Source organism: Solanum lycopersicum, chromosome 4 (genome assembly GCF_036512215.1).
Source record: "Solanum lycopersicum chromosome 4, SLM_r2.1".
Classification (NCBI taxonomy): domain Eukaryota; kingdom Viridiplantae; phylum Streptophyta; class Magnoliopsida; order Solanales; family Solanaceae; genus Solanum; species Solanum lycopersicum.
This window is the reverse complement of record NC_090803.1, coordinates 45312050-45384138: the sequence shown is the minus strand read 5'-3', so window position 1 is coordinate 45384138 and position 72089 is coordinate 45312050. Positions and strand designations below refer to the sequence as shown.

The window sequence follows — 72089 nt, the reverse complement described above, 5'->3', positions numbered from 1 at the left end:
CTGAGGACAGTTACGTTTTTTGATGTACTATTAGAAGAGAGTGAAATGAAACTTACTTTTAGGAATTTCTTGCTTATTAATGAATAACTCCAAGTTATACCGAGAAGTTTGATGGACATACTCATTCCTTATCTATGAAGATGAAACTTGACGAATCATCACCCAAATTGGGATTCTTGATTGATGTTTATTTAAAAGTTATGTTGTGTGTTAAATTTCCTTGGGTGAGCTTGACGCATTGAGTGGAAACTTACTTTCTGTCTAGCTAGTTAAAATTTCTTATCTGCTAAGGAATTAGTCCAAGTTAGACCGAGAAGTATATATGTTAGACATGATGCTTCCTCATTTGTGAAGAATAAACTCGAGAAGAATCACCCAATTTGGGATTTGTGAGTTGATATTTATCTCGAAGTAATGTAATGTGTTGAATTCTCTTGGCGAGCTTAAAGTATTGAATGGAAACTTACTTATTGTACAATTAGTAGAAATTTTTGTTTGCCTAAGGGATTAGTCTTAGTTAAACGGACAAGTATATATGTTGGACATTATCGCTCCTCATCTGTGAAGAAGAAACTCGAAGATCATGTTTAACATATATATACTTGTTGGTCTAACTTAGAAAAATCCCTTAGAATATAAGAAACTCCTACTAACCAAACAAAAAGTAAGTTTCCATTCAATACTTAAAGCTCGCCTAGGAGAATTTAACACACAACATAACTTTGAAATTCACATCAACTCAAGAATCCCAAATTGGATGATGCATCTTTTCAAGAAAGGAACATGTCCAACATACTTCTCGTTTTTACTTGGACTAATCTCTTAACAAGCAACAAATCTCTACTAACCAGACAGAAAGTAAGTTTTCACTCAATGTTTTAACCTCTACTAAGGAAATTCAACACATAACATAACTTTGAAATAAATATCAACTCACGAATCCCAAATTGGGTAATTCTTCTCGCGTTTCTTCTTCATAGGTGAGGAAGGATCATGTCCAATATATATACATATTGGTATAACTTGGAATAGTTCCTTATCCAGACAGAAAGTTAAGTTTCCAAAGTTCTAAAAATGATAGCATGTACACAACAGTTTACTCCTAACTTTGTTTGTGGTGTTTCCGAGTTGATTTTCGATAGACCCTTGACTTAAAAGAAATTTTATGCAGTAAAAACAACATCTAAAAAAGTAAATAAATAAAGGAAAATAGGATTCTTTCTACGTTCCAAAATCCCAAAAAAACTAACATCTACCACAAAAAAAAGTACAAAGTGGAAGATAGGGCTTCTATTTCACAAAATTAATAACACCCAAATGAGAAAGATTTGATTTTTAAACAAAAAGAGAAAGAAAATTTTAAACTTATCAACAACTAAAATTACTACTGTAAACATACAAAAAAAAAGTTAGAAAAGTATCAAATACCATATTGCGCACACGTTATCTTTCAACTGCTGAACACAAATTTATATGATTGTGAAGTCTTGATTTTCATCACCGCGGAGTGAAAAGAGGGAGCTAAAGAAGGAAAGGGGGAGATAGGTTTTCTTTTTAAATTAAATTTTACAGAAGTTGTAATATGGAGTGCGGTGAGTGGGGTGAGTGGTGGGGGAAATTAATTATGTTTGTTCCTTGGTTGTATTGTCTTGTCCTTATCAATTTACATGATATAATTTAATTCGATATTAAAAAAATAAAAAATAAACAGAAAATTAGAATGTGACATGTAATAGAAATCTTATAGATTAATGTGATTATAAATTTACTAAAAATGTAGAGATAAATTATGTATTTCTTATTTTAATTTAATTATTAATTTTCTCATTATAAAAATGATAAATTTCATTAATTTGAACTTAAAGAATTTTTCAATGAGGTTTACCAACTTGATTAATTTACAAAATTAAAAAAGTAATAATTTTAAGAATAAATTAGATCCAAATTATTGAAATAATTATCTATAATAAAGTAGACACTTAATATAGGACTATGAAAAGAATTTCTTGTAGAAATAACTTAAAAAAAGAAGCAAATATCACATTAATTAATGGGAAAAGAGATTAAAATTGATGTGATATGTCAAATTTAGTCCACTTAATATTTTTTGCATGTGACGTTTAACTCCTCAAAATAGTTAAACTTCATTTATAGGTCAGTTACAAATTCAATTTTTGGATTTTGTGATCTTTTTTAATTATAAAATCGTCATTTTTATGTATAAGAGATATAGAAAATACCAAGAGATATCATTTGTTCAGTATTATTGAAACAAAATTCCTGCATTTTAGCCACTTTTATGCAAGGGCAAATCTAGAAGGGGCGAAGGTATATTCATTTGAATTATCTCGACAAATTTTTATATGATATATATAAGAGTGTTTTTTGTTTGTTTATATATAAATTTTAAATTTCTCAACATAAATGGTTTTCTACATTGTAAGGCGTTTTTACACGACCATGAAAAATAAGAATGGCAATAAGGTGAACCGGATGCGGGGCGGAATAGGTTTAAGGGTATGTTATGCGGGAAGGGCTTAAGGTTATGTGGGGCAGGTATTAAGCGGGGTGGGTTGAAGTGGATTTCATTTTAATTAACGTGGATCAAGGTGGGCTTCGGGCATATGTGATTTTATGTGGGTTCAAACTTAATTTTAAATTTTTACATGTCATAGAATGACGGAACATTATTTATTAAGATAAATTTATTAAAGCTAAAAAAATATTCAAAATTATAATTGAAGATGGTTCATAAAAAATAATACAATTTCTTGCATAATTCTCAATTCACCTCTAAAAAATTAAATTTAAAGTCCCTATCATATTAAATGAATACAACTTAAGGAAAAAATGAATTTTTTTAATGAATTTTATTTTTAGTATCAAACATACCTTAGAAAAAAGAAAATATAATGAAAATTATGCAGGGCGAGTTCATGCGGGACAGGTCTATGTGGGGTAGGTTGGAGCAGGGCATGTTGAAAATGATAATTTTTGCTATATGCGGGGCGGAGCGGATTAAAAAGCTTGTGGGTTAAGCTCAACCCGCCCTACACCGCCCCATTGTCATCCCTAATTAAAAAATAGGAGCTTGTGTAGTATATTTCTTAACATATATCCATAAATTTTTTTTATCCTAATGTTAATGTGTACTAAAATATTTTAAAAGAACAAATAAATTAATTAAACTGGGTGAAAATTGAGTTGAGTTGGGTGTTGACTCATTATCTGTTGCTTTTTGGCTTAACTCATATCGATCCAATTAATTCAGTTTGAATTGGATCTTGAATCGTTTGTTATCTTGACAGAATTTGATTGACTAAAATTGATCTATGAAATAAAATTTTTAGCTATAAATAGTAATTATTTTAAGTATTCACTACTAATTTTTATTTTATTTTAATAATTAAATAGATTGCATCATTTCATTAGATTTTTGTTGGGCAACAAAAATAATAACATTTTCAGTGGAATCCTTTATACTGGTCATTTTCTATTCATTAGGGTTTAAACCTTCACTAAATTCAATCACGAAAGTTATAATAGCGTAATATAAAACAAAGGGAGATTGATTTCGTTTGATGCCTTAGATACACTCATTCAAATTCCTGATATGTAAATATATTAATTTCTTTATTAAATTAAATTTTTATGTTTTTACATGCCGTATGAGAGTTTTAAACTTGCACTAATGATTTTCACTACTTGAAGTAACTTTATCTTGTTGTGAGAGGTGGACCCACAATCATATGTGTGAGTGCATATACATGTATATCGATCTCTGGCAAAAAAAAGATATAATTTACAGTGTACTTTTAATGAGTGTAGAGATATCCTTGTTCTAAAGGAATAACCCACAAAACTAGGGTTTGGATCTAGCTAAAGCCCTTATTATTTTAAGGTTTATTGTGATATTGGGGGCGGGGAGTTATATTGAAATTCACCTAGTAAACTACCAATAGTCGATAGGCGACTTACCTGCAAGTTTCTAGGAAGATAAACAATAATAGAAAGTTGTAGTAAATAATTCACACAAAAGATTTTATCCTGGTTCGGATCACCAACACGATGTCAGGTCCAGGCCCCTTGGGATTTAAGGTTTTTCCTTAAGAGATTTGAAGAGATCTTCGTGTTACAGAATTTAAAACTTTGTCATGTCTCATATGCAAATCACATTTCTACCTTTACACTGCCTCAACTTATATACCTACACTCATATTCTTTCTTTTCTCTTTTCTTTTCAATTGTATCACTCATGTGTTTACGAAGTTTTATGAAAGAGAAAAGAAAGCTATTGTCCAATCTCAAGTAAAGTTTCATAGTTTACAGTACAAATCTAGGTCGGTTTATGTAGATGATGATATGTTATGTTGTAAGAAAAATCCCAAGGGATTTATCTCAATCAAGGATCAATTTAGGGAGTCCATGATTGAGGCGATTTAGTTGATCTGTATCCATGAAGTAAATCGCTTCTTCTGCTTTTATTTTGCTGGTTTGATATTTTTCTTGTAAGATCAACATACTTTTTATCTTGTGGCTTGATTTATCTCTCTTTCCTTTCTTGATGATTCGGTTGTGATCTCTATAAAGTTTGCAAGTATTCTACTTCACTTAGACTTTCCTTTATATTTTGATCAACCATATATTCCTTTCCTTCTTTTGTCCCTTAGAATTGAGGCTTGCCTTTTAAATGCTACTTTGCAGCTTCAAGCAAATATTTTCCTTCTTGAAGTAGTTTGTGCTGATGATTTCCATTTTGAATTTGTGAACTACGAAAATTGAGATCAACGTGTTCAGTGTCTATTTTAAAAATCAACTAACTCTCAGGAGTTAACAGTCTTCCCCTTTTTCTAATGATAAGATTGATCACAATTTTAATTGTAATCTTTACAATAAATTTTACTGAGAAAGTTAGTTGTACTTCCTTGACGTTTCATGTCTTAGTTCATTGATGTATGCAACTATCTCAGTCTTATCTTCCCCATCTCGCAAAGCGGTAAGAAAGATAGATTTGTTTTCTCCTCCTTTTAATAGTATAAATGCATTGCGAAAACCATACTAGATTAAAACAAATACAACAGATACCACAGTAGTCTAAGAGTCAGAGAGACAAAAAACCAATAGTCCAAGAGATAGAGAGGTACATGCCCCTATTGAAAGTTAGTGCAAAAAGTAAAGGTTCAGCCAGTAGAGTTAATAACCAACCCAAAAGTACTTGAGGGAGTTATACACTTACTCATATAAGGTGTTGTACGAATGTTCCAGATTCCACGGAAGATTGGAGTATGAGGTCTGAGCTGTAACAGCAAGCACATTGTTGGAGGAGTTGACTCCACTCTTCAAAGGGTCAACTTGTTGGATCAAGCGATTTACAATGGAGATACCTTTCTGCTTAATCATTTTCATGGCAATGCGCAACTTACCGATAACAGTGCTAGAGTCTCTCTTTAAATGAAATACATTTCCACAGCATCATGAAAGGTCTCCAAGTTTTGTTCTATAGCTAAATGTCTATTTTTGACCTCCTCATTGTCCAACAATAAAAGAGCGGTGAAATTCACCGAGATTTTTTATGGTTCAGGTGAATCCACCCGAGCTTTGATTGAGTCCTTTTTTAATAACTTTTCACCAACATGCACATACCCCATACTAGAAAAATTATGAGAATAATAAGTTGCATTTATAGGATAAGGGGTAAACATAGAAGGATCCACAATACTGTTCACAATAATCCTCGAGATAAGCAAGCCATAAGGCACACTTGCCGAGACATTCAAGTCTTCAACACTTCACCACATAAACGCCTTGAACCATTCTTCCCATTTAATGCGGTATTTTTTAAGTAGGAAGTTGAGAACAAATACATCACGAGTAGAGATATTACTCAAGGAGACCTTCTTGGGAATAAGCGTTGTGGCCAACATATGTGCCAGAATATGATTCTCAATATATCGATATAAGGGCCCAAAGTCAAAAATTTGAGTATCGGGATCAACCACGACTCATTTTTCACCATCTAGAGAAACTTCAAAGTCATCAGTCGATGTTCCGCTCATGAATGGAATTACCCCAGAAAAATAGTACCAAACACATCTTCGAATGACTTCTCATTGATGATAAAGCGTTTATCAAGCACCAGCGATTCTAACTTACCACTCTTAGGTGAGATGCTGAGATTTGCATAGAACAGGTGAACCGCTTCATCAAAAAGCTCAAGACCAACAAAGTAAAAAAGAGAGACAGTTTCTAAGATTTGAGATAGGAGTTTACCGGGTAGTGCTACTCCCTTAATCTTTCCGTCTCTTTTTGTTTTAAAAATGATAAGTCTTTGTGTAGAAAGCTTTATCAAAGATGAAACAAGAATAAAAATAAGTTCTAGTGAAGTTGTTATTGTGACGAAAAGATGAAACCAAAAATCTAACAGTAAAGAACACCAAGTTTAACGTGAAAAAACCCTTCCAACCGAAGGTAACCACCACGGGATCTACAAGATACGAATTTCTTCACTATACCAATAAGAGGGTTACAAATGTTCTTCTAATTGATACATAACAAGTGCCAAAAAATAACAAACAATAGCTACACCAACAAAAGAAAAATAGAAAGAAACACCACCCAAACCGAGCCTCTGGTCGGGACCTAAAAAAGGATCTTGCTGATTTCCGAATCCAATATCCACCATTCAAATCAACCAAAAAGAGAGTTTTGCTTTTCCTTACAAAGTCAAAACCAACTACAAATAGAATTACAATTCCTATCCTTTTACTAATAGAATTGAAAACCAAATAAATAGAATAATTCCAATACTTTTTAAAGTAGTATTAGGCCATGGGACTTTGGCTAAAACATGGGCAATAGCCCAAAAAACTCCCCCTCAAACCAAGGTGCCAAATGGACTGAAAGTGAGGTAACTTTTGATAGGCTTCCTGCCTGCCACACTTCTAAAAAACTCATGATTATCTATGATGAGTTCTTTCCACTTATATCTATGAGAGTATAACATGACTTCATCATAACCTTTAGGTTCTCCCATATTAGTCAATAGAATATACTCATCATGAGAATAACGTGTTGAGCTTCGCTTCTCTCTAGTAGATCTTCTATAAGAGGTTTCTTGATCATCTGAAGAGATCATCTCACCATGAGTTCATTGATTATCAACCACAACATCATCAGTAGAAACAATTTTATATTCTACACTCTGATCATTATCTGTATTATTACCTTGGGTTCCCTCATGTGCATAAGATATAAGATATATTAATAATAGGAATTGGATAAACATCAGCTAAGCTCTGATAAGCATGAGAATCTAGTTGCTCAGTCTTGTAAATATCTTCAATAGTTTGATCTTCAAAGAGCGCAACATCACAACTTCTAATGAGCTTCTTATAAATTGGATTATAAAAGTGATACCCAAAATCATCTTGACCATAACCAATGAAGATGCACTACTTAGTTTTAACATCAAATTACGACCTCTCATCTTTTGGAACATGCACACAAGCTTTAGACCCGAATAGTTTCAAGTGATCATAAGAGAAATGTTTATCAAACCAAACTTTGTTTGGAACATGACAACCCAAAGCAAAAACAGGAGACAAATTGATAACATAAGCAATAGTGTTAAGTGCTTCAACCTAACAGTGTTAATTGCTTCAACCGAACAGTGTGAATAAATTTTAATTTCTTTTTCCCGTTTGTCTCTCAGATAAGACTTGAAACTGTTTAAACACATCAAGTACTTGATCTGTGGATTTTAAAGGATATACCCAAATCTTGAGAGAACTATTATTAATTAAAGTAGCAAAGTAAAGTGCACCACCTTTTGACTTCACTTTAAAAGGACAACACAAATCTGAGTGTACTAGCTCCAATAACTCAGACTTTCTTGAAGGTGGATGAATGTGAAAAGAAACTCTTCTCTTTTTCCCTTCTAAGCAATGAACAAATCTTTTCACCTTTGCTTGTTCCATACCAGGAAGAAATTCTTCTTAGCCAAATAAGTATTCCCCCTTTCGCTCATATGACTAAGCCTCTTCTGCCATAATTCTGATAAAGCCTCGCTCTCCACAAAATATATAGAGTGACCAAGAATCAATACTTGTGTCACGTATAAATTTGAATGTTTTCTTTGTTGAGCGAAAATCAATGAGCCTTTGGTGAGCTTCCATTGGCCATTGAATAAGTCATTATGATAGCTATCATCATCGAGTTGTCCTACAGAGATCATATTTAAGGGAATGTCTGGAGCATGCTTGACATTCTGAAGGAACAACGTTGAATTAGTATTGATTTTCAAACAAGCACTGCCAATAACGAACACGTTAACCTCACGAGCATTACTCATTTTTAACAACTCAGAGTTAACAGAAGTATAAGATGAAAAAAGTCTTTTCTTGGTGTGACATGTGATGTGGCTCCAGAATCTACTATCCATCTTGTATCTTGAGATACAAAATTGATGATGTCTTTATCACACGCGAAGAGAAGGTCATCTTGGACCACAGGAACAACATTATTTTCATTATTTTTTTCCTTTTTCCCTTCTTTAATATCTTGCTTCAATTGTTTGCAAAATATTTTAAAATGTCCTTTCTTTCCACAATGATAACATATAATATTTAGATTCTTGAATTTTGAGTTGCTTCTTCTTTTACCTCTACTCCTCAGGTCTCTTACCTTATGTATCCCTTGATCTTCTATATATACAATATCTGAATGTGAAGATATGTCTTGAAATTTTCTTCTAACCTCTTCATTCAACACACCACTTTTTTCATATTCCATATTTACCTTTCCACCAGTGGTAGAATTTGTTAAAGAAACACGAACAGTTTCCAAGAATCCGGTAGAGTATTAAGAAGCCAAAGTCCTTGTATTTCATCATCAAAATTTACACCCATTCCTGATAGTTGATCAAGAATACCCTGAAAAATCATATATATGATAAGGAATAGAACTGCTCTCCTTGTACTTAAAGGTCATCAATTTCATTAACAAAAACAAAATGTTATTTTCTTACTCTTGAATAATGAATATCACCTTATTCAACTATCAATATTTTTTTAAATTAATAGGAATCTGATTTATCATTCAAGTCTTGATGGTTTTAGGTTTGATTATGGGGCTGGATATGAATATTTGAATTAACAAAATAATGACATTTCTCATGATTTTGGTGATCTTATTAATAGCTTATACATAGATTAAAATTTCAGGATGTATTTGTTTATTATGCTTCACCAAAATATTGAACTAAAGTGTGTAGTACACTCAATATTTTATGCTTCTTGTAGAACAAATGTTTGGGGTCATATATGCCGAAAGAGGTTAATTGTAATACTAGTATTACTTTTACAAGAGTTAAATTTACGGGCAAACATTGTACAAAATTTCATACAAACTATTTTTATATGTACTAACAAATGACACCTTTAGTTCTAAAGGAAGTGTTAAGTATTATCTATTCATTTATAATGTTACAACAAACACATGTCATTCCAATAACATTTTGATGTAAGCACTCTATACTATAAATTTCTAGTACAACAAGTATAACATCACTAAATTTAAACGTCCAAGTTTTTTTCAAATTCAATACCAAAATACTTTATATGTGTTTGAATTAACCTGACCCAAACAAATTTACATCAAGAGTTGCAGATTAAAGAAATAAATGCAAATGTCAGCTACAAAAAATTTCTTTAGCATTTTTTAAACATGGAAAAAGGTTACTTTTGCCTCCTATTATGCACCTTTTCTTTTAAACTTAGAGTTGTGACATGTTTGTTTGTTGTTCATGTAGTTTGTACTTTGACCTTACTTATCGTACTTTTTTTTTACTTTCTACAGATTTTCATGCCTCCGGATGAACAAGCACTTAGTTTACCTTCTCCTGATTGACTTAGCAACCTTAACATTCATTTAATCGATGACATTCTAAGTAGGTTGTCTTTTCAAGATGTTGTTACATTTAGTACACTTTCGATTGACTGGCACTATATTTGTTGGAGAATTCCACAAGTGAAGTTTGATCAAACAGTGAGGAAAACACCCGAGGACTTGATGTCCCCTACCATTGGATTTATTCCAATTATTTATAGTTTCCTCAGGTTTCATAGAGGAATAATATTTAAGGTCACCCTCAATATTATTAGTCTAATAGTGTGTCCTGATGTTGATCATTTGATATTTTTCCTCGACACTGATCATATTTAATATTTTGTCCTTAAATTTCCATTTACTTATCCTCCATACATGTTGCCTAACTTCTTTTTTAATTTTTCAACATTGAGGCATTTGTATCTCAAGGAATGTGAAATACAGCTTTCATGTTTCTTTAAGGGATTTAATAAGCTTATTAGGCTAATATTGATATCTGTCACATTATCTTCTGATACGTTTAAAAGTTTGATCTGTAATTGCCCGTTGCTTGAGGATTTGGTGCTAAAAGACATAGACAATCCGTACTTCATGAGTATAAATGCTCCGAAGCTAAGGTCATTTGTCTTTCGTGGCAATATACAATTGATACATCTTGAATATGTCCCTGTTCTTTCCAATGTTCTGTATGCGCCTAGAGAATTAGTTCTAAAGGACGAAGATGATTTTGTCAATATTTTTTCGTCTATTCCTGCTCTCGACTGTTTCAGTTGGGATCTTTTTGAGGTAATGTTCCTTAATTTTACTTAATGGTAATGAATTTTCATGTTTGCTTTTTTTTTTTGGAATTTCGATCAACCTGATTTTTTGCATTTTATCCATAGGTCGATAATGGATCAACAAAAGTTATACCAACAAGGCTTCCATCAGTTCTTAACTGTCTGAAACGCCTATTCATGTCTTGCATTACTCTTGGAGAGTTTTTTTAGCTCTCGTTTGCTCTTTTCATAATACGAAGCTCTCCAAATTTGGAAGAAATTGAAATTAAGGTTGTCACTAATGGTTATTTTTCTCTCTATCTTTTCCATGTTTTTATATTCGTATGTAATGACTTGATGGTTTTTTTCTTGATTTTTCTGAGGAATGTATCCTTAGTGATGGAGATTATTTCGAATGTGTGCCCTAGGAGGTTGTTGATGAGATTCCTGCAAACTTTTCGGATATCACATTTAATCATCTCAGGACAGTTAAGGTTTATGATGTACTATTAGAAGAGGTTTAAATGCATCTTATCAAGGTTTTATTAGCAATGTCTCAAGCACTGGTGAAAATGGTAATCAAGCCTCGTCAAATGGAAACTAACAAATCTCTCAATGCACTCGCGGAGATAAAAAAATTTCAACAGGCATCATCTATAGCAGAAGTCGTGTATCTTGTTGATTAGTATCGTTATCACAATCCTTCTTAATCTTTTGCTAAAATATTTTGGAAGTTCAAACAGAAACGAGAAGTTTGGTTGATGGAGTAGTAAGGCTGTGTTTTTCCTTTGTTTTAAGGTACTATAAAGAATTAATCTGCTTGGAGACATAGAATTGTGCACCTGAATGAATGTTTTTAATACTCAGTTTCGGAATAGAGATGGCTTTACATTTCATGCTTGTTATTGATTTAAGACTTTGGTGGTTTATTTTGAAAATATGTTGATGTTGCAGAACAAACAAAGATTTTGCATGACATTCTTATTATTGATTCTTCTCTGAAATAAGACATGGCTTTGATAGTTCGAACTTTCACGGGCTAATTTGATTTAATTTTTAATTAGCAAAAAACTAAACTAATTATTTCATTTTATTAGTTCAAAAAACTATATCAAATTATATAAGGTTGGATTTTTCATTTTCGACTTTAGTTTATTTTTTTGATTTTTTTTATAATTACACGGTGATTGAAAAAGAGATTAAATATATTTTCAAAATTTTCAAAAAACGATAAAATTCACATAAGTAAAAATTCTTTCAACATTCGTTACAAAATAAATTGTTAACTTCAAAACTGCAACTATAATAGAATAATTTAACTTTCATCCTAATACAAAATAAAATAATTTCAGAAGCTTGTCTCTTCAGATTCTTACAACACCTCCATTTGAGAAGACAAAGAGAGCAGAGTGTTTCACATTCATCCTCTCTCAAGTTCTTCTTCTTCTCTGCTAACACAAACTCTCTGCTTTTATGGTTCTTGTTCTACTGAATTTTGATATCAAAATTGCATTTTTATTTTTTGGGTATGCGTTAATATAATGAAATTGAAGTGGGGTTTGCTTAAAACTTGATGGGGTTAATGTTTTTTCAAGGACATGGTGTGTTTGTAGGTGTAGGTCTATCATGGATGTGTTTCACTAGTGGCGGAATTAGGATTTTCACTAGGTTGAAATAGGAATAATAAGTTTCTATGTTTTGGATAGAAAAAAAAACACTTATACACTTATTTTACTTGGATTTGATGCACTTGAGGTGTTTCTCTTTCGAAAACAATCTCTTTTTCAGTACACAAGTAAACTAGGTAGTGTGTACTCTAACCAGAAAGTTTCGACATTCCTTACATATTATGTTCTTGTTTATTTTCTGCAGATTCTTGTTGTAGTAGTCATTTGATGTTATGCTTCCAATGGGAAAAAACAACTTTTACCTCCGCAATGTACTTAGAAACCTTCCTGATAAATCAGTCTTTTTCCTATACAGTCAGAACATATCTCATTCCTTTATGCAACATCCATATAGTCATACATATACAAGCTCAATCAAACCCTACCGCAGACAAAAAGTCTGATATATAAGTGGAGAAGAGTAAAGGGGCGGGTCTATCATCCACTAAGTTATGAACCGTCCAATATTGACCCTCGAGGACTTCTTGGTTATAATAAAAATAACAAAAAAAACAAGCTCAATAACATATAACAATATTACATGAGCATTCTATCATAGATTACCTTTTTTTGTTTCATCTAATTGACTATGTATTGTTAAAGTAAATACAAACAGAAATGAGACCTTTGGTCGATGGAGTAGTAAGGTTGTGTTTTGCCTTTTCTTTAAGGTACTAAAAAGATTTTATCTGCTTGGAAACATAGAATTGTGAATGTTTTGAATACTCTGTTTGGTATCAGAGATGATTTTTACATTCATGCTTATTCTTAAATGATGTATGATTTGAGACTTTGATTGTTTATTTCAAAGTTATGTTGTGTGTTGAATTCTCATAGGAACCTTGAAACATTGAGTGAAAACTTACTATTTGGCTAGTAGGAATTTCTTTCCTGTTAAGGGATTAGTCCAAGTTAGATCGAGAAGTATTTATGTCGGACATGATTTGTCCTCATCTATGAAGAAGAAACTCGAAGAAGCATCATTCAATTTGGGGTTCTTTTAATGATGTTTATTTTGGAGCATCATAATAGAAATCTTAGATATTAATGTGATTATAAATTATTTTATTAAAATTTAAAGTGAAAATATGTCTTTTATTTTATATTAGTTATTTGTTTTTCTCATTACAAAAATTCAAAAATAAATATGATAAATTTCATTAATTTGGACTTTAAGAAACTTTTTCTGAAGGATTACAAACTTGATTACATTTACAAAAATAAAAAAGAAATAATTTTAAGGATAAATGAGATCAAAATGATTGGATGAATTATCTATAACAAAGTGAACAATTAATATAGGACTATGAAAAGACATTATTTTCGTAACAACCTAAAAAAAGAGTAAATATCACATAAATTAAGGGAAAAAGAAAGCAAAAATTAATGTGGTTATTTATTTAGAGAAATTGGCATTTATATTTAGTTAATAAAAAATTACTTTCATCTGTCCATTTTAATCCACTTAATTTTTTTTGCATGTGACATGTAATACCCCAAAATAGTTAAATTTGATTGTGTAGGCCAGTTACAAAATCAATTTTCTGATGTTATGACTTTTTTAATTATAGGATATCTTCATTTTTATGTATAAGAGATACAGAAAATACCAAGAGATATCATTTGTTCAGTTTTAAAGACACAAAATTTGTACATTTCAACTATTTTTATGTAAGGGCGAATCTAGAAGGAGCAAAGGTATATTCATTTGAATTTTCTTGACAACAAATTTATATGATATATATAAGATTTTTTTTGGTGTTTATAAATAAATTTTAAATTCCTCAGTATAAATGTCTTTGTACATTGTAAGGCGTTTAAATTTCAATTGTTTAATTACTATTTTTTTAGAAGACCATGCAAAAGTTAGAGGTTTTGTAGTAGTATGAATTTTTTAGACATATTCATAAAATATTTTTATCAACAACGTTATTTTGTACTAAAATATTTTAAAGAACTATTAAAGTAATTAAACTTAGCAAAAATTGAGTTGACTTATGCCTTGACTCATTATCTGCCCAGTTTTTACTAAATTCATATTGATCCAATCAAATTCAGGTCGGATTGGATCTTGACCCATTTCTTATCCTAACCCATTATGATTGATAAAAAATTGATCCAATTTGCTCAATTACTGTCCCAATCAATGCCTAAGATTAAAAAAGAAGAAAAATCAATGAAACAAATGCACTTAAACAAGAAAAACTAATAAAAAACTACCAAATAGTTATCCTCTTTTGGATGAGTCGCGATTTAACAAGCAAATGAAGATTAGCCATGAAATCCCTAATGTTACTACCAAATTTTAGATAGTCATGTGTATTTACCAATTTTCTATGAAATAAAAAGATTAGCAATAAATAGTAATTATTTTTAACAATCACTACAAATATTACTAATATGATAATTACATATCATAAATAAGTTTTACCATATAAGTTTTATTTTATTTTAATAATTAAATAAATTCACCATTTCATTAAATTACATGTTGTGGAAAAAAATAATAGCATTTTCCGTGAAATCCTATGAATTGTTCATTTTATGATCATTAGGGTTACTACCTCCACTCGATTCAATCACAAAAGTTACAGTAGCGTCACATAGGGCAAAGGGGCATTGATTTTGTTTTCTACCTCATATATGTTCGTTCGAAATCCTGGTATTTATATGTATTAATTTCTTTATTAGCATAATTTTTATGCTTTTATATGTTGTATCAATGCTTTGAACTTGTACTAATGATTTTCACTCAACAAGTAACTTTATCTTGTTATCAGAGGCGAACCCACATTCATATGTGTGGGCGCATATACATCTATATCTATCTCTGACAAAAAAAAAGATATAACTTATAGCTCAATCTTAATGAGTGTAGAGCTATCCTTGTGCTAGAAAAATTACCCACAAAACTAGGGTTTGAATCTCGCCTAAGCCCTTATTTCTTTTTAAGTTTATTGGTGCACATGAAGTCTTCAATTTTTAAGCCCATTTATGCTTGTTATACACACAATTTTTAAACATTCTATTATGACATATGATTTTAGACAACCACTATTAAGATTGAAGAAAGAAAAATGTGTTAGAATGGACATTTAATAAACTACGACAATATTTTTTTAATAGATTAATACATCATGTTAGGAATCTAGCTAAAAGAAAGAGAATGATTCTTATATAGTCGTAGAACCTAAAAATTCCAAAAACAACAAAAAACATATTTTTTTAAGTCTTTGATATGAATATAAGCTAGGTGATTCTTAGACTTTACAAATTGGGTAAGAAGTTGTCCCCTGCCCCATTATCACGAACAAAATAATAGTCCAATTCAACATGTTTGGTTCTAGTATGCATAACTGGATTAATCGTCATGTACAACACACTCATATTTTATTAATACAATGTAGGAACATATAGAAGGAACATCAAAGGTCATGAAGATTATACAAAATCAAAGTTATTTTTGCGGCAGTGGAGGCTTGTTCTCTATAATTAGCTTCAACCCTCGATCGAGCTACTCTGCTCTATTTCTCGAGGTCTAAGGATACAATTTGCACCTATGTAGATACTAAAACCTGCTGTTGATCTCCTAGTTTTTCTACAACCTCCCCAATCATTATTTGACTAGTCATACAACCAACATGGTGATTGTGAAATAATTCTGAGTCCAAAGTGTAGAGATTAGGATTTTGCAAGATTTGGGATTCAATAACTTCAACATGCCTATATAATCACAATTATATAATCACGTTCATGCATGCATACAATTAAGCACATAGCAGGGTTTACAATACTATCAATACATATCATTCTCTATTAAGAGTTTACTAAGAAACCATGAAAACCATAACCTACCTCCACCGAAGACTAGTGATCAAGCAAGCAAATTCCCAAAGCTTTGTGTTTTCCTCTTCGTTTCTCCTCTCTCGATCAATCCTCTCTCACTATCGATTCACTTCTTTCTCTTTCTGTTCTTTCTTTTTCTTATTCAAACCTTCTTTCTTTTACCCTAATTAGTATATAATTAAGAATAAAAGATGGCAATAATAACCCACTAATTAACTTAAGGTTACCTCTTTTATCCCCCAAGAAATTGAGTTATTAATATAAACCCAGGAAATATATAATTATAGCACGAATAGTCCAAAACGCCCCTTTAAAACGTGTAAAGAAATCCGACCCAGACTGGGATTACGCAACCTGTGACTGCCCGTCGTGCCTGCGACGGTCCGTTTTGCAGGTTGTCGCATGGTTCAGAGAATGGATTTTCACTGAAGGCTCTATGACGGTCCGTCCTGCCATTCCGTCACGAAGTTTAGAGAGTCGATTTTCAGTACCTAATTTCAGATTTTCTAAGTGTTTTGAAATGAGACCCTGCGATGGTCCGTCATGCCCATGACGGTCGGTCGTGCCCATGACGGTCCGTCGTGGGGTCCGTCGCTTCTGGCAGTTTTTCCAGAATTGAAATCTGCTGCTCAAAACGACTAAACAGGTCATTACAATAGATACCAATTTACCCATCGTTCGTCCCCGAACGATCACAAAAAGGAAAACAAGGGCGAAAAGGAGTACCTGAATCTGTAAACAGATGTGGGTATCTTTCTCGCATATCTTCCTCCTTCTCCCAAGTGGCTTCTTCAACGGGTCGATTCTTCCATTGGACTTTGATGGATGAAATCTCCCTTGATCTTAACTTGCGAAATTCCCTATCTAGAATGGCTACAGGTTCCTCCTCATAAGACAAATTCTCATCAAGTAAACTGAATCCCAACGGATAATGTACTTTCCATGCCCATGGTATCTTTTCAACATCGACACATGGAATACCGGATGCACTCTGGACAGCCCTGGAGGCAAGGCTAACTCATAAGCCACCTCACCTACTCGCTTAAGTACTTCAAATAGACCAATATACCTTGGGCTATGTTTACTTCACTTACCAAATCGCATCACACCTTTCATTGGCGAAACCTTCAACAAGACTTGTTCAACCTCCATAAAATCCAAGTCTCTAACCTTCCGATCTGCATACTCCTTCTGTCTTCTTTGCACCGCTAGAAGCTTTTCTTGAATAGATTTCACTTTCTCTATCGAATCCCGCAAAAGATCAGTACCCCAAGGTCGAACCTCGAATTCATCAAACCAACCAATGGGGACCTACATCTCCTACCATACAATGCTTCAAATGGAGCCATATCAATGCTTGAGTGATAGCTATTATTGTATGAAAACTCCGCTAAGGGTAAGAAGCTATCCCAATGGCCACCAAACTCTATCACACATGCGCAAAGCATATCCTCCAACACTTGAATCGTTCTCTCAGACTGACCATCGGTCTGAGGATGGAACGCAGTACTAAGGTCCAACCTAGTACCTAATTCCTCATGCAATGTTTTCCAAAATTTAGAAGTAAACTGCGTACCTCTATCTGATATGATGGATAGTGGAACCCCATGCAACCGAACAATTTCTGAGATTTAGATCTTGGCTAACTTCTCGGCATTGTAAGTCACCTTAACCGAAACAAAATGAGAAGACTTAGTTAACCTATCAACAATCACCCAAATAGAGTCATACTTACCCAATGTCTTTGGAAGACCAACGACGAAGTCCATTGCGATTATCTCCCATTTCCATTCCGGAATGGGTATTCTCTGAAGTGTTCCTCCGGGCCTTTGGTGTTCATACTTTACTTGTTGATAGTTTGGACATTTGGCAATAAAATCCACGATATCAAGCTTTATTCTACTCCACCAAAAGTGTTGCTTTAGGTCACGGTATATCTTGGTTGCACCCGGATGTATCGAATACCTTGAACTATGAGCCTCTGTCAGAATAGTGTTGATCAAATCATCGACGCGGGGTACGCATACCCTTCCCTTGATCCTCAAAACACCTTCCTCATCGATTTGTGCTTCCTTAGCCTCTCCTCACAATACCTTATCTTGGATTCTGTGTAGTTTCTCATCATCAAACTGTCTTCCCTTAATGTTGTCAAGAAAGGAAGATCATGCCTCTACAGAAGCCAACAATCCTCCCTTCTCATTTACTTCTAGTCTCATCAAGTCATTAGCTAGAGTCTGAACCTCTCTAACCAATGAGAGTCTAGAAGCTTGCAAGTGAGCTATACTTCCCATGCTTCCCTCCTTCCTACTTAAAGCATCCGCTACAACATTCGCCTTCCCCGGATGATACAAAATGGTGATGTCGTAGTCCTTCAGTAGTTACATCCATCTCCTCTGTCTCAAGGTCAAATCTTTCTGAGTGAAGACATACTGAAGGCTACGATGATCCGTGTAGACCTCACACTTAACCCCATATAAATAGTGTCTCCATTGCTTTAATGCAAACACTACCGTGGCCAATTCCAAATCATGAGTTGGATAGTTACGTTCATGCACTTTTAATTGTCTTGAAGCATAAGCAATCACATTCTTCTCTTGCATTAGCACTGTACCCAAACCCGAATAGGATGCATCACAATAGACAATGAAGTTCTTACCTTCCACGGGCAAGGTGAGAATTAGTGCAGTAGTCAACAGAGTCTTGAGCTTCTGAAAGCTTTCCTCACACTCATCCGACCATACGAATGGGACATTTTGCTTAGTCAAGTTCGTCAGTGTGGAAGCAATAGAAGATAATCCCTTGACAAATCGGCGGTAGTAGCTAGCTAACCCAACAAAGATCCTTCTTTCTGACACATTAGTAGGTCTTACCCAATTCTTCACTGTCTCAATCTTAGAAGGATCCACCATCACTCCATCCTTAGAAACCACATGCCCCAAGAGGGACACTGCATCTAGCCAAAACTCACACTTAGAGAACTTGGCATAAAGCTTTTTCTACCTCAACATTTCCAATACCATTCTCAAATGCTCCTCATGTTCTTTCTTGCTCTTTGAGTATATCAGTATATCATCAATAAATACGATCACGAAGAGGTCCAAATATGGCTTAAAAATCCCGTTCATCAAGCTCATGAATGCAGCAGGGGCATTCGTAAGACCAAAAGATATCACTACAATTTCGTAATGCCCATACCTTGTTCGAAAAGCAGTCTTTGGCACATCTGTTGCCCGTATTTTCAATTGATGATAACCGGATCTCATGTAAATCTTAGAGAATACGCAAGCACCTTGTAACTGATCGAACAAGTCATTAATGCGAGGAAGAAGATACTTGTTCTTTATGGTTACCTTGTTCAACTGCCGGTAGTCTATGCACATCTGAAAACTCCCATCCTTCTTCTTCACAAACAAAAACGGAGCACCCCGAAGGGATGCTGCATTTCTAATGAAGCCTTTGTTCAATAACTCTTGAAGTTGTGCCTTTAACTCTCTTAACTCCGCGGGAGCCATTCTATAAGGGAGTATAGAAATGGGGTGACTACCCGGTTAAAGATCAATACGGAAGTCAATATCCCTATCCGGTGGCATACCGGGAAGATCTGCCGGGAACACATCCAGAAACTCACGGACCACTGAAACCGACTCAATCGAAGGTACTTGGGTAGTGTCATCCTTGAGATGTGCCAAGAAAGCTAAACACCCTTTACTAATCATTTTCTTAGCACGAAGAAAGGAGATGATACACACCGGATTGGAAGTGTAGTAACCCTCCCACACTAACGGATTTGTCCTAGGCTTGGCTAACGTCAGCGTTTTAGCATTACAATCCAAGATCGCAACTTGCGGAGAAAGCCAAGTCATACCCAGAATTACATCAAAATCATCCATTTCTAAGATAACCAAATCTACATAAGTGTTGCTCCCCACAAAGCTCACCAAACAAGACCTATATACCTTTTCAACTACCACAGACTCACCCACCGGAGTAGAAACACGAATAGGCATATCAAGTAATTCACAATGTAAATTTAGACTATTAGCAAATGAGGAAGATACATAAGAAAATGTGGATCCAGGATCAAACAATACAGAAGCAATGCAATCACAAACCAGAAGATTACCTGTGATGACAGCATCAGATGCCTCCGCTTCAGAACGCCCAAGGAAAGCGTAACAATGGGCCCTATCGTTTGTGTCTCCATTACCCCTACCATGTTGTGATGTAGTGGTTCCAGTTTGCCCATCACCTCGGCCATTTTTGTGACCACTATTACCTCGACCACCACGTCCTCCAGAATAATGGCCTCTACCATGACCACCTCTACCTCTAGCCATTGGGGGTCTATACCTCTGTTTTGGACAATTCCTTCTAATATGTCCAGTATCCCCACATCCATAACACTCTCTGTAGTCAAGCATAGGTCTCTCAGAGAAGTGTTGACCAGTCTAAGGTGGACCCCCAACTACAGCCTGTAGTGAAGACTGAATGGGTCGAACTAAGTAACCTCCGGAACCTTTTCCTCTAGAGTAAGAACCATTAAACTCACCTCCCTTTCGAAACCTTTTTGATGTCGATGTCGTTGTGAAGTCATCTGGCTTCACTCCTTCCACCTCTATCACGAAGTGTACCACCTCTTGGAAGGATTTTGCCGTAGCCGCTACCTGTAAGGCTGAAATCCGCAACTCTGACCTCAACCCCTTCACAAAACGGTGAATCCGCTCTTGTGGACTGAAACATAGTTGGGTGGCATACCAGTATAATGCACGAAACTTAGCCTCATATGTATTGACCGACATCCTACCTTGCTCTAGGCTCAAGAACTCATCCCTTTTCCTATCCCTCAATGTTTGGGGGATATACTTCTCCATAAACAAGCTAGAGAATGAGGCCCAAGTCATAGGTGGTGCCTCTGTTTGTTGACACTCAATATGTGACCGCTACCACATTTTGGCGTTCCCTTGAAACTGATAACTCACGAACTCAACACCAAGCCGTTCTACTATACCTATCTTGTGTAGTAGCTCATGATAGTTAACCAGAAAATCGTAAGCATCCTCAGATTCCGCACCCTTGAAGACTGGAGGTTTCAATTTCAAGAACTTACTGAAATGTTCATGCTGATCATTTGTCATTATAGGCCTAGTAGTAAGACGTGGAAACGTGCCTATGTCCAATGAGGCATCCATACGAGGAGCCATAGTGGCTGCATGTTGTACCTCTGAAACTGGAGGTGTTGGTGCAGAAAACACTGGAGGTGCCTGACCCTGATCGGACAACCCACTAAGATAAGCGAGCACCTGATTTATCATCTCTGGGGTAGGCTGGGGTGGCAATCCCTCATTCTGCACTTGTTCATTTTCCCCATCCTCCCCTTCTCTTATTACCTCCTCAGTCGGTGGTGGAGTCACTGCCCTAGTATCAGATGGACTAGGTTCTCGTCCTCTTCCCCTAGAGGACGTCCTCCCACGACCTCTACCACGGCCTCTTGCCGCTGCTCTTCCTCGAGCTACAGTTCCAGTGGCTGGCTCAGACGCACCCTGTCCCGTCGGTGCTGGTGTTGGTGCTGGCGTAGTCGTTGCTCTAGTTCTAACCATCTGTGAAATAGAGTGAAGATGGTCAGATACCAATTTGTATCACCTAGATACCAATTGGACCTAAGTAATAGCACGAAAGAAAGAAAGAAAGAATGGAATTTTCCTAAAGTCTTATAGCTTCTTAAAGAAAAGTAAAGGCGTCCCCCTACCGTTCCTTAAGACTCTACTAGACTCGTTCTTGTGTGATGAGACCAACAAACCTAATGCTTTGATACCAAGTTTGTCACGACCCAAAACCCGGCCGCGACTGGCACCCACACTTACCCTCTTCTGTGAGCGAACCAACCAACCTAAACCTTAACATTTCAATATAATATCAACAGAAAGTAATGAGGAAGACTTAAACTCATTAATAAAATCAATAACTACTATTATCCCAAAAATCTGGAAGTCATCATCACAAAAATATCTATGATCAAATTACTAAACTAAGAGTATTCTAAAAGCTAAAACAAGTAAAAGCTAGTCCATGCCGGAACTTCAAGGCATGAAGACATGAAGAGGAAGATCCAGTCCAAGCTAGAAGCATTAGCTCACCCTGATATCCGGAGTAATGAAGACTGGATAGAGTTACTGTTGAGTCAAAGATGACGGCACGTTTGGTACACTCTACAAATAAACAAGAAGAAAATAAAAAAGTAGGGGTCAGTACAAAACACGGGTACTGAGTAGATATTATGGGCCAACTTAAAATAGAAATCAATATATACCAAGTAATATCATAAAATCAACTATAATACTCAACATGTAGCAACAACAAGCACTATATCATTAACAATTACCGTCAAATTCACACATGAGGACTCAAGCCTCAATACCATACTCATTTGGGAATCATGTTCATTAGATTAAGTATATTAACATCTTTCAAGATTAATTATCTTTACTTCTCTTGTGTCGGTATGTGACACTCTGCTGCCTCATATTCATTAATCCTCTTGTGTCGGTATGTGACACTCCGATCCCCTAAATCTACGTGTCGGTTCGTGACACCCGATCCCCTAAATCTACGTGTCGGTTCGTGACAACCGATCCTCTAATTCTTCGTGTCGGCTCGTGACACCCGATCCCCTAATTCTATGTGTCGGTTCATGACACCCGATCCCCTAATTCTACGTGTCGGTTCATGACCACCGATCCCCTAATACTACGTGTCGGTTCGTGACACCCGATCCCCTAATACTACGTGTCGGTTCGTGACACCCGATCCCCTAATCTCCTTATATCAATTCATCAAGCCTTCTTTCTTACCAAGGCATCATCGATACCATTATTTTAGTTCATCACACCTTCTTTTATACCAAGGCCTCATTATTAACAAAGAGATTAGTATTTTACAAGATATGGGATTCAATAACTTCAACATGCTTATATAATTACAATTATATAATCACGTTCATGCATGCATACAATTAAGCACATAACAGGGTTTACAATACTATCAATACATATCATTCTCTATTAAGAGTTTACTAAGAAAGCATGAAAACCATAACCTACCTCCATTGAAGACTAGTGATCAAGCAAGCAAATTCCCAAAGCTTTGTGTTTTCCTCTTCATTTCTCCTCTCTCGATCAATCCTCTCTCTCTATCGATTCCCTTCTCTCTCTTTCTATTCTTTGCTTTTTCTTATTCAAACCTTCTTTTTTGTACCCTAATTAGTATATAATTAAGAATAAAAGATGGCAATAATAACCACTAATTAACTTAAGGTTACCTCTTTTATCAACCAAGAAATTGAGTTATTAATATAAACCCACGAAATATATAATTATAGCAGGAATAGTCCAAAGCGCCCCTTTAAAACGTGTAAAGAAATCCGACCCAGACTGGGACTACGCAACCTGCGACGGCCCGTCGTGCCTGCGACGGTCCGTCCTGCAGGTCGTCGCAAGGTTCAGAGAATGGATTTTCACTGAAAACTCTGTGACGGTCCGTCACGCCTGTGACGGTCCGTCCTGCCATTCCGTCACGAAGTTCAGAGAGTCGATTTTCAGTACCCAATTTCAAATTTTCTAAGTGTTTTGAAACGAGACCCTGCGACGGTCCGTCGTGCCTATGACGGTCCGTCGCGGGGTCCGTCGCTTCTGCCAGTTTTTCCAGAATTGAAATCTGCTGCTCAAAACGACTAAATAGGTCGTTACAACTTCAATGAGGAAAGCTTCAACACATAGAAACAAAGGAAGGTTAGCATGAAGTAGTAAAGTTAAGCCAGTCTCCATACTATTCCTATGTTTTCTCTGTGCAACTCCATTTTGTCCAAGTGTGTTAGGACATTAAATATATCCCACAATGCAATGATCTTCCAAATTCTTAATGAAGTCTATTTTGATAAAGTCAACACCTTCATCACACAGAAAAACCTTGATCTCTTTAGAAAATTATTTTTCCACCATTTTTTATAATTTTACAAAGACCTCAAACAATTCACAATTCTTTTACAATAGATAAATCTATGTATAACTGGTGTGTCATCACCAAAAATGGCATAATATTTCATATTGATCCATTTCTAACAATTCTTTTATTTGGTTCATTGTAGTGTTTAAGAAAGTTTGGATACCGGTGTTATGTGTCATTTGGCTACTTGCTCCTGTCCACATTCAAGGTGTCATTAGTAGAGTGTTGTAGATTAATAGATAGCACTGCTTGTGGTAGCTCATCTTTGGCTTGGTAAGAGTAGTCTCACCTGTAAAAATACTTAACAGCAGTATGGTTATTCCTACAACAAATTTGACACACGTCATAATTGCCCCTTTCATGACTTTCACTTGAAGGAATGTTCTGAGGACCTCGTCGATTTTTGTTGTTATAAGGACATGTTTCTTGTCCTGCAGGCTTGAAGCCTCTTTCTCTTGAATTGAAGTTATTATTTCCTATTCTTTGTGAGTAGTTTCCTCTTCCCTTGCCTCTTTGGGCAGAGAATGCCATGTAATTGTTTTTTTAAGGCACTTCTTCTTCCTCCTCCCTAATATCAAAACCCAAGAGAGCATTAAAAAACTAATTAAAAGTGGGATATAGTATCTTAACTAGCATGACAATCTTGAAGTTATTTTAATTATGACCTAGACCTCTAACAAAATTAATCATTTTTTCTATCTTCATCTACTGACTTGTGAATGGTTTCAGAACCATCACATGTGCCTTTGAATTCCTTAATGTATTCGCCAGTTGTTTGTGTTCCTAGCCTCACACTTTGCAGTTGTTACTTTATTTGAACTTCTTATCTTTAGTTGTTGAAAATATGTTTCTTCCAAGAATTCCCACATCTCCTTGGAAGTTGAGTAACCTACAATCAGGTACATGCTTTCTTCTGTCAAGAAGCCTTAAATCCAACTCATTCGCAACATATCCTTATCCTCCCAATCATCAACAATGTTGTTGTCTTCTGCACCTTTTCTCTTGTTACACATTTCTCAGTTGTCTGTCTATTAAAACAGGTCGCTCAACGTGGTTCTGTGATGATTTTGGTTAATCTCATCACTTGAAAAAACTAAGTCATTTGTGTCCTCCATATAAGATAGTTAATTGTCTTATGTTTAATGGAGCAGGATAAAATAAGATGATGAAGTGAAGAGGTCGAAAGAGTGTTGGTAAAATGGGCCATTGCAGTTTGATAATTTGGTTGTTTTTAATTTTATCTAATATGTTAAAGTGTCGAAAAACATTATTGGTCAAATACCAGTTAAAAATCTAACGAAAGTATGTAGAAATCAGCATATATTGATTATTATAATGTTGAGTTACAATCTCCTTATATAGGAGAAGAGACTTATTCTAGTTATACTAGGAATCCTACTACAATACAAATAATTATATGAGTAGTATTGTATTACAAGTCAAATACATTATACTAGTTGACTCCTATAATATTAAAAAGGTTAGTCGTACGTAACATATGATTTAGTAGTCTAATCCTAGTACGATTCTAACTCTAACTCGTCAGTCTGCTTCGATGGACCTATTCCTTCGATGTGTCTGATCATTCGTCAAGATTACTTCATCACTTAGTACACATAATTGATAAAAATAAGTTGGATGACGAATTTTAATTGTTTTTTATTTTTATGTGAGATTAAAGTTATTTCTTTCTTTTTCATGAAAATAGTTTTATTTTTTTGATATTAAACTAAAGATATATTTATACCAATATTTTTTAAAATCTTGTGGTCTTAAACATATCATGTGGAAGTTAAATTTAAAATTGATCCATATAAAAGAGTTCCATAAAAATTAAAACATATTTTTTACTACAAAAAGCTTAGGATAATTTTAATGATACTAAAACATTAGGCCTTTCAATTTTTGGAAGCCTAAGGCATATGCCTTATCTTTAAAGGCATAGAGCCACCCTCTGAAGAAACTTAAATAAAACAATAATAACAAAAGTAATTGTTTTTCAAAAAAGAACAATAGTATAATCTGATGATGGGTGTACCTAACTTCATTGTGTAATGATTGCAACAAAATTATGTTATTTCTTGTTTCCTCCTAAGATTTGTAGTTTTTTTTAAAAAATTACACTATTAAGAAAAAGTAAAATATTTGTGTAATTCTAATTATGTTTTTTTGAGAAAACATAGGTTAAAGGCATATGGACTTATGGCTTAGTCTTGAATAATGAATATCACCTTGTTCAACTATCAATATTTTTTCTTAATTTATAGGAATCTGATTTATCATTAAAGACTTGATGGTTTTAGATTTAATTATGGGTTTGGATATGAATATTTGAATTAACAAAATAACACCATTTCTCATGATTTTGGTGTTCTTCTTAACAAATTATACATAAATTAAAATTTCAGGATGTATTTTTTTACTACGTTTTACAAAAATATTGAAATTAAGTGTGTTGTTCACTAAATTAATAATTTATGCTTCTTGTATAACAAATGTTTGGGGTGATATATCGCAATCGAGGTTAATTGTAATACTAGTATTAGTTGTACCATTGTTAAATTTACGGTCAAACATTGTACTAAAATTTCATACAAACTATTTTTATATATACTATCAAATGACACCTTTAGTTCTAAAGGAAGTGTCAAGTATTATCTATTCATTTATTATGTTTCAACAAACACATGCCATTCCTATAGTATTTTGATTTAATCACTAAATACTATAAATTTCTAGTACAATAAGTATAACATAACTAATTTTAACGTCTAAGTTTTTTTTAAATTCTCTACAAAAATACTTTATATGTGTTTTATTTAACCTAAGCCAAACAAATTTACATCAAGAATTGAAGATTAAAGAAATTAATGCAAATGTCAGCTACAAATAATTTCTTTTGCATTTTTTAAACATAAAAGGTTATATTTGCCTCCTATTATGCACCTTTTCTTTTAATCTTAGAGTTATGACATGTTTTTTTGTTGTTCGTCTAGCGTGTACATTGACCTTACCTATCATATGTTTGTTTATTTTCTACAGATTATCATGCCTCTAGGAGAACAAAGTCTTAGTTTACCTTCTACTAATTGACTTAACAACCTTAACATCCATTTAATCGATGACATTCTAAGTTGGTTGTCTTTTGGAGATGTTGTAAGAGTTAGTACACTTTCAATAGACTGACAATATATTTGCTGGAGAATACCACATGTGAAGTTTTATCAAATAGTGTGGAAAACACCCGAGGACTTGAAATCCCCTACCATTGGATTTATTCCGATTCTTGATAGTTTCCTAAGTTTCATAGAGGAATAATATTGAAGGCCACCCTCAATATTATAAGTCTAATAGTATGTCCTAATCTTGACGACTGATTTTTTCCCTTGACACTGATCACATTCAACATTTTGTCCTTAAACATCCATTTATTTATCCTCCATACAAGTTGCCCAACTTTTTTTTATTGTTCAGCATTGAGGCATTTGTATTTCATGGAATGTGAAATACAACTTCCATGTTTCTTTCAGGGATTTAATAAAGTGATGAGGCTCAAATTGAAATATGTCACATTATTTAATAATACGTTTGATAGTTTGATCTCTAATAACTCGTTGCTTCAGGATTTGATGCTAAAAGACATAGACAATCTGTATCTCATGAGTATTAATGCTCCTAATATAAGGTCATTTGTCTTTCGTGGCGATATAGAATTGATATATCTTGAAAATGTTCCTGTTCTTTACAATGTTCTGTATGCGCCTAGAGAAATGGTTCTAGAGGATGAAGATGATTTTATCAGTATTTTTTCGTCTATTCCTACTCTTGAGTGTTTCAGCCGGGATCTTTCTGATGTAATGTTCCTTAATTTAACTTAATGGTAATGCATTTTCATGTGTACTTTTTTTTTGACTTTGAGTCATCCTGATTTTGTAATTTTATTTGTAGTTCGATAATGGATCAACTGAAGTTATACCAACAAGGCTTCAATCAACTCTTAACTGTGTGAAATACCTTTTCATATCTTTGACTACACTTCGAGAGTTTTTGAAGTTTTTGTTTATTCTTTGCATTATACGAACATCCCTAAATTTGGAAGAAATTGAAATTAAGGTCGTCACTAATGTTTATTTTTCTCTCTATCTTTTCCATGGTTTTATATTCGTGTTTAATGAGTTAATGTTTTTTTATTGATTTTTCTTGTGGGAGTATCATTAGTGATGGAGATTATTTTCGAATCTGTGCCCCAGGAGGTTTTGATGAGATTTCTGCAAGCTTTTTGGATATCACATTTAATCATCTGAGGACAGTTATGTTTGATGATGTACTATTAGAAGAGGGTGAAATGCAGCTTATCAAGGTTTTATTGGCAAAGTCTCCAGCACCAGTTAAAATGGTAATCAAGCCTCGTCAAATGGAAACTAACGAATCTCTCAATGTGTTCATAGAGATAACAAAGTCTCAACGGGCATTATCTAAAGCAGAAGTTGTGTATCTTGTTTATTAGTATCGTTATTACAATCCTTCTTAATCTTTGGCTAAAATGTTTTAAAAGTGCAAACAGAAACAAGATGTTCTGTTGATGAGTAGTAAGGCTGTGTTTTGCCTTTGCTTTAATGTACTAAAAAGATTTTATCTACTTGGAAACATAGAATTTTAAATGTTTTGAATACTCTGTTTGGAAACAGAGATGGTTTTACATTTCATGGATGCTCTTAAATGATATATGATTTGAGTCTTTGGTTGTTTATTGCAAAGTTATGTTATTTGTTGAATTCTCTCAGGGAAACTTACTTTTTGGTTAGTAGGAACTTCTTTCCTGATAAGGGATTAATCGAAGTTAGATCATGAATTTTTATTAAGGACATACTTTTAGACTATTAAAGTCTAGGATAACTTTCAATGTTATACCTATATGAAACCACCTGAAACAATCAAGAATAGGAATAAATCCAATGGTAGGGGATGTCACGTCCTCTAATGTTTCCCATACCTTTTGATCAAATTTAACCTGTGTAATTTTTGGGCAAGCATATTGCCAATCCTTAGAAAGTGTACTAGTTCTTACAAATCTTGAAAAGACAACCTATTTAAAATGTCATCAATTAAATGAATGGTAAGATTGCTAAGTCGATCAAGAGAAGGTAAACATAGTCTTTGTTCATCTAGACGCATGATAATTTGTAGAAATTAAAAAATAATACAATTTGCAAGGATAGAGTATATGTTACACGAACAACAAACAAACATGTCACAACTTTAACAATAAAAGAAAAGGTGTATAATTCGTAGAAGGCACTTGCATTGATTTCTTTAATAAGAAACTTTTGATGTAAAATTTTTTGGATTAGGTTAAAGTAAACACATATAAAGTAGTTTTGTATAGAATTTGAGGAGAACCTAGAAGTTCAAATTAGTGATGCGATACTTATTGTACTACCAATATATAGTAATGAGTGTTTACATAAAAACATTATATGAATGACATGCGTTTATGCAACATTATAAAACAATAGATAATACTTGACACTTCTTTCAACACTATAGGAGTCGTTTGGTATTATTGATACAAATAGTACTTGTATTAATTTTAGTTCCAATGTTTGACTATAAATTTAACACTGGTACAAAAAATACTACTATTTCAGTTAACCTTTTTGGTATTTATGACCCCAAACATTTATGCTACAAGAAGAATTATTATGTATCATTAGTGATGGGGATTATTTCGAACTTGTGCCCTATGAGTTTATTGATGAGATTCATTCAAGATTCTCGAATATCACATTTAATCTTCTGAAGACAATTAAGTTTTATGATGTACTATTAGAAAGAGTGAAATGCAACTTACTTTTAGGAATTTCTTGATTATTAAAGGATAACTCCAAGTTATACCAATAAGTATGATTGACATACTAATTCCTTATCTATGAAGACAAAACTCGAAGAATCATCACCCAATTTGGGATTCTTGATTGATGTTTATTTTAAAGTTATGTTGTGTGTTAAATTTCCTTGGGTGAGCTTGACGCATTGAGTGGAAACTTACTTTCTGTCTAGCTAGTAGAAATTTCTTCTCTGCTAAGGAATTAGTCCATGTTAGACCGAGAAGTATATATGTTAGACATGATACTTCCTTATTTGAGAAGAATAAACTCGAGAAGAATCACCCAATCTGGAATTCGTGAGTTTATGTTTATCTCTAAGTTATGTGGTGTGTTGAATTTTCTTGGTGAGCTTAATGTATTGAATGGAAACTTACTTTTTGTACAATTAGTAGGAATTTTTGTTTGCTTAAGGGATTAGTCTTAGTTAAACGGACAAGTATATATGTTGGACATAATCCTTCCTCATCTGTGAAGAAGAAACTTGAAGATCCTGTCCAACATATATATACTTGTCGGTCTAACTTAGATAAATCCCTTAGCAAACAAGAAATTCCTATTAACCATACAAAAAGTAAGTTTCCATTCAATACTTCAAGCTCGCCTAGGAGAATTTAAAACACAACATAACTTCGAAATTTGCATCAACTCAAGAATCCCAAATTGGATGATGCATCTTCTTTAGAAAGGAACATGTCCAACATACTTCTCGTTCTTACATGGGCTAATCTCTTAACAAGCAAGAAATATCTACTAACAAGACAGAAAGTAAGTTTCACTCAATGTTTCAACCTCTCCTAACGAAATTCAACACATAACATAACTTTGAAATAAATATCAACTCATGAATCCCAAATTGGGTGATGCTTCTCGAGTTCCTTGTTCATAGGTGAGGAAGGATCATGTCCAATATATATAAATATTGGTATAACTTGGACTAGTTCCTTATCCAGACAAAAAGTATAGTTTCCAAAGTTCTAGAAAGGATAGCATGTACACAACAATTTACTCCTAACATTCTTTGTGTTGTTTCATAGTTAATTTTCGATAGCCCCTCGACTTAAATTAATTTTATGCAGTAACACCAATATCTAAAAAATAAATATAAAAATATAAAGGAAAATACGGTTCTTTCTACGTTCAAAAATCCCAAGAAAACTAACATCGACCACAAAAAAAGTACAAAGTGGAAGATAGGGCTTCTATTTCAAAAAATTAACAACACCCAAATTAGTAAGATTTGATCTTTAAAAAAAAAGAGAAAGCAAATTTCAAGCTTATCAATTAAAAAAATTGATACTGTAAACATCCAAAAAAAGTTAGAAAAGTATCAAATACCATTTTGCTGCACACGTTATCCTTCAACTGCTGAATACAAATTTGTATGATTTTGAAGTCTTGAATTTCATCACTGCGGAGTGAAAGAGGGAACTAAAGAAGGAAAGGGGGAGATAGGTTTTCTTCTTAAATTACATTTTACAGAATTGTAATATGGAGTGGGGTGAGTGGCATGGGTTGTGGGGGCAATTAATTATGTTGGTTCCTTAGTTGTATTGTCTTGTCCGTATTAATTTATGTGATACAATTTAATTCGACATAAAAAAATAAACAAAACATTTGAATGTGACATATAATAGAAATCTTATAGATTAATGAGATTATAAATTTACTAAAAATGTAGAGATAAATTATGTTTTTTTTATTTTTAATCTAGTTATTTATTTTCTCATTATAAAAATGATAAATAAAAATGAGAAATTTCATTAATTTGCACTTAAAGAATTTTCTTTTGAAGGTTTACAAACTTGATTAATTTACAAAATTAAAAAAGTAATAATTTTAACAATAAATGAGATCCAAATGATTGAAATAATTATCTATAATAAAGTGGACATTTAAAATAGGACTCTTTCTTTAGGAAATAACTTAAAAAAGGAAGCAAATATCACATAAATTAATGGGAAAAGAGATTAAAACTGATGTGATATGTCTAATATAGTCCACTTAATATTTTTTGCATGTGACGTTTAACACCTCAAAATAGTTAAACTTCATTTTATAGGTCAGTTACATATTCATTTTTCAGATTTTGTGATATTTTTAAATAAAAAATCGTAATTTTTATATATAAGAGATATCGAAAATACCATGAGATATCATTTGTTCAGTATTATTGACACAAAATTCAAGCATTTTAGCCACTTCTATGCAAGGGAGAATCTAGAATGGGCGAAGCTATATTCATTTGAATTTTCTTGACAAAAGTTTTATATGATATGTATAAGAATGTTTTTTGTTTGTTATTATATAAATTTTAAATTTCTCAACATAAATGGTTTTGTACATTGTAAGGCGTTTATATTCAATAAATTAATTACCATTGTTTATAGACGACCATGAAAAATAAGAATCACAATAAGGCGAACCGGATGCGGGGCAGTATAGGTTTAGGGGTATGTGAGTCGAGGCGGGCATAAGGTTATGTGGGGCGGGTGTGAAGTCGGTGGGTTGAAGTGGATTTCTTTTTAATTAATGTGGGTGAAGGTGGGCTTCTATTATATATTATTTTATATGGGTTCAAACTTAATTTTAACTTCTTACATGTAATACAATGACAGAACATCAATTAATAAGATAAATTCATTATAAATGAAGGTGGTTCTTAAAAAATAATACAATTTCTCTCATGATTCTATGTGGGGTAGGGTGGAGCAGTGCGGGTTGAAAATGAAAGCTTTTGCTATGCGCGGGGGGAGGGGGATTAAAAAGTTTGTGGATTAAGCTCAACCCGCACCGCCCCCAACCTACACCGCCCCATTTTCATCCCTAATGAAAAAGTAGGAGGTTGTGTAGTATAATTCTTTACATATATCCATACAATAAATTTATCCTAATGTTATTGTGTACAAAAATATTTTAAAAGAACAAATAAATTTTTAAAATATGTGAAAATTGAGTTAAGTTGAGTCTTGACTCATTATCTGCTCCTTTTTGGCTCAATACATATTGATCCAATTAATTAAGTTTGAATTGGATCTTGAAACATTTGTTTTCTTGACACAATATGATTGACAAAAATTTATCGAATTTGCTCAATTACCATCTGTAACAATGCTTGAGATTAAATAGAAGAAAATCAATGAAACAAATACACTTATACATAAAAAACTAATAAAAACTATCAAATAGTTATCCTCTTTTGGATAAGTCGCGATTTTTATGAGCAAGTAAAGATTAGCCTTAAAACGCCTAATATTAAAACCAAATAGTAGATGGTTGTGTGTATTTTCTCTTTTCTATGAAAAAAAAATATAAGCTATATATAGTAATTACTTTAAGCATTCATTACTATTATTAGTAATATGATAGTTGCATATCATAAATTAGTTGTACCATATAATTTTTATTTTATTTTATTAATTAAACAGAATGCATTATTTCATTAAAATATATGTTAGGAAACAACAATAATAACCTTTTGCAGTAGAATCCTTTAAATTGGTCATTTTCTATTCATTAGGGTTAAAACCTCCACTTAATTCAATCACGAAAGTTACAGTAGCGTAAGATAAGGCAAATGGAGATTGATTTCGTTTGCTGCCTCAGATACTCTTGTTAAAATTCCTAGTATGTAAATATATTAATTTCTTTATTAGCATAAATGTTTATGTTTTTACATGTCGTATCAGAGCATGAAACTTGCACTAATGATTTGCACTACATGAAGTAACTCTATCTTGTTGTGAGAGGCGGACCCACATTCATATGTATGGGTGCATACACATGTATATCTATCTCTAGCAAAAAAAATATATGATGTACAACGCACTTTTAATGAGTGTAGAGCTATGCTTTTGCTAAAGGAATCACCCACAAAACTAGGGTTTGAATCTAGCTAAAGCCATTATTCTTTTTAAGTTTATTGTGATATTGGGGCCGGGGGATTATATTTTAACTTCACTTACTAAACTATCAGTACTCGATAGTCGACTTACCTGTTAGTTTCTAGGAAGATAAACAATAACAGAAAGTTGCAGTCAATAATTGATACAAAAGGTTTTATCCTGGTTCAGATCACCAACGCGGTGTCTAGTACAGTCCCCTTAGGATTTAAGGGTTTTCCTTAAGGGATTTTAAAAGATCTTCGTGTTACAGAAATTTGAAACTCATATTCTTTCTTTTCTCTTTTTTTTTTCAATTGTATCACTCACGTGTTTACGAAGCTTTATGAAAGATAAAAGAAAACTATTGGCTAAGCTCAAGTAAAGTTGCACAGTTTACAGTACAAATCAAGGTCGGTTTATGTAGATGATGATATGTGCTTAGGTAAGGAAAACCCCAAGGGATTAATCTCAATCAAGGATCAATTTAGGGAGTCCTTCATTAAGGCGATTTAGTTGATCTGTATACATGAAGTAAATTGCTTCTTCTGCTTTCATTTTGCTAGTTTGATATTTTTCTTGTATGATCAACATACTTTTTATCTAGTGGCTTAATTTATCTCTCTTTCCTTTCTTGATGATTCTATTGTGATCTCTGCAAAGTATGCAAGTATTGAACTTTATTAACACTTTCATTTATATGTTGATCAACCATATATTCCTTTGATTCTTTTGTCCCTTAGAATTGAGGCTTGCCTTTGCAATGCTACTTTGCAACTTCAAGCAAATTTTTGCCTTCTTGAAGTTGTTTGCGCTAATGATTTCCTTTTTGAATTTGTGACCTAATCTTCCAGATTTTCTGAGGATAAGATTGATCACAATTTATATTTTAATCTTGACAATAAATTTTACAGAGAAAGTTAGTTGTACTTCCATGAGGTTTCATGACTTAGTTCATTGATGTATGCAACTCTCTTTGTCTTATCTCCCCAATCTCACAGAGCGGTAAGAAAGATATATTTGTTTTCTCCCCCTTTTAATAGTTTAAAAGAATTGCGAAAAGCATGCCGGATTAAAATAAAGACAGCAGATACCAGGGTAGTCGAAGAGTAAGAGAGACAAAAAACTAGTAGTCCAAGAGATAGAGAGGTACATGCCCCTATTGAAAGTTAGTGAAAAAAGTAAAGGTTCAGCCAGTAAACTTAATGACCAACCAAAAAGTACTTGAGGGAGTTATTCACTTACTCATAGAAGGTGTTGTACGAACGTTCCACATTTCACGAAAGATTGGAGTATGAGGTCTGAACTGTAATAGCAAGCATATTGTTGGAGGAGATGACTCCACTCTTCAGAGAGTCAACTTGTCGGATTAATAAATTTACCATTGAGATACCATTCTGCTTAATCATTTCATTGCAATGCACAACTTATCGATATCAATGTTAGATTCTTTCTGTAAATGAAATACAGTTCCACAGCATCATGAAAGGTCTCCAAGTTTCCTTCTATAGCTAAATGTTGTCTATCTTTTACCTCGCATTGTCTAACAATGAAAGAGCAGCGAAATCCACCGAGATCTATTAGGGTTCAGGAGAATCCGCCCGAGCATTGACAGAGTCCTTTTTTTATTCACATTTCACCAACCTGCACATACCCAATACTAGAAAAAGTATAAGAATAATAAGTTGCATTTATAAGATAAGGGTTAAACATAGAAGGATCCACAAGACTTATCACAATAATTCTCGAGATAAGCAAGCCATAGGACAGACTTGCCGAGACATTCAAGTCTTCAACACTTTACCACATATACACCTTGAACCATTCTGCCCAGTTGATGCGGTATTTTTTAAGAAGGAAGTAGAAAACAAATACATCATGAGTAGAGATATTACTCAACGAGCCCTTCTTGGGAATAAGCGTTGTGGCCAGGATATGTGCGAGAATATAATTCTCAAAATATAGATATAAGGGCTGAAAGTCACAAATGTGAGTGTCGGGTTCAACCACGACTCACTTTTCACCATCTAGAGAAACTTAAAACACATCAGTCCATGTCCGTTCATGTACAGAATTACCCCTAAAACTTAGTACCATACACATCTTCGAATAACTTCTCATTGATGATAAAGCGTTTACCGAGCACCAACGATTCTAACTCACTACTGTGAGATGCACAGATTTGCATAGAACAGGAGAACCGCTTCATCAAAAAGCTCAAGACCACACAATGTAAGAAAGAGAGACAGTTTGTGAGATTTGAGATAGGAGGTTACCGGGCAGTGCTACTCCATTAATCTTTCCTTCTCTTTTTGATTTAAAAAATATTAACTCTTTGTGTTCAAAGCATTATCAAATATGAAAGAAGATTAGAAATAAGTTCAAGTGAAGTTGTTATTGTGACGAAATGATAAAACCAAAAATCTAACAATAAAAAACACAATGTTTAATGTGAAGAAACCCGTCCAACCGAAGGTAACCACCACGGAATCGACAAGATCCGAATTGCTTCACTATAACAATTAGAGGATTACAAATATTCTTCTAATGGATACAAGACATGTGCCAAAAAATAACAAACAATAGCTGCACCAATAAAACATAAAGAGAAAGAAACACCAACCAAATCCAACCTCTGTTCGGGACCTAAAACAGTATCTTCTTGACCACCGAATCTAATCTTCACCATTCAAATAAACCAAAAAGATGTCAGGAACACTCAGTCAAAATTGCAGCATAATCCAACGGTTAGTTAATCTGAAAACATGATTTGGATGTTGCTCGTCGGAGAAAAAAACTGCAGCAAAAGAACCCTTTTCCTTCTCTCTTTTCTCTTGTTGAAAGCTCTCTCAAAAAACTCTCTAATGTTCTAATGTATTTGAAAGACAATATCAATGAGCAATTGAATTATTCTCTCACTACCATCCTCTATTTATAGAGTTTTGTTTTACCTTACAAAGCAAAAACCAACTACAAATAAAATTACAGTTGTAATCCTTTTCCTAATAGAACTGGAAACCAAATAAAGAGAATAATTCCAGTCCCTTTTCAAGTAGGATTAGGCCATGGGCCTTTTCATGGAACATGGGCCAAATGGACTTCAAGTGAAGTAACTTTAGACAGGCTTCTTGCCTGCCATACTTCTTAAAAACTCATGATTGTCTAGGATGAGTTCTTTCCACTTATATTTATGAGTATCTAACATGACTTCATCATAATCTTCAGGTTCTCCCATGTTAGTCAAGATAATATACTCATCATGAGAATAACGTGTTGAGCTTCACTTCTCTCTAGTAGATTTTCTACAAGAGGTTTCTGGAGCATTTGAAGTGATCATCTCACCATGAGTTGGTTGATTATCAACCACAACATCATCAATACAAAAAAATATATGTTCTACACTCTGATCATTATCTTGATTATTACCTTGGGTTCCCTCATGTGCATAAGATATATTAATAATAGGAATTCGATCAACATGAACTAAGCTCTGATCACCATGAGAATCTAGTTGCGCAATCTTTTCAATATCTTCAATAGTTTGATCTTCAAAGAGCGCAACATCACGACTTCTATTGAGCTTCCTATAAATTTGATTATTAAAGTGATATCCAAACTAATCTTGACCATAACCAATGAAGATGCACTGCTTAGTTTTAACATCCAATTTTGACCTCTCATCTTTTGGAACATGCACACAAGCTTTACACCCGAGCACTTTTAATTGATCATAAGATTCATCCTTATCAAACCAAACTTTGTTCGGAACATCACCACTGAAAGAAACAATAGGAGACAAATTGATAACATAAGCAACAGTGTGAAGTGCTTCAGCCCAAAATGAATTTGGAAGTTTAGCCTATGAAAGCACATATTTAACTCTCTCAACAAAAGTTTTGTTCATACTATATGCCAAACAATTTAATTGAGGAGTCTTTTGATGATGAATTCCTTGCGATTTGCAGTAGTTATCAAAGGGACCAATATACTCACAACCATTATCAGTGCGAATACATTTTAATTTCGTTTTCCCGTTTGTCTCTCAGATAAGGCTTGAAACTGTTTAAACACATCAAGAACTTGATCTGTGGATTTTAAAGGATATACCCAAATCTTGCGAGAACGATCAATATTGAAAGTAGCAAAGTCAAGTACACTATTATTTGACTTAACTGTAAAAGGACGACACAAATCTGAGGTGGATGAATGTGAATAGAAACACTTCTCTATTTCCTTGCTAAGCAATGAACACATCTTTTCACCTTCTCTATTTCCCTTCTTGAAGGTGGATGAATGTGAAAAGAAACTCTTCTCTATTTCCCTGCTAAGCAATGAACACATCTTTTCACCTTTGCTTGTTTCGTACCAGCAAGAAAATTCTGCTTAGACAAATAGGTATTGCCCCTTTCGCTTATATGACTAAGCCTTTTGTGCCACAATTTTGATAAAGCCTCGCTCTCCACCAAATTTATAGAGTCACTAAGAATCGATCCTTGTGTCACGTATAAATTTTAATGTTTTCTTCCTCGAGCTAAAATCAATGAGCCTTTGGTTAGCTTCCATTGGACATTGAATAAGTCCTTATGATAGCTATCATCATCTACTTGTCCTACAGAGATCAAATTTAAGGGAATGTCTGGAGCATGCTTGGCATTCTGAAGGACAAATGTTGAACCAATATTGATTTTCAAACAATAGTGCCAAAAACGAACACCTTAACCTCACTAGCATTACTCATCTTTAACACCTTAGAGTTAGCAGAAGTATAAGATGAAAAGAAGTCTTTTCTTGATGTGACATATGATGTGGCTCAAGAATCTACTATCCAACTTGTATGTTGAGATACAAAATTGATGATGTCTTTATCACAAGCAAAGATAAGGTCATCTTGGACAACAGGAACAACTTTATTTTCATTATTTTCTTCCTTTTACCTTCTTTAAGATCTTGCTTCAATAGTTTGCAAAATATTTTAAAATGTCCTTTCTTTCAACAATGATAACATATAATATTTGGATTCTTGAATTTGGTTTGCTTTTGCTTTTACCTCTACTCCTCGGGTCTCTTGCCTTATGTCTCCCTCGATCAACCCGTATATAGAATATCTGAATGTGAAGATATTACTTGAGATTTTCTTCATCAAAATTAACAACCATTCCTGATAGCTGATCAAGAATACCCTAAATATCATATATATGATAAAGAGTAGAACTTCTCTCCTTGTACTTAAAGGTCATCCACTTCTTTAACAAGAACAACTTTTTATTGCAAGTTTTTGATGTGTAAAGCGTCTCCAACTTTTCCCACAATGTTCAAGCATGTGTCTCATTCAGAATATGGTTACGAACATTATATTAAACCCATTGTCTTATATATTCACATACTTGTTAGTGCTCAAATTCCCAATTTTCATTGGTCACATTCTCAGGTTTATGAGCAAAAAAACCGAAAGATGCATCTTCTTCACGAACAATAGATTTTTCATTTTGCTTTTCCATATGTTGTAGTTTCTTCCATTTAGACATACCATATTGCTCATATTCCCCTCCATATAGATAAACTTAGCTCTGATACCAGTTGTTATGCCGAAAAGATTAAACCAAAAATCTAACACTAAAGAACACCAAGTTTAACGTGGAAAAACCCTTCAAACCGAAGATAAGCACCACAGTATCAAAAAGATCCAAATTGCTTCACTATACGAATAAGAGGGTTAAAAGTATTTTCCTAATGTCTACACAACAAGTGCTAAAAAACAACAAACAATAGCTACACTAAAAAATGATAAATGGAAAGAAACATCACTCAAACTCAGCTTCTGTTCAAGATCTAAAACAAGATCTTGCTGACCTCTGAATTAGAGATCCACCATTTAAATCAACCACCAAGATGTTAGAAACACTATGTCCAAATTTCAGCACTATCCAACGGTTAGTTAATCGGGAAACACGATTTGAATATTACTGGTCGGAGAAAAAAACTAAAACAAAATAACCCTTTTCCTTCTCTCTTTTCTGTTGTTGAAAGCTCTCTCAAAAACCTCTGTTATGTTCTAATGACTTTCAAAGAAAATATCAATGAGCAATTGAATTATTCTCTCAAGACCATCCTCTATTTATAGTGTTGTGCTTTTCCTTACAAAGCCAAAACAAACTACAAATAGGACTACAATTACAATACTTTTCCTTACAGAATTGGGAACCAAATAAAGAGAATAATTCAAATCCTTTTTCAAGTAGGATTAGGCCATGGGACTTTCACTGGAAGATGGTCAGTAGCCCAACAGTTATGTGCTTCACACAACTAGCAGAGGAGGTTTTATATAGTGTAAGCTCTTATGAGAAACCCAAGGGTATTTGAATCAAGGATCTTTGATATTATCCTTGAGTCATTTGTAATTGAGTCATATTTCCATATTAGGTATGTGCATGATAGATCAATTCTTTCCTTGCATGAGGATTTTGAGTCTTGGCTTGCTAGCCGTGTGTGATTTTATCTTTTCCTTAAGTTGATTTATCTTGTACTCTTTCTAAATATTTGTATGATGATGTTTCCTTAACATTTTCCCTTGATTTTATCTTCGATATCCTTGATTTATTTTCCTTGAATGCGTCTTTGATCTCAGATGTTGTGAGATTTGATCTGATTGGAATAATATTTACATTCTATTCTAAACTGGTGCGCTTATCCTTAGTTTGATCACCGAGAGCATCCCGATTGTAGCCTTGTACTTGTGTTGTATCTTTCTTTCTTGAAGAACCTGGTCAGTATTGTCATTATTAAAATGTTTGAATATGAGGTTAACAAAACATTCTCAAGTTTGTAAATTTTTGTTTTATTTTATTTTTATTGAAAAAAAGCATAAGTACTCCCTTGAACTATGGTCGATATTTTAAGAATACACATTCTTTATATGTCCTAATACCTCCTAGAACTATTTTGAAATGTATAAATACACATATTTTTGTGTTAAGGTGGCTTATAGATTGTTGAAAGTAAATAACAAGTAAAAAATATGAAGAAAGAAAAAATTAATCAGTATTAAACATATGTCCTTTCTTAATTGAGCATTTTAACATTAGTTAGTAAACATAATTGATAAGTAATCTTAGTGATGGCTCAAGCTAATTAGTTGTCTATAGTTAAAAATAAGTTGGAAGCCTAAATTTTAATTACTTTTTTTTCAATGTGAGATTCAAGTTATTTTTTTTATATATAAAAAAGGTTTTATTTTTTATGATCTTAATATATATATATATATATATATATATATATATATATATATATATATATATATATATATATATATATATATATATATATATATATATATATATATATATATATATATATATATATATATATATATATCGTATGCATTGATCTTGTGGTCTTAAACATTCCATGTGAAAGTTAAATTTAAAAAATGATCCATAAAAAAATCTTAACCAAATTAAAACATTCTTTCTTTTTTTTTTTTGCTAAAAATCTTAAGATAATTTTATTATTACTAAAAAATTAGGCCCTTCAATTTTGGGGTTTAAGGCATATGCCTTCTTTAAAGGCATTACGTCACCCTGGGAAGAAACCCTACTTAAAACAACAATAACAAGAAATATACTCTGATGATGGGTGTGTCTAAATTCATTGTGTAATGGTGGTGGTAGCAACAAAATCTAGTTATTTCAAACTTGTTTCCCTTAAGATCGTAGTTTTTCAAATAATTACACTACTAAGAAAAAGTAAAATATTTGCGAAATTCTAATTATCTTATCTTGAGAAAACATAGACTAATGGCATATGGACTTATGTGTTAGTCTAGAATAATGAATATCACCTTATTCAGCTATCAATATTTTTTTAATTTATAGGAATCTGATTTATCGTTTAAGTTTTGATGGTTTTAGGTTTGATTATGGGGTTGGATATGAATATTTGAATTAACAAAATAATACCATTTCTCATGATTTTGGTGTTCTTATTAATAGCTTATACATAAGTTAAAATTTTAGAATGTATTTTTTTATTATGTTTCACCAAAATATTGAACTTAAGTGTGTAGTTCACAAAATTAATATTTTATGCTTCTTGTAGAACAAATGATTGGGGTCATATATGCCAAAAGAGGTTAGTAGTAATACTAGTATTAGTTGTACAAGAGTTAAATTTATGGGCAAACATTGTACTAAAATTTCATACAAACTATTTTTATATGTACTACCAAATGACAACTTTAGTGCTAAAGGAAGTGTAAAGTATTATCTATTTATTTATAATGTTACAACAAACACATGTCATTCCTATAGTATTTTTATGTAAGCACTCAATACTATAAATTTCTAGTACAACAAGTATAACATCACTAATTTAAACGTCTATGTTTTTTTCAAATTTTATACAAAAAACTTTATATGTGTTTGACTTAACCTAAGCCAAACAAATTTACATCAAGAGTTGCATATGAAAGAAATCAATGCAAATGTCAACTACAAATAATTTATTTCGCATTTTTTAAACATGGAAAAAAGTTACATTTGCCTCCTATTATGATCCGTTTCTTTTAATCTTTGAGTTGTGACATGTTTGTTTGTTGTTCATGTAGTTTGTACTTTGACCTTACCTATCGTACTTTTGTTTACTTTCTACAGATTGTCATGCCTCCGGATGAACAAAGACTTAGTTAACCTTATCCTAATTGACTTAGCAACCTTTACATTCATTCAATTGATGACATTCTAAGTAGGTTGTCTTTTCGAGATGTTGTTAGAGTTAGTACACTTTCGAAGGACTGGCAATATATTTGTTGGAGGATTCCACAAGTGAAGTTTGATCAAATAGTGTGGAAAACACCCGAGGACTTGGTGTCCCCTACTATTGGATTTATTCCAATTATTGATAGTTTCCTCAGGTTTCATAGAGGAAATATATTGAAGGTCACACTCAATATTATCAGTCTAATAGTGTGTCCTGATGTTGATCATTTGATTTATTCCCTCGACACTGACCATCTTCAATATTTTGTCCTTAAACTTCAATTTACTTATCCTCCATACAGGTTGCCTAACTTCTTTATTAATTGTTCAACATTCAGGCATTTGTATCTCAAGGAATGTGAAATACAACTTTCATGTTTCTTTAAGGGATTTAATAAGTTGATTAGTATATGTCACGTTATCTTCTGATACGTTTTAAAGTTTGATCTCTAATTGCCCGTTGCTTGAGGATTTGGTGCTAAAAGACATAGATAATCCGTACTTCATGAGTATTAATGCTTCGAAGCTAAGGTTATTTGTGTTTCGCGGCAATATAGAATTGATATATGTTCAAAATGTCCCTGTTCTTTCAAATGTTCTGTATGCGCCTAGAGAATTTGTTCTAGAGGACCAAGATGATTTTGTCAATATTTTTTCGTCTATTCCTGCTCTCAAGTGTTTCAACTGGGATCTTTTTGAGGTAATGTTCCTTAATTTTACTAAATGGTAATGAATTTTCATGTGTTTTTTTTTGGGAAATTCAGTCATCCTGATTTTTTAAATTTTATTCGTAGGTCGATAATGGATCATTTAAAGTTATACCAACAAGGCTTCCATCAGCTCTTAACTGTCTGAAATGCATATTCATGTCTTGAATTACTTTTGTAGTGTTTTTTGAGCTTTCGTTTGTTCTTTGCATAATACGGAGCTCTCAAAATTTGGAAGAAATTGAAAAAAAGATTGTCACTAATGTTTATTTTTCACTCTATCTTTTCCATGGTTTTATATTCGTATTTAATGACTTGATGGTTTTTTCTTGATTTTTCTTAGGAATGTATCCTTAGTGATAGAGATTATTCGAATGTGTGCCCAGGAGGTTGTTGATGAGATTCCTGCAAGCTTTTCGGATATCACATTTAATCATCTTAGGTAAGTTAAGTTTTATGATGTACTATAAGATTAGGTTGAAATTCAGCTTATCAAGGTGTTATTTGCAAAGTCTCCAGCATTGGTTAAAATGGTAATCAAGCCTCATCAAATGGAAACTCACAAATCTCTCAACGTACTTGTGGAGATAACAAAGTTTAAACGGGCATCATCTAAAGCAGAAGTCGTGTATCTTGTTGATTAGTATCGTTATCACAATCCTTCTTAATGTTTTGCTAAAATATTTTGGAAGTACAAACAGAAATGAGACGTTTGGTGGATGGAGTAGTAAAGCTGTGTTTATCCTTTGCTTTAAGGTACTATATAGATTTTATCTGCTTGGAAACATAGAATTATGAACCTGGATCAATGTTTTGAATACTCAGTTTGGGAACAGAGATGCTTTTACATTTCATGCTTGTTATTCATTTAAGACTTTGGGTGTTTATTTTAAAATTATGTTGTGTGTTGCAGAACTAACAAAGATTTTGCATGACATTCTCGTTATTGATTCATCTCTGAAATAAGACATGGCTTTGGAAGTTGGAACTGTCACGGGCTAATTTGATTTAATTTTTAATTTGAAAAAACCGAAACTAACTATTTCATTTTATTAGTTCTAATAACTATATCAAATCATTATTCGTTTATTTTTTTTATATTTTTTTATAGTTACACAGTGATTGAAAAGAAGATTAAATATATTTTCAAAATTTTCAAAAAATGATTAAATTCACATAAATAAAAAATACTTTCAACATTCGTTACAAAATAAATTGTTAACTTCAAAACTGAAACTGTAATAGTATAATTTAACTTTCATCCTAATAAAAAATAATTTTTTTTAAAAGCTTGTCTCTTTAGTTTCTTCCAACACCTCCATTTGAGAATACAAAGAGAGAAAAGTGCTTCACATTCATCCTCTCTCATGTTCATCTTCTTCTCTGTTAACAAAAACTCTCTACTTTTATGGTTCTTGTTCTATAAAATTTTGATATCATGGTTGCATTTTTATTTTTTGTGTATGCTTAAATATGATTAAATTGAAGTTGGGTTTGCTTAAAACTTGATGCGGTTAACGTTATTCAAGGACATGGTGTGTTGGTAGGTGTAGGTCTATCATGGATATGTTTCAGTAGTGGCAGAATTAGGATTTTCACTAGGTTGAAATAGGAATAATAAGTTTCTATGTTTTGGATAGCTAAAACAACACTAAATTTACTTGGATTTGATAGACTTGAGCTGTTGGTCTTTCGAAAACAATCTCTTATTTAGTACACAAGTAAACTAGGTATTGTGTACTCTAACCAGACAGTTTCGAGATTCCTTACATATTGTGTTCTTGTCTATTTTCTGCAGATTTTTCTTGTAGTAGTCATTTGATGTTATGCTTCCAAATGGGAAAAAAACAACTTTTAATTCCGCGATGTATTAGAAACCTTCCTGATAAATCAGTCTTTTTCCTATACAGTCAGAACATATCCCATTCCCTTATGCAACTTCCATATAATTATATATATACAAGCTCAATCAAACCCTACCACAGACAAAAAGTCTGGTATATATGTGGAGAAGAGTAAAGGGGCGGGTCTATCATCCACTGAGTTATGAATCTTGCACTATTCACCCTCGAGGACTTCTTGGTTATAATAAAAAGAACATAAAAAAACAAGCTGAATACCATATAACAATATTACTTGAGAATTCTATCTTAGATGCCTTTTTTTTTGTTTCATCTAATTGACTATGTTTTATAAAGTAAGTACAAACAGAAACGAGACCTTTGGTTGATGGAGTAGTAAGGTTGTGTCTTGCCTTTTCTTTAAGGGGTACTCAAAAGATTTTGATCTGCTTGGAAACATAGAATTGTGAATGTTTTGAATACTTTGTTTGGTAACAGAGATGATTTTTAAATTCATGCTTATTCTTAAATGATGTATGATTTTAGACTTTGGTTGTTCATTTCAAAGTTATGTTGTGTGTTTAATTCTCTTAGGGAGCTTGAAACATTGAGTGAAAACTTACTTTTTGGCTAGTAGGAATTTCTTTCATGTTAAGGGATTAGACCAAGTTAGGTCGAGAAGTACTTATGTCGGACATTGTTCGTCCTCATATGTGAAGAAGAAACTCGAAGAAGCATCATTCAATTTGGAGTTCTTGTGTTGATGTTTATTTTGGAGCATCATAATATAAATCTTAGATATTAATGTGATATAATTTATTTTATTAAAATTTAGAGTGAAAATATGTCTTTGTTATTTTATATTAGTTATTTGTTTCTCTCATTACAAAAAATCATAAATAAAAATGATAAATTTTAGTAATTTGGACTTTAAGAATCTTTTTCCTGAAGGCTTACAAACTTGATTGCATTAACAAAAATAAAAAAGGAATAATTATAAGGATAAATGAGATGAAAATGATTAGATGAATTATCTTTAACTAAGTGAACAATTAATATAGGACTATGAAAATACTTTCTTTTCGAAACAACCTAAAAAGAGTAAATATCACATAAATTAAGGGGAAAAGAAAGTAAAAATTAATGTGATTCTATTTAGAGAAATTAGCACGTATATTTAGTTACTGAAAATTTACTTTGATCTGTCCAATTTAATCTACTTAATTTTTTTTGCATGTGACATTTAATATTGTAAATAGTTAAAATTTGATTGTGTAGGCCAGTTACAAATTTAATTTTCTGATGTTATGACTTTTTTAATTATTGACAATTGTCATTTTTATGTGTAAGAAATACAGAAAATACCAAGAGATATAATTTGTTCAGTATTATAGACACAGAATTTGTACATTTTAACTATTTTTATGTAAGTGCGAATCTAGAAGGAGCAAAGGTATATTCATTTGAATTATCTTGACAACAAATTTATATGATATATATAAGATTTTTTTGGTGCTTATAAATAAATTTTAAATTCCTAAGTATAAATGTCTTTGTACATTGTAAGGCGTTTAAAAGTAACTTGTTTAATTACCTTTTTTTAGCAGACCATGAAAAAGTTAGAGGTTTTGTAGTAGTATGAATTTTTTTATACATACTCATAAAATATTTTTATCAATAACATTATTGTGTATTCTAAGGAACTAATAGAATAATTAAACTTCGAAAAAATTGAGTTGAGTTGTGTATTGACTCATTATCTGTGCAGTTGTTGCTCAATTAATATTGATCCAATCAAATTCAGTTCGGATTGGATCATTACTCGTTTGTTGTCTTGACCGATTGTAATTGACCTAAAATTGATCCAATTTGCTCAATTACCGTCCCTAACAATGCCTAAGATTAAAATAGATGAAAAATTAATGAAACAAATGCACTTAAACAAGAAAAACTAATTAAAAACTACCAAATATTTATCATCTTTTGGATGAGTCGCGATTTAAAAGAGCAAATGAAGATTAGCCAAGAAATCTGTAATGTTACAACCAAATTGTAGATAGTCATGTGTATTTACAATTTTTCTTTGAAATAAAAGGATTAGCTATAAATAGTAATTATTTTTAGCATTCACTACAAATATTACTAATATGATAATTCCATATCATAAATAAGTTTTATTTTAATAATTAAATAGATTCACCATTTCATTAAATTACATGTTGCGCAACAAAAATAATAACATTTTCCATGAAATATTATAAATTGGTCCTTTTATTATAATTAGGGTTACTACCTCCACTCGATTAAATCACAAAAGTTATAGTAGCGTAAGATAGGGCAAAGGGACATTGATTTCGTTTACTGCCTCAAATATGCTCGTTCGAAATCCTGGTATGTATATATATATTTTCTTTATTAGCATATACATTTATGCTTTTACATGCCGTATCAAAGCCTGGAACTTGAACTAATGATTTTCACTCAAGAAGTAACTTTATCTTGTTCTCAGAGGTGAACCCACATTCATATGTGTGGGTGCATATACATCTATATCTATCTCCTACAAAAAAAAAGATATAACTAATAGATCACTCATAATGAGTGTAGATCTATCCTTGTGCTAGAGAAATTACCCAAAAAACTAGGAATTGAATCGTGCTAAATCCCTTATTTCTTTTTAAGTTTATTGGTGCACATGAAGTCTTAAATTTTTAAGCCCATTTATGCTTGTTATAGACACAAATTTTTAAATTCTATTATGACATATGATTTTAGACAACCACTATTATGATTGAAGAAAGAAAAATTTGTTAGAATGGGCATTTAATAAAATATGACAATATTTTTTTGATAGATCTAATACATCATGTTAGGAATCTAGCTAAAAGAAAGAGAATGATTCTTAATTAGTCCTAGAACCCACTAATTCCAAAACCAGAAAAAACATATTTTGTTATGTCTTTGATATGAATATCAGCTAGCTGATTCATAGACTTTACAAATTGAGTAAGAAGTTATCCCCCGCCCCTTTCTCACGAACAAAATGATAGTCCAGTTCAACATGTTTGGTTCTAGCATGCATAACTGGATTAATAATCATTACAACACACTCATATTATATTAATACAATGTAGGAACATATCGAAGGAAAACTCAAAGGTCATGAAGATGATACAAAATCCAAGTCATTTCTGCGGCAGTGGAGGCTCATGCTCTATAATCAGCTTCAACGCTCGATCGAGCTATTGTTTTCTATTTCTTCGAGGTCTAAGAATATAATATGCACCTATGTAGATACTAAAACCTGTACTTGATCTCCTAGTTTTTCTACAACCTCCCCAATCAACATTATAGTAGTAATACAACCTACATGGTGAATGTGAAATAATTCTGAGTCCAAAGTTTAGAGTACCTTTGATGTATCTTAGTATCTTTTTTACTCCTTGAAAATGTTCAACGTTTGGGATTTTCATAAATTGGCTTGCTAAATTCACAGCATGAGTGATATCAAGTCTTGTGAGGGTCAAATATTGAAGACTCTCTACTATCATTCTTTAAAATGATGCTTATACAAAACTTCCCACATCTTTATGCAAACCATGTTTTCTAGCCAAAAGAATTGGCTACACCTTTTGCCAAAGTCATCTCTGTCTTTTCCAACATCTCAACACAATACTTTCTTTGGTTTAAGTGAATTCCACCATCGAAATAGTTCACCTCAATTTCTAAGAAGAAGTGGTAAGGGCCTAGATCATTCATAAAAAACTTCTTTCCAAGTTGTAGAACCAACTCTAAAAGATGAGATGAATATTTCATGTGACAATAATATCATCCACATATAACAGAGAGAAATATTTTTCCTTTGTGAGTTTGCAAAGTAAATAGGGAATGGTCAGTCTTACTACAAATAAAACAAAGGTGTAAGAGATGCATGTTAAACCTATAAAACCAGACTCTTGTGGCTTGTTTAAGACCATACAATGCCTTTTTATGTAGACATACATGATGAGGATACTAGGGATCAGCAAAATTAGGGGTTGACTCTTGTACACCTACTCTTGTAAGAAGCCTTTTAGAAGTACATTTTTGACATCTACTTGTCTAAATTTCCACTTAGAATTGACAACAATGGATAGAACGACCTTAATAGTTGTAGATTTAACCACATAACTAAATATTTCTTCAAAATCTATCCCTTCAAGCTGCGAGAATCCCATTGCCACAAGTCTTGTATTATACTTACCTATTGTCCCATCAACTTTTAATTTTGTCTTGAACACCCATTTTGATCCAACCAAGTTCAAACCAGGAGATTTAGCCACAAAAATTTATGTCATGTTAGAATGTAAAACACCAATTTCTTCTTGCATTTTTGCAAGCCAATAAGGTAATTTTAGTGCTTCCAAAGTAGTATTTGGTTCTCTCACAATTTATTTTTTTCTGCTAGCAATAAGTAACAAGTGTCGTTCCTTCGTCTTGTTCCTGGTGATCATATGTTGCCCTTGTGGGGTAACATTGTCAAGTTGAAGGTGAACTGGTATATAAACTAAAGTTGTTGTTTGATGATGATCATTCGTTTGACATTTAAGAGCAACTTGTTCCACATTGCTGCTGGCATATTCAAAATTTGCAGCTGGAGTATCAATGTTGATGTATGGATCGTCAAATTAAACCTTTTCTTCAACATCTAATACTGTGCTTGAGAGGTCAATAATACTCTTATCATCAATGAGAACATGAGGTGTAGCAGCATTATCACTAGTAATGGGCGGGCTAGCAACCTGTACTTCCCCTGAATCATAATTATTAGGTGTCAGCAGTTTAGAGAAAGATTCCACAAATGTTAGTTTGATATTGCTTGGGAGACACTTAATGTAATTTGTTTTCATCAAACACAACATGTCTGGATATGTAAACCTTCTTTGTAAAAGGATGATAGCATCTATATCCTTTGTGTAAGCTGTTGTAGCCTATGAAAACACAAGGATATGTTTTTGGACTGAAGTTATTGTTCACTTATTATATGAAAAACATCGACACCAAAACACTTTTAGGTTGTTGTAATCAGGTTGTTCCCGAAAAACAACTTAACAAACGGAGTAACCATCTTTATAACTGACGAAGGCAATCTATTGATGAAAACTACTGCAATGAGGAAAACTTCAACACATAGAAACAGAGGTAGGTTTGCATTAAGTAGTAAAGTTAAGCCAGTCTCCATACTATGCCTATGTTTTCTCTGTGCAACTCCATTTTCTTCAGGTGTGTTAGGACATTAAATATATCCCACAATTCCATGATCTTCAAAATGCTTAATGAAGTCTATTTGGATAGAGTTAACACCTTCATCACACTAAAAATCTTGATCTCTTTAGAAAATTATTTTTCCACAATTTTCTAAAATTTTATAAAGACCTCAAAGAATTCAGACTTCTTTTTCAATGGATAAATCCATGCATATCTGGTGTGATCATCAATAAAAATGACATAATATTTCATATGTTGGGAAGATTCGACAGGAGTAGATCCCAATAAGTCACGATGAATTTTCAATAAGGGTTCTTTCTCAATTTTATTTGTTAAACAAAAAGGAAGTTTACAGCTCTTTCTCAACTGACAACTAGAACAAACTGTTGGCATTTTATTCTAACTAGTAATATAAATGCAATTATTACTACTCAAAACTTTTAAACACTTCAAATTAGGGTGTCCTAATCTAGCATGACACATGTTGTTTGGCGTGTTCTGGTCGTGTGCAGCAGTCAAGACATATGGATGGTTATCTTTCAAAGCATAATGTTCATTCATTTTAGATCTTTTGTCTAGAAGTGCCATTCTCCTCTTGTCCTAAACAACAAAGTTTGTTTCATCAAATTCAAGAGTACAACAATTATCCTCTGCAATCTCACTAACTGAGAGTAAATTTTTGTTTATCCTTGGGACTACCAGAACTTTCTTTATCTTTTGACCTGCTCCAAATGTTTTTCCAACATGTGTAATGTCCAACATTGATCCATTTCCAACAATTATTTATTTGGTTCATTGTAGTTTTTAAGACAGTTAGGATACCTGAGTTATGTGTCATTTGGCTACTTGCTCGTGAGTCCACATACAAGGTGTCATTAGTAGAATGTTGTAGATTAATAGCAGGCAATGCTTGTGGTAGAACATCTTTGGCTTGGTAAGAGTAGTCTCACCTGTAAAAATACTTAAGAGCAGTATGGTTATTCCTACAACAAATTTTAGAAGAAACATAATTGTCCATTTCATGACTTTCACTTGAAGGACAGTTCTGAGGACATGATCCATTTTTGTTGTTATGAGGACATGTTTCTTGTCCTGCAGGCTTGAAGCCTCTTTCTATTGAATTGAAGTTATTATTTGCTCTTCTTTGTGAGTAGTTTCCTCTTCCCCTGCCTCTTTGGGTAGAGAAAGCCATGTTGTTGTTTTGTTAAAGCACTTCTTCTTCCTCCTCCCTCATATCAAAACCCCTGAGAGCATTAACAAACTGAGTAAAAGTAGGATATGGTGTCTTAACTAGTATGATAGTCTTGAAGGTCTTGTAATTATGACCTAGACCTCTAGCAAAAATTAGTCATTTTTTATATCTTCATCTCATACTTCTAAATGGTTTCAAAACCATCACATATGCCTTTGAATTCCTTAATGTATTTGTCAATTTTTTTTGTGCCTAGCCTCACAATTTGAAGTTGTTACGTTATTTTGAACTTCTTATCTTTAGTTGCTTGAAAATATGTTTCTTCCAAGCATTCCCACATCTCATTAGAAGTTGAGCAGCCTACAATTGAACACATGCTTTCTTCTATCAAGGTGCTTGAAATCCAACTCCTTCGTAACATATCCTTATCCTCCCAATCATCAACAATGTTGTTGTCTTCTGCACCCTTTAGTCTGTTACACTTTTCTCAATAGTCTGTCCATTGAAACAGGTCGCTCAACATGGTTCTGTGATAATTTTGGTTAATATCATCACTTGAACAACAAAGTCATTTATGTGCTCCATATAAGATAGTTCATTGTGTTATGTTTAATGGAGCAGGACAAAATAAGATGATAAAGTGAAGAGGTCGAACGAGTGTTGGTAAAATGGGCCATTGCAGTATGATAATTTGGTTGTTTTTTATTTTGATCTATATGTTAAAGAGTGGAAAAACATTATTGGTCGTATACCACTTATAAATCTCACGAAACTTTGTAGAAATCAAGGATGTATTGATTATTATAATGTTGAGTTACAATCTCCTTATATAGGAGAAGAGTCCTATTCTAGGTATACTACGAATCCTACTACAATCAAAATAATTACATGAGTAGTATTGTATTACAAGTCAAATACATCATCCTAGTTTAATCCTATAATATTTAATAGCTTAGTCGTACGTAACTTAATATTTAGGAGTCTAATCCTAGTAGGAGTCTAACTCTAACTCGTCAGTCTACTTCGATGGACCTGTTCCTTCGACGTATCCATCAGTCGTCAAGCTTCCTTCAACAGTTAGTATACATAATTGATAAAAAAAACAATAAACTCAGTGATGGCCCAAGATAGATAGTGTCCAAAAGCTAAAAATAAGTTGGAGGACGAATGTTAATTATATTTTATTTTTATGTGAGATTAAAGTTATTTCTTTCTTTTTTATAAAAATAGTTTTATTTTTATGATATTAAACTAAAGATGTATTTAAAACATTTTTTTTAATCTTGTGGTCTTAAACATATCATGTGGAAGTTAAATTTTTAATTGATCCATATAAAAGAGTTTTATAAAAATTAAAACATATTTTTTTGCTACTAAAAGCTTATGATAATTTTATTCTTACTAAAACATTAGGCCTTTCATTTTTTGTTAGCCTAAGGCATATGCCTCATATTTAAAGGCATAGAGCCACCCCCTGAAGAAACCTAATTAAAACAATAATTACAAAAGTAAAATTTTTTTCAAAAAAGAACAATAGTATAATCTGATGGGTGTACCTAAATTCATTGTGTAGTGGTAGCAACAAAATTAAGTTATTTCTTGTTTTATCCTACGATTTGTTGTTTTTAAAAAATTACACTATTAAGAAAATGTAAAATATTTGTGTAATTCTAATTATGTTTTCTTGAGAAAACATATGTTAAAGGCAGATGGACTTATGGCTTAGTCTTGAATAATGAATATCACCTTTTTCAACTATGAATATTTTTTAAAAATTTATAGTAATCTGTTTATCATTCAAGTCTTGATGGTTTTAGGTTTAATTATGGGTATGGATATGAATATTTGATTAACAAAATAATATCATTTCTCATGATTTTTGTGTTCTTATTAATAGCTTATACATAAATTAAAATTTCAGGATGTATTTTTTTATTATGTTTTACCAAAATATTGGAATTAAGTGTGTAGTTCACTAAATTAATATTTTGTGCTTCTTGTAGAACAAATGTTTGGGGTAATATATCCCAAAAGAGGTTAATTGTAATACTAGTATTAGTTGTACCAGAGTTAAATTTACGGTCAAACATTGTACTAAAATTTCATACAAACTATTTTTATATATGCTAACACATGACACCGTTAGTGCTAAACGAAGTGTAAAGTGTTATCTATTCATTTATAATGTTACAACAAATACATGTCATTCCTATAGTATTTTGATGTAACCACTCAATACTATAAATTTCTAGTACAATAAGTATAAAATCACTAATTTAAACGTCCATTTTTTTTTCAAATATATACAAAAATAGTTTTGTAACGACATGTTTAGTCGTTTAAGAAGTAGAGTTTATTTCTGGTAATAGCTGTCTGGGTCAACGGATCCCACGACGAATCGTCATGGGTACGACGGGCCGTTGAGGGGGTCTCGTTCCAAAACACTTAGACTATCGAAATTTTGGTACTGAGATCGACTCTCTGAACTTCGTGACGACATGGAATCACGGACCGTCGTAGGTACGATGGACCGTCACAGACCTCTTTAATGAAATTGTCTCTAATATGTGACGGAAACAGCAAGACGGACCATCGCAGGGACGACGGGCCGTCACAGGCTACGTAACCCTGACTCGGTCGGATTTATGTTAAATGTTTTTAAGGGGTGTTTTGAAATTTTTCTTCTTATGATTATAAAGTTAGTGGTTTAATGTTAATAATTCAATTACTTGGGGGTTAAATGAGATAACCTTGAAATAAATAGTGGGTTACTTTTATCATCTTTTATACTTAATTAGATGATAATTAGGGTAAAATAAAAGAGTTGAATAAGGAAAAATAGAAAAAACTAAAAAAAGAAGAAAGAAACGAGCGAGAGAAAGAGAAGAACGTAGAGGAAAGCAAAGGTTTTGGGGGATAGCTTGCTTGATCACGATCCTTCGGTGGAGGTAGGTTATGGTTTATGCTATTTCATAGTAAACTCTTAATAGCGAATGATATGTGTTAGTAGTATTGTAAAGTCTTCTATATGCTTAATTGTGTGCTTGCATGATGTGATTGTGTAATTGTAATGGATTGGAAAGATGAGGCTGTGAATCTTAAACCTTAAATCCACTTTGCTAATGATGATGCCTTGTTATAAAAGAAGGCTTGATTAACTAAAAGATTGATATTAGGGGATCGGGTGTCAAGAACCGACACGTAGAATTAGGGGATCAGAGTGTCACGTACCTACACCAGGAATTAATGGATCGGGTGTCACGAACCGACACGTAGTAGTAGGGGATCGGAGTGTCACGTTCCGACACAAGGATAATAAAGAGAATGAATCTTTAGGGGATCGGAGTGTCACGTTCCGACACCAGGATATAAAGAGAATGAATCTCTAATTATGTTAATATACTCAGATTTAAAGAACCTGTTTCCCAAATGAGTTTGGTGTGGAGGCATGAGTCCTCATAGATGTGCTTGGTATTGTGGCCAATGGTTATTGTACTTGTTGTTGCCACCTGTTAAGTATCTGGTTGATTTTATGTTATTATCTGATATATATTGCTTTCTATTTTGAGTTGGCCGATGATACCTACTCAGTACTTGTGCCTTGTACTGACCCCTACTTGTAATTTTCTTCTTTGTTATTTGTTCCTAGCTCGGGCTAGATTCTCTCTCATTCATGCCTTGATGCCCTTGAAGTGCGGACATGGACAATTGTTTACTTATGTTAGCTTCCTAGATACTCTTAGATTAGTAATTTGAGGAAAAAATGTTCTTGTGGTTATGACTTCCAGATTTTAGGAATAATAAGTATTAAATTTTAGAAGTTATTTATTGGTTATAGTAATGAGTTTTAAGTCTTCCGCATTATTTTCTGTTTATTATGGTTGAAATGTTAAGGTTTAGATTGGTTGGTTCGCTCACATAGGAGGGTAAGTGTGGGTGCCACTCGCGGCTCGTTTTGGGTCATGACAACTTTATATGTGTTTGATTTAACCTAAGTCAAACAAATTTACATTAAGAGTTGAAGATTAAAGAAATCAATGCAAAGGTCAGCTACAAATAATTTCTTTAGCATTTTTTAAACATGGAAAAAAGTTACATTTGCCTCCTATTATGTACCTTTTCTTTTAATCTTACAGTTATGACATGTTTGTTAGTGTAGCGTCTACACTGACCTTACCTATCGTACTTTTCCTTATTTGTCTACAGATTATCAAGCCTCTGAATGAACAAAGTCTTAGTTTATCTTCTCCTGATCGACTTAACAACCTTAACATTCATTTAATCGATGACATTTTAAGTAGGTTGTCTTTTCGATATGTTGTAAGAGTTAGTACACTTTTGAAGGACAAGCAATATATTTGCTGGAGAATTCCACATGTGAGGTTTGATCAAACAGTGTGGAAAACACCTGAGGACTTGACATCCCCTACCATTGGATTTATTGCGATTCTTGATAGTTTCCTCAGGTTTCATAGAGAAATAATATTGAAGGTCACCCTCAATTTTTTTAGTCAAATAGTGGGTCCTAATGTTGATCGTCTGATATTTTCCCTCGACACTAATCACATTCAACATTTTGTCCTTAAACTTCTTTTTACTTATCCTCTATACAGGTTTCCCAACTTCTTTTTTAATTGTTGAGCATTGAGGCATTTGTATCTCATGGAATGTGAAATACAACTTCCATGTTTCTTTCCGGGATTTAATAAGGTGATTAGGCTAAAATTGAAATCTGTCACATTATCTACTATTACCTTTGATTTTTTGATCTCTAATTGCCCGTTTCTTAAGGATTTGGTGTAGAAAGACATAGAAAATCTGTTCTTCATGAGTATTAATCCTCGAAGCTAAGGTCATTTGTCTTTCGTTGAGATATTCAATAGATACATCTTGAAAATGTCCCTTTTCTTTTTAATTTTCCGTATGTGCCTAGAGAATTAGTTCTAAAGGATGAAGATGATTCTGTCAATATTTTTTCTTCTATTCCTTCTCTCGAGTGTTTCAGCTGGGATCTTTTTGAGGTAATGTTCCTTCATTTTACATAATGGTAATGTATTTTCAGGTGTGCTTTTTTTTTTGGAATTTCAGTCATCCAGGTTTTTGTCATTTTATTCGTAGGTCGATAATGGATCAACCAATGTCATACCAACAAGGCTTGCATCTGTTCTTGGATGTCTGAAATGCCTATTCATGTCTTGGATTACTCTTGGAGAGCTTTTTGAGATTTTGTTTGCTCTTTGAATAATACAGAGCTCTCCTAATTTGGAAGAAATTGAAATTAAGGTTGTCACTAATGTTTATTTTTCTCTCTTTCTTTTACATGTTTTTATATTCGTATGTAATGACTTGATGGTTTTTTTCTTGTTTTTTCTGAGGAATGTATCCTAAATGATGGTGATTATTTCAAATGTGTACCCCAGGAAGTTGTTGATGAGATTCCTACAAGCTTTTTAGATATCACATTTAATCATCTGAGGACAGTTAAGTTTTATGATGTACTATTAGAAGAGGTTGAAATGCAGCTTATCAAGGTTTTATTGGCAAAGTCTCCAGAACTGGTGAAAATGGTAATACAGCCTCGTCAAATGGAAACTAACAAATCTCTCAACGTACTCACGGAGAAAACAATGATTCAACAGGCATCATCAAAAGCAGAAGTCGTGTATCTTGTTGATTAGTATTGTTATCATAATCCTTCTTAATCTTTTGTTAAAATATTTTGGAAGTACAAACAGAAACGAGATGTTTGGTTGATGGAGTAGCAAGACTCTATTTTGCCATTGCTTTAAGGTACTAAACCTGGATGAATGTTTTGGGTACTCTGTTTTGGAATCGAGATGGTTTTACATTTCATGCTTGTTATTGATTTAAGATGTTGGTTGTTTATTTTGAACTTATGATGTGTGTTGCAGAACTAACAAAGATTTTGCATGACATTGTTGTTATTGATTCATCTCTGAAATAAGACATGGAGTTGGAAGTTTGAACTGTCACAGGCTAATTCAGGTAGAAATTGAAAAATACATGATGATTTACATATAAAACTTGCAAAAGGAAAAAGAAAATGAAACTTTGGATGTTTCTTAATTATCTTTTCCTTATTTTTTTCTTCTACAATGTATATTCTCTGTATTTTAATATTTGTGATGCATCTTAAATAAGATATATTACATACTTTAACATATAAAATGACCGTATGATATACAAAATATTTAAACGAGAAAATGTATATTACTTGGGAGTTAATATATATACTCTAAGAATCATTAAGAAAAATGAAAAAAGAAGTTTTAGTTGTTAAATACAAAATCAAATTTGCTCTTTATTTCAGATGGGGCACAATGGTCGATTTGATTTAATTTTTAATTAGAAAAAACCTTAACTAACTATTTCATTTTATTAGTTCTAAAAACTAAATCAAATCATATAAAGTTGGATTTTTTAGTTTCAATTTTAGTTTATTTTTTTTAAATTTTTTTATTATAATTACATGTTCATTTAAAAAAAAGATTAAATATATTTTAAAAATTTTCAAAAATGATAAAATTCACATAAATAACAAATGCATTCAACATTCGTTACAAAATAAACTAACTTAAAAACTAAAACTATATTAGTATAATTTAACATTCATCCTAATGCAAAATAAAATAATTTCAAACACTTGTCTCTTTAGTTTTTTCCAACACCTCCATTTGAGAAGACAAAGAGAGCAGAGTGCTTCACATTCATCCTCTCTCAAGTTCTTGTTCTTCTCTGTTACCACAAACTCTCTGCTTTTATGGTTCTTGTTCTATAGAATTTTGATATCAACATTGCATTTTTATTTTTTGGGTATGCTTAAATATGATGAAATTGATGTGGGGTTTGCTTAAAACTTGATGGGGTTAATGTTTTTCCAGGACATGGTGTGTTGGTAGGTGTAGGTCTATCATGGATGAGTTTCAATTGTGTCGGAATAAGGATTTTTACTAGGTTGAAATAGGAATAATAAGTTTCTAAGTTTTTGATAACTAAAACAACAGTTATTTTACTTGGATTTGATACACTTGAATTGTTGGTCTTTCAGAAACAATCTCTTTTTCAGTACACAAGTAAACTAGATAGTGTGTACTCTAACTGGATAGTTTCGAGATTCCTTTCATATTGTGTTCTTATTTATTTTCTTCAGATTCTTGTTGTAGTAGTCATTTGATGTTATGCTTTCAAATGGGAAAACAACAACTTTTACCTCCGCGATGTACTTAGAAATTTTCCTGATAATGTAATTGATTAGATTCTAACAAGGTTGCCTTTACAAAATGTTGTGAGGACAAATATCCTATCAATGAAATGGAATATAATTGGCATACACTTCACATATGAAATTTGATCAAACACTTTGGAAAAAAACAGAGGACTTGATATCACTTGATATATTTCCTCTCTAGGAATGTGATTCAACATCTTGTCCTTAAACCTCCGTTTAGGAGTAAGTCATATGAATTGCGTTCTGCATATTTTACATGTTCACAATTGAGGTATCTGTTTCTCAAGGACTGTCAAATACGTCCTCATCCGGTCTTTGAGAGATTTGATTAGTTAATTAGCTTAGCACTAATTGAAGTCAATATTTCTTCTAAATTTCTTGGAAGTAGAATCTCACATTGCCCGTTGCTTGAGCATTTGGTGCTACAACACGACGCTATTACAAATCACAATGAAATTAGTGCGCCCAAGCTGAGGTCAATTATCTTCACTGGCAATATAAAGTATATACATTTAAAGAATGTCCCTCTTCTTTTTATAGTTTCATATGAGCCTATAGAATGTTCGGTAGAGGTAGAACACGATGTTGACAAGATTTTTGAGTCTATTCCCGCTCTCGAGAATCTCTGATGGAATCAAGAGTATGTTCAGGTAATATAGCTTCATAACATGCATTTTCATAACTTTGAGTCATCCGGATTTTTGACATTTTCTTCCTAGGACGTGTATATTGGACCTGCTCCCTTATGCCCTTTTCTATCTTAAACGCCTTCACATATCTTACATAAACATGAGTGTTCTTTGATTTTTCTTTTGCTCTTTTCTTGAAAAGAAGCTCTCCAAATTTAGAAGAAATTGAATTCGACGTTGTTAATGATGTTTACTTTTCTCTCTCTTTTTTGTATGTATTTGACTTTCTTATGATCTTTAATTTTAAATCAAGGCTCATGGTTTTTCTTAATATTTCTAAGAACTATTTTGAACATGTGCGCTGGGAGGCTGTTGATGATATTCCTGAATGTTTCTCGGATATGACATTCAATAACCTGAGGATAGTAATGATTATGATGTAACAGGATTAGCAGCTGAAATGCAGCTTATCAAGGTTCTATTGGCCAAGTCTACAACACTGGTTAGAATGATAACCAAGCCCTGTGAAACGGAAGATAAAAAATCTTTTAAAGTACTCGCTGAGGTAACAAAATTTCATCGTACATCATCTAAAGCAGAAGTTGTGTATAGTGTAGATTAGAATCCATATTATGATCGTGTTTGATCTTAACTATTGTTTAATCAGATCATAATCTTTTGCTAAAATGTTTGAAATCGTAAAAAGAATGTTGATACAACACTAAGGCTGTTATTTTGCATTTGCCACTGTGAAGACCATCAGTTTGTGAACATAGGTGAATCTGGATGGATGTTTTAGATTAATCTTTTTCAATGTCTGTTCTTTGAATGATCTATGGGATGATGCTTTGGTTGGTTATTGATCTTTTTAATACATTCATTGTGGTCCTCATGGTCATTCTGCATTGTTTTTTATTTGATATGATCATGACATGAGTTGAGAGTAAATGAATTAGTGAGGATTCATATAGTCGATTTCAACCAGTTGTTTTATGAGAGTCGACGACGTTGTTGACACATTGTTCTGAATAGTGAGAAAGAATGGAATTCCATCAAATCCCTTCATCTTAATGGTTAGTAAACAATACCCCTTTTAAATGGAAAAGATAATCCCTTTCAACAACATTTTTCAATGAGAATTATGATACAATATACATTATAAGATGAAATTGAATTTCAACAATATTATTCCTACAAGCTCAATGTTACAATTCCACATCCCAGAAAAATTATCACTAAATACAAAAAAAAGGGGAAAAGGGGGGGTGGGGGTGGGGGCGGGGTTAGTTGTTCATAAATCAGTCTTTTTCCTATACAGTCAGAACATATCCCATTTCATTATGCAGCTTCTATATAATCATATATATACAAGCTCAATCGAACCCTACCGCAGATAACAAGTCTGGTATATAGGTAGAGAAGAGTAAAGAGGCGGGTCTATCATCCACTGAGTTATGAACCGTGCACTATTGACCCTCGAGGACTTCTTGGTTATAAAAAAGAACAGAAAAAACAATCTCAATAAGATACAACAATATTACTTGATTATTCTATCTTAGATGCCCTTTTTTTCCATCTAATTGACTATCTTTTATAATCTAGAGCAGAAGTTGTGTATCTTGTTGACTAGTATCGTTATCACAATCCTTCTTAAACTATAGTTAAAATGTTTTGGAAATACAAACAGAAACGAGACCTTTGGTTGATGGAGTAGTAAGGATGTGTTTTGCCTTTTTTTTTGAAGGTACTAAAAAGATTTATTCTGCTTGGAAACATAGAATTGTGAATGTTTTGAATACTCTGTTTGGTAAACGAGATGGTTTTTACATTCATGCTTGTTCTCAAATAATGTATGATTTAAGAATTTGAGTGTTTATTTCAAAGTTATGTTGTGTGTTGATTTCTCTTAGGGAGGTTGAAACATTGAGTGGAAACTTAATTTTTAGCTAGTAGGAATTTTTTTCCTGTTAAGGGATTAGTCAAAGTTAGATCGAGAAGTATTTATGTCGGACATAATTCGTCCTCCTTTGTGAATAAGAAACTCGAAGAAGCATCATTCAATTTGGGGTTCTTGTGTTGATGTATATTTTGGAGCATCATAATATAAATATTAGATATTAATGTGATTATAAATTATTTTATTAAAATTTAGAGTGAAAATATGCCTTTTTTATTTTATATTAGTTATTTGTTTTTCTCTTTACAAAAAATCATAAATAAAAATGATAAATTTCATTAATTTGGACTTTAAGAATCTTTTTCTCAAGGTTTAAAAAATTGATTACATTTACAAAAATAAAAAAGGAATAATTTTAAGGATAAATGAGATCAAAATGATTGGAAAATTATATGTAACAAAGTGAACAATTAATATAGGACTATGAAAGTACTTTCTTTTCGAAACAACCTAAAAAAAGAGTACATATCACATAAACTAAGGGAAAAAGAAAGTAAAAATTAATGTTATTATTTATTTAGAGAAATTTGCACGTATATTTAGTTATTGAAAATTTACTTTGATCTGTCAAATTTAATCCACTGAATTTTTTTGCACGTGACATTTAATACCTCAAAATTGTTAAATTTGATTGTGTAGGCCAGTTACAAATTCAATTTTTTGATAATATGACTTTTTTAATTATTGGAAATCATCATTTTTATGTATAAGAGATATAGAAAATACCAAGAGATATCATTTGTTCAGTATTATAGACACAAAATTTGCACATTTTAACTATTTTTGTGTAAGGGCGAGTCTAGAAGGAGCAAAGGTATATTCATTTGAATTTTATTGACAACAAATTTATATGGTATATATAAGATTTTTTTGGTGTTTATATATAAATTCTAAATTCCTAAGTATAAATGTCTTTGTACATTGTAAGGCGTTTAAATTTCACTTGTTTAATTACTATTTTTTAGCAGACCATGAAAAAGTTAGAGGTTTTGTAGTTGTATGAATTTTTTATACATATTCATAAAATATTTTTATCAATAACGTTATTGTGTACTAAAATATTTTAAAGAACTAATAAAATAATTAAACTTAGCAAAAATTGAGTTGAGTTGTGCCTTGACTCAGTATCTGCCCAGTGTTGGCTCAATTCATATTGATCCAATCAAATTCATTTCGGATTGGATCTTGACCCATTTGTTATCTTGACTCATTATGATTGACCTAAAATTGATCCAATTTGCTCAATTACCGCCCCTAACAATGCCTAAGATTAAAATAGAAGAAAAATCAATGAAACAAAAGCACTTAAACATGAAAAACTAATTTAAAACTACCAAATAGTTATCCTCTTTTGGATGAGTCGCGATTTAACAGAGCAAATGAAGATTAGCCAAGAAATCCCTAATGTTACAACCAAATTGTAGATAGTCATGTGTATTTACCACTTTTCTTTGAAATAAAAAGATTAGCTGTAAATAGTAATTATTTTTAGCATACACTACAAATATTACTAATATGATAATTACATTTCATAAATAAGTTGTACCATATAAGTTTTATTTTATTTTAATAATTTAATAGATTCACCATTTTATTAGATTACATGTTGCGCCACAAAAATAATAACATTTTCCGTGAAATCCTATAAATTGGTCCTTTTATGATCATTAGGGTTAATACGTCCACTCGATTAAATTACAAAAGTTTCAGTAGCATAATATAGGGCAAATGGACATTGATTTCGTTTTCTGCCACAAATATGCTCGTTTAAAATCCTGGTATGTATATATATTAATTTCTTTATCACCCTAAATGTTTATGCTTTTAGATGTCGTATTAAAGCCTGGAACATGAACTAGTGATTTTTACTCAAGAAGTAACTTTATCTTGTTATCACAGGCGAACCAACATTCATATGTGTGGCCGCATATACATCTATATCTATCTCTTACCAAAAAAAAGATATAACTAACTACGTACTCTTAATGAGTGCATAGCTATCCTCGTGCTAGAGAAATTACCCACAAAAGTTTTCATGACCCAAAACGAGCCGGGAGTGGCACCCACACTTATCCTACTGTGTGAGCGAACCAACCAATCTGAACCCCAACATTTCAAACATAATAAACATGAAAATAATGCGGAACACTTAAAACTCATTAAAGAAATCAATAATCAACTTCTAAAACTCAAAACTTATCATTATCCCAAAAATCTGGAAGTCATCATCACAAGAACATCTATCCTCAAATTACTAGATCTATGAATGTCTAGGAAACTAAAACAAATACAAGAGATAGTCCATGTCCGAACTTCAAGGACATCAAGACATGAATGAGAGAGAATCCAGTCCGAGCTAGGAACAATAGCTCACCCTGAAAACTGACGCGCTGAAGACTGGCTAGAGTTGCTGTTGAGATGAAGACGACGGCACGTTTACTGCACTCCACAAATAACAAGAGAAAAACATACAAGTAGGGGTCAGTACAAAACACAGGTACTGAGTAGGTATCATCGGCCATCTCAAAATAGAAAACAGTATATATCAAATAATATCATAAAATCAACTACAATACTCAACAAGTAGCAACAACAAGTACTATAATCATTAATAAGTACGCCAAGTACACCCATGAGGACGCAAGCCTCCATACCATACTCCTGTGGGAAATAGGTTCATTAAATCTAAGTAAATTACCATAATTCAAGATTCACTCTCTTTATTCCTCTTGTGTCGGAACATGACACTCCGATCCCCTAGTACTACGTGTCGGTTCGTGACACCTGATCCCCCTATTATTACGTGTCGGTTCGTGACACCCGATCCCCCTATTACTACGTGTCGGTTCGTGACACCCGGTCCCCCTATTACTATGTTTCGGTTCGTGACACCCGTTCCCCCTATTACTACGTGTCGGTTCGTGACCCCCGATCCCCCTATTACTACGAATAGCATAAAAACCATAACCTACCTCCACCGAAGAATTGTGATCAAGCAAGCTAATCCTCAAAATCTTTGCTTTCTTCTTGTTCCTCTCTCAATCGATCGTTTCTCCCTTTCTCTCTCTATTCTTTCTATTTTTCTTCTTCATACCCTTTTTCTTTTACCCTAATTAGCATATAATTAAGTATAAAAGATGACAAAAGTAACCCAGTAATTAATTTAAGGTTATCTCTTTTAACCCTCAAGAAATTGGATTATTAATATTTAACCACTAACTTTATTATTATAAGCAGGAATAGTCCAAAACGCCCCTTAAAATATTAAACAGAAATCCGACCCAGTAAGGGTTACGCAGACGATGACGGCCCATCGTGCCTGCGACGGTCCGTCCTGCTGCTTCCGTCACAAGGTGCAAAGACTCAATTTATTAAAGAGTCTGTGACTGTCCGTCATGCCTGTGACGGTCCATCCTGCCACTTCGTCACGAACTTCAGAGAATCGATTTCAGTACCCAAATTTCAGAATTCTAAGTGTTTTGGAACGATACCCCCTCGACAGTCCATCGTGCCCATGACGGTCCGTCGTCTCAGCCAATTTTTTCAGAAATAAAATCTGCTGCTAAAAACGAATAAACAGTTCGTTACAATAGATACCAATTTACCCATCGTTTGTCCTCGAACGATCACAAGAAAAGAAACAAGGGCGAAAAGGAGTACCTGAATCTGTAAACAAATGTGGGTATCTTTCTTGCATATCAGCCTCTTTCTCCCAAGTGGATTTTTCAACCGGCCGATTCTTCCATTGAACCTTGATGGATGCAATCTCTCTTGACCTCAACTTGCGGACTTCTCTATCAAAAATAGCAACAGGCTCCTCCTCATAAGACAAATTCTAATCAAGCAGGACTGAATCCCAACGAATGATGTAGTTTCCATCCACATGGTATCTTTTCAACATAGACACATGAAATACCGGATGCACTCCTGACAGCCCTGGGGGTAAGGACAATTCATAAGCTACCTCCCCCACGCGCTTCAGAACTTCAAATGGACCAATATACCTCGGACTAAGCTTAGCTCGCTTATTAAACCGCATAATTGATATGCTTAAACTTACTTCTCAAATGAGAAGTAAAGCGGTCGTGTCAAGTAAATAACCCAACTAGTGAGGTTTGGATCGTTCCCACGAGGAAAATAGTCTAGACTTAACTTCAACTTGTTATTACTATTGTTCGGTTGATGACTTCCTTAGAAAGTAAAAGCATAAAAGGGGGGTTTGTATTTCCTAATGAGCAAAAATAACTAACGAACTTGAAAGAGATACTTAACAGCTTTTAATGTTGAGTTTTAATCAAGTAATCAAAGTAACTAGGGTTTACGTGTTCCCCACAGGTTCATAACTTGATAATTCTAACTATAACAATTCCTTCCTAGTATCTTGCATGCAAAGTGATAAGTTATGTATTTCTAAATCCTTGGTCCGGCCTCTAGAAAATCTCACTCCGCACCTTGGTCCGGCTACGTGTGTTGCATTCCTAACCCTTATCCTTACCTTATATTAAGGATCGTATTCGATATTTGACTAAGTTATTACCTCGTTCCAATCAATAATAGCCTATTAGATAGTATACACTAAATCTATGTTAATAATTCTTTTCCTATTATCTACCTCCTTGGTCCGGCAAGTATCATTAAGGCAAGTTCTAACGTTGATCATCAGTTAAAAAGACTTCTAAGCGAAAGAATTATTAATACTTGCAAGACACGATTCTAGAATTGTTATTTTAGCTAGGGTTTATCTCATTATTTGCCTATGGTTCCCACAACCCTAGTTATGGAGTTTAGTTCCTCATAGCCATAAACACAATATTCAAATATGGTAAACAAGAATTCATGTACTTACTTCAATGAGAAAGAATAAAGTCTGAAAATTTGCTTGATTAATCACCAAAAATCACTTGTAAGAATCTCTAACAATCAAACACTCCAAACACAAAGTCTAACAATATAATGTTTAATATCCCAGAGTCTAACCTCTAAAACGAGGTTTTTCGAACTATTTATCAAAAAAAAAAACCTAATTAAACAAGGATTCTAATTACTGGAAATCTGCCAAAATGCGGCTGGGTCGACGTACCACACGACGGACCGTCGTGGTCATGATGGACTGTCGTGGACTCCGTCGTCGCATAGTTGGTGCAATTATTCTACTTCTTTCTTCATTCCCCTCGACGGCAAGTGTGAGGGAACGTCATAAGCACAACAGTCCGTCGAGGATCTCATTTCAAAATAGAAGTTCTTGGTGGAATCTCCTTTGTTGGTAAACTATCTGTAGAAGATGTTGATGCAATATGCGGTGCATGTGTTCTCGAAAGCACTGAGGAAAGCCCGTCTTTTTTTGCGTACTCCTGGTGCCTAAAGGCAAAGATTCAACTCTTGGAATCTGGGTACTGGGATCACTTCTCTGATCTTCACGACAAACCTGCAGGACGGACTGTCGTAGCCTTGACGGACCGTCACAAGATTCGTAATCCCACACTTGGTCAGACTTCCCCATCTTCCTTTAGCAGCTTCTCTACGCTGCCACCTACGGACCATCACAGGCTTAACGAACCGTCATAAGCTCCGTAGGTGGTCTCTTCTGCATTTTTCGCTCAAAATCTCCGCATTCAGCTTTAGACAGATTTCCTGCAAAACAAAGAGAAACTTATATCAAAATTAGCACAAAAAGGGCTTTCAGACACACTAAACTTAAGGAAAAAGTATTAATTGTACCGTTAAACCACGGTATATAAATCACCCTTTCATGGGGGAAACCTTTAGCAAGACTTGCTCACCCTCCATAAACTCCAAGTCTCTAACCTTTCGATCTGCATATTCCTTTCGCCTACGTTGAGCCACTGAAAGTTTTTCTTGAAGGCATTTCACTTTATCTAACGATTCCCTCAAAAGGTCAGTACCCCAAGGTGTAACCTCAAATTCATCAAACCACCCAATGGGAGATCTACACCTTCTCCCATACAGTGCCTCAAATGAGGCCATATTAATACTTGAGTGATAGCTATTATTGTATGAAAACTCTGCTAAGTTGTCCCAATGGCCACAAAATTCTAACACACATGCACGAAGCATATCCTCCAACACTTGAATTGTTCGCTCCGACTGACCATCGGTCTGAGGGTCAAATGAATTACTAAGGTCCAACCTAGTACCTAATTCAGCATGCAATGTCCTAAAAAACGTAGAAGTAAACTGCGTACCTCTATCTGATATGAAGGAGAGTGGAACTCCATGCAATCGAATAATTTCTGAGATGTAAATTTTGGCTAACTTCTCTACATTATAAGTCACCTTGACCGGAATTAAATGAGCAGACATAGTTAACCTAACAACAATTACCCAAATGGAGTCATACTTACCCAATGTCTTTGGAAGACCAACCACGAAGTCCATTGCAATTCTCTCCCACTTCCATTAAGGAATGGGCATTCTCTGAAGTGTTCCTCCGGGCCTCTGGTGTTTATACATTACTTGTTGACAATTTGGACATTTGGCAACAAAATCAACAATGTATCTTGGTTGGACCAGCATGTATAGAATATCTTTGTTGCACCAGGATGTATAGAATATCTTGAACTATGAGCCTCTGTAAGGATAGTGTTAATCAAATCATCGACGCGGGGTACACATACCCTTCCCTTAATTCTCAACACACCTTGCTCGTCGATTTTTTCTTCTTTAGCCTCCCCTCACGACACCTTATCTGGATTCCGAATTAGCTTCTCATCATTAAACTGCTTTCCCTTAATCTTGTAAAGAAAGGAAGATCTTGCCTCCACACAGGCCAAAAATCCTCCCTTCTCATTTATTTCTAACCTCATTAAGTCATTAGCCAGAATATGTACCTCTCTAGCCAATGGGCGTCTTGAAACTTACAAGTGGGCAAGACTTCCCATGCTCCCTGCCTTTCTACATAAACCATCTGCCACAACATTAGCTTTTCCCGGATAATACAAGATAGTTACATCATAATCCTTCAGTAGTTCCATCCACCTCCTCTGTCTCAGATTCAAATCCCTCTGAGTAACGACATACTGTAGGCTATGATGATCCGTATAGACTTCACACTTGACCCCATATAGATAGTGTCTCCATTGTTTTAATGCAAACACAACTGCGGCCAATTCCAAATCGTGGGTCGGATAGTTACGTTCATGCACCTTTAATTGCCTCGAAGCATAAGCAATTACATTCTTCTCTTGCATTAGCACTGCACCCAAACCAGAATAGGATGCATCACAATAAACAATGAAGTTCTTACCCTTTACCGGCAAGGTAAGGATAGATGCAGTAGTCAACAAAGTCTTGAACTTCTTAAATCATTCTTCACACTTGTCCGAACATACAAATGGAACACTCTGCTTAGTCAAGTTTGTCACTTGGGAAGCAATAGAAGAAAATTCTTTGACAAATCGACGGTAGTAGCTAGCTAAACAAACGAAGCTCCTTACCTCTGTAACATTAGTAGGTCTTGCCCAACTCTTCACTACTTCAATCTTAGAAGGATCCACCATCACTCCATCGTTAGAAACCACATGTCCCAAAATGGACACTGAATCTAGCCAAAACTCAAACTTAGAGAATTTGGCATAAAGCTTATTCTCCCTCAACATTTCTAATACAATTCTCAAGTGCTCCTCATGTTCTTTCTTTCTCTTTGAGTGTACCAGTATGTCATCAATGAATTCAATGACGGAGAGATCCAGATATGGCTTAAAAATCCCATTCATCAAGCTCATGAAAGCAGCAGGGGCATTCGTAAGACCAAAAGACATTACTAAGAATTCATAATGTCCATACCTGGTCCGAAAAGCAGTCTTTGGTACATCCGTTGCCCGTATTTTCAATTGATGATAACTAGATCTCAAATTGATTTTTGAGAAGGTACAAGCACCTTGTAACTGATCGAACAAATCATCGATGTGAGGAAGAGAGTACTTGTTCTTAATAGTTACCTTATTCTGTTGTCTGTAGTAAATGGACATCCGAAAACTTCCATCGTTCTTCTTCACAAATAAAACAGGAGCACCCCAAGGGGATGCACTTGGTCTAATGAAGCCTTTGCTCAACAACTCTTGAAGTTGGGACTTTAACTCTCATAACTCAGCGGGAGCCATTTTATAAGGGGGTATAGAAATGGGGCGGGTTCAAGATTGATGCAGAAGTCAATATCTCTATCCGGTGGCATACCAGGAAGGTCTGCAGGAAACACATCTAAAAATGCGCGGACTATCGCAACCGACTCGACTGAAGGTACTTGGGTAGTATCATCACTGAGGTGTGCCAAGAAAGCTAAACATCCCTTACTAACCATTCTCTTAGCACGAAGAAAGGAGACGATACGAACCGTATTGGAAGTGTAGTCACCCTCCCACACTAACGGATCTGTCCCAGGCTTAGATAATGTCACAGTTTTAGCATTACAATCGAAGAATGCAAAATTTGGAGAAAGCCAAGTCATACCCAGAATTACATCGAAATCAACAATTTCTAAGATAACCAAGTCTACATGAGTATTGCTCCCCACAAAAGTCACAAGACAAGACCTATACACCTTTTCAACTATCACAGACTCACCCACCGGAGTAGAAACACGAATAGGCATGTCAAGCAATTCACAACGTAAGTTAAGACCATTAGCAAATGAGGAAGATACATAAGAAAAAGTGGATCCAGGATCAAACAATACAGAAGCCATGCATTCACAAACCAAACGATTACTTGTGATGAAAGCATCAGATGTCTCCGCTTCGGATCTCCAAGGGAAAGCATAACAATGGTCCCTATCACCTGTCTGCCCGTTCCCCTACCATGTTGCGCTACAGTAGTTCAATTTTGCCCGTTACCCCGTCCATTTTGGTGACCACCATCACCTCGGCCACCACGTCCTCCTGAATAACGGCCTCTTCCATGACCACCTCTACCTCTAATTATTGGGGGTCTGTAACTCGGTTTTGGACAATTCGTTCTAATATGTCCAGTCTCTCCACATCCATAAAATTCTCTGGACTCAAGCATAGGTCCCTATGAGAACGACGAAGTCTGGGGATAACCACCAAACTAAGAGAAATGTTGGCCAGTCTGCGGTGGACCCCTAACTACAGTCTGTAGTGAAGACTTGATAGGTCGAGCTGGGTAACCTCCTGAACCCTGCCCTCTAGAGTAAGAACCATTAAAATCACCTCCCTTACAAAACCTTTTAGATGTCGATGCCAGGGTGAAGTCATCTAGCTTCACTCCCTCCACCTTTATCACGAAGTCTACCACTTCCTGAAAGGATTTTAGAGTAGCCGCTACCTGTAAGGCTGAAATCCGCAAATCTGACCTCAACCCCTTCACAAAACGGCGAATCCGCTCTTGTGGACTAAAGCAAAGCTGGGTGGCATATCTGGAGAGTGCACGAAACTTAGCCTCATAAGCAGTAGCTGACATCCTACCTTGCTCTAGGCTCAAGAACTCTTCTCTCCTCCTATCCCTCAAAGTACGGGGTATATACTTCTCCATAAACAAATTAGAGAATGATTCCCAAGTCATAGGTGGTGCCACTGTTGGTTGACACTCAACATGTGACCGCCACCACATTTTGGCGTTCCCTTGAAACTGATAAGTCACAAACTCAACGCCAAATCGTTCTACTATACCCATCTTGTGTAGTAGCTAATGAAAATTTACAAGAAAATCGTAGGCATCCTCAGATTCAGCACCCTTGAAGACTGGGGGTTTCAATTTCAATAACTTACTTAAAAGTTCATGCTGATCACTTGTCATTATAGGCCCTGTAGTCAACCGAGAAAACGTGCCTATTTCCAATGAGACATCCATGCGGGGAGCCGTAGTAGCTGCATATTGTACCTCCGGAACCTGAGGTGCTGGTGTAGAAAACACTGGAGGTGTCTGGCCTCGATCAGATAATCTGCTAAGATAGGCAAGAACCTGGTTGATCATCTCTGGGGTAGGTTGGGGTGGTAATTCCTCATTTTGCACTTGCTCATTTTCCCCTTCCTCACCCTCTCTTAACACTTCCTCAGTCGGTGGAGGAGTCACCGCCCTAGTACCACATGGGCCAGGTGCTTGTCCTCTTCCTCTAGAGGACGTCCTCCCACGACCTCTACCACGGCCTCTTGCCACTGCTCCTCTTCGAGCTAAAGTCTCAGTGGCTGGCTCGGACGCATCTTGTCTTGCTGGTGTTGGTGTTGGCGCAGTTGTTGCTCTAGTTCTTACCATCTACAAAAAAGAGTAAAGATGGTCCGATACCAATTCGTATCACCTAGATACCAATTTGATCCATGTAATAGCACGAAAGAAAGAAAGAATGAAATTTTCCTAAAGTCTTGTAGCCTCTCAAAGAAAAGTAAAGGCGTCCCCCTACCGTTCCTTAACACTCTACTAGACTCGTTCTTGTGTGATGAGACCAACGAGCCTAAAGCTCTGCTACCAAGATTGTCACGACCCAAAACGAGCCACTAGTGGCACCCACACTTATCCTACTATGTGAGCGAACCAACCAATCTAAACCCCAACATTTCAAACATAATAAACATAAAAATAATGCGGAAGACTTAAAAATTATTAACGAAATCAATAATCAACT

General features: G+C 33.7%; 1 protein-coding gene across 1 annotated transcript; it reads left to right on the top strand.

Moving 5' to 3' along the window:
• Positions 1–27699: 27699 nt before the first annotated feature.
• On the top strand, positions 27700–57338 carry LOC138348128 (F-box/FBD/LRR-repeat protein At1g13570-like). The gene is made up of 4 exons (XM_069296737.1): positions 27700–28008; positions 28103–28197; positions 28373–28550; positions 57081–57338. The coding sequence occupies exons 1-4, from the start codon at positions 27700–27702 to the stop codon at positions 57336–57338; spliced, it is 840 nt and encodes a 279-aa protein (XP_069152838.1).
• Positions 57339–72089: the final 14751 nt, after the last annotated feature.

Excerpts from the sequence above, each read along its gene's own strand:
- LOC138348128 (XM_069296737.1), top strand. The coding sequence starts at position 27,700 with ATGAGGCTCAAATTGAAATATGTCACATTATTTAATAATACGTTTGAT. Across the intron at positions 28,198-28,372 it reads TCTTTGACTACACTTCGAGA|TGATGGAGATTATTTTCGAA; the intron begins GTTTTTGAAGTT and ends GAGTATCATTAG. Across the intron at positions 28,551-57,080 it reads CTCCAGCACCAGTTAAAATG|GAAGTTGTTGATGAGATTCC; the intron begins GTAATCAAGCCT and ends TGTGTACCCCAG.